The following is a 72,089-nucleotide window of genomic DNA, read 5'->3' as shown; positions in this document are numbered from 1 at the left end:
CTAATGAGCTTATGTCATGTACTCAGGCTAGACCATTCTTTCTAAGGTTTTGCCCTGCCCCCTTCCCTCCTATCTCACTGTTTAGTCATAAAACCGAGGTCCCATTTCTTTGCTGCTGATCAGTCAGGAACTGCTTGCTCTTAGCTCCCAGAGGCTGTCTGCGTCCTTTGTCACATGGCCCCTCTGTCTTCAAATGTTCCTAATACTTCTCATACTTCAGACCTCTCACTTCCTCTTTGGCCGCCAACCAGAGAAAACTCTCTAATTTGGAAGGACTTGTGATTAGGTCAAGCCCAACCCAGTCATGATGAAACTGCTGAATTGTTTCAAAAATGTCCATCCTTCTGTGGAAATAGAAAGTGGTTTTTTTTTAGAGAAAACTCTTTCAAAGATGACAAATATCTGGAAAGAACTGAGCTTACATCTACCTGCCTAAAGAGGAAAAGTATTTCCTCTTTCATTCTGTATGTGGCAAAATGTCCTTTCAAACATTTGCCCCCAGTTTAACTTTTAATTGGTTATTCAGGTCTTAAATCCGCCCCACAAGTATTTGTTAGTACCTGTGTGTCCTAATCAGTATTGGAAGTTGTAAATATGGACTCAGGAACTTCCATGATAAAACCTCAAACTGTGTATTCAGCTTTATTTTATTATATTTTTATTTTTTATCCATGCCATGCAGCTTGTGTGATCTTAGTTCCCTGACCAGGAATTGAACCTGGGCCACCGCAGTGAAAGCACCAAGTCCTAAAGACTGGACCGCAGGGGGATTCCCAGCTTTGTTTACAGCATTTCTCCAACTCAGTGCTATTGGCCTATTGGGCTGGATAATCCTTTATTGTGGAGGCTGTCCTGAGGGAGCCCTGTAAGACAGGAACAGCATCTCTAAGCTCTCCTCTACCTACTCCATTCCAGGAACATCCGCAGGTCATGACAATAAAAAATGTCACCAGACATTGCTACCCATCCCCTGGTTGAGAAGCAGTGTTCTAGAACCACTCAATTCTATGACAACTCAACTTTCCTTAAACAAGCCATGTCTTGAATCATTACTGCTTTCTCAGTCTCAAATGACAGCAGAAATTCTTTACATCTTTTAAGACCCATATTCTCTGTGAGGAATTCTCTGAGAATTCCTCAGGTGCAGAGAATCCAATGGGAAACCATATATACCCAGTCCCTCCTTGTTTTCTTAAGGCCTATGTGGTCTGTGGCGTTTGTAGGGGAGGGGTTAGTTTGCCTTATAAACTAAGTCAAGTGTGCCGAAGGAAGACAATACAGAAACTTTTGTATAAAAAAATGTATGCAGCGACTTCCCTGGGAGTCCAGTGGCTAACACTCTGCTCCCTGTGCGGGGTTCGACCCCTGGTCAGGGAACTACTAGACTCCTTATGCCGCAAGGAAGAGTTTGCATGCTCAGTTGTGGCATGGGATCCCACGTGCCGCAATGAAGATCTGGTGCAGCCAAATAAATAAATAAATGACAGCAAACATATATTTTTAAAAATATTGTGCAAAGGAAACTGTCCTAGATTTGGGGGATGATGAAACAATAGAATGTGTGGGAAAGGGGTCTGGGCAGGCTTCCCTGAGAATGTGACTGAGCTGAGCTCTTAACCAAGTCAGATTTCACCGGAAATGAGGGGTTCACCCAGGTCCTGGTGGGAGCTGGGAACATTTCCAGACACTGTTGCCGTGAAGGAATTTACAATCCAGGAGTAAGAGGGCCATGTTAAACGTGCTTTCAGTGTGGCAAATGATATGCAAAAACAGGGTGAGGCCCAGAGTGCGGCATTCAGTCCAGCGTGGGGATTCAGGAAGGACCTCAAGAGGCTTTGTCACTCCTCCTCACAGACTAGAAAACTGAAGCTTACACCCCTCACCCAAGATCACGGGGCTCAGGAGGAGAACAGACCTGATCAGCCTCAAACCTCTCCAGCCCAAGCCCTGCTCCTTCCACTCTCCAGTCTCCTCCTTGCAGCCCCAGCACTCAGCTCATTTCTCCTGTTCAGCACTGACTTCATCCCAACAGGCTTTATATGGCAGCACTTCCCCTAATTAGAGGACACTATATGTAATTTTGCTTAATGACAGTTCCATCAGTTTTATATGTGCCAAAAGCAATTTGGAAAATTAACGTCACTTTTAAAAAACAACATTATCTATGTGACTCTATAAAAGATTGTCAGTTCCTTCTCAAGGACCACTGAACAATAATGCTTAAAAAGTTTGCTTAGGGATGTCCCTTGGTGGTCCAGTGGTTAAGACTCCGCCTGCCAGTGCAGGGGATACAGTTTTAATCCCTGGTCCGGGAAGATCCCACATACCTCGGAGCGGCTAAGCTTGTGTATCACAGCTACTGAAGTCCGTGTGCCTAGAGCCCGTGCTCCACAACAGAGAAGCCACAACTATCAAGCTGCCCCAGCTCATTGTAACTAGAGAAAGGTCGTGTGCAGCAATGAAGACCCAGCACAGCCTAAAACAAAATAAATAAAATGAAAAATTTTTTAAAGCTTGCCTATTTGTAAACTGAGGATAGCAGTACCAACACTTAGAATAACAGTAAGGATTAAATTAGTTAATATCCACAAAACACTTAGAAGAGTTCCAGTATAGGTATGAGCTCAGTAAATGCTATAATGACTGAATGAGGGGAGGATTCATGGGTGGGTAGAAGAAACAGGTGCTTCCCTGGGAGCTCAGCTGGTAAAGAATCTGTCTGCAATGCAGGAGACCCCGGTTTGATCCCTGGATCAGGAAGATCCGCTGGAGGAGGAAATGGCTACCCACTCCAGTGTTCTTGCCTGGAGGATTCCATGGACAGAGAGGCTACAGTCTATGGAGTCACAAAGAATCGGATACGACCGCGCAAATAACACACACATTTGCTGCAAGCAGCAATGTCTAGGGTCTCCTCTGAGGGCCTAGGTGAACCCCTAACTCCTAAACAAACTCCTAGAAAAATCAAACAAGAAAACATAACTGAACTGAAACTGAAGTTGCTCAGTCCTGTCCGACTCTTTGTGATCTCATGGACTGTAGCCTACGAGGATCCTCCGTCCATGGAATTTTCCAGGCAAGAGTACTGGAGTGGGTTGCCATTTCCTTCTCCAGGGGATCTTCCCAACCCAGGGATCAAACCCGGGTCTCCTGCACTGCAGGCAGACGCTTTACCATCTGAGCCACCAGGGAAGCCCAAGAAAACATAGTACAAACTCAAAAAAGGAAAAGACCAGGGCTCGTTAGGAGGGCTGCTGGAAAACACATGAATTTTGGAATGATTTTTAATACCAAAAGAAGGTTTCTATGATTGATTCTCAAACTGAAGAGAGTGTACATGTGTCAGTGTGTGCGTGTGAAGTTGCTTCATCGTGTCCGACTCTGTGTTACCTATGGACTGCAGCCCACTTCTCCTCCTCTGTCCATGGGGATTCTAAGGGCAAGAATACTGGAGTGGGTTGCCGTGCCTCCTCCAGGGAATCTTCCTCACCCAGGGATGGAAACTGCATCTCTTACGTCCTCTGTATTGGCTGGTAGGTTCTTTACCACTAGTGCCACATGGGAACATGTGTCAGTGTAAGAAATTTATTGGAGGAAAAGCAGATTAAAGTCCTAGATTCCCTCTCTATTACATTAATTCGATCATTCATTCAACAAATGTTTATTGACCATCTACTATGTACTCCTGCAGATGGTGAAGGACAGGGAAGCCTGGCGTGCTGCAGTCCATGGGGACACAGAGTCTGACTCGACTGAGCAACTGAACAACAGCAGCTATGTGCCAGGCACCAGATACCCTGGTAAGAAAAAGTCAGACAAGGTCTCTGCTCTCGTGGATTATACATTCCAAGAGACAAGACAAAACTGAAATATCAATAGTAGCCAATGGATAAGGCAATTGCATGTTCTGATAAAGTGTCAAGAAGAAAAGAAAGAAGGAGCTACAATGGAAAAGCACAGTGATGGAGAGAGAGGATAGCTCTGAGAACAGAGCATCTGGAATGAGACTAGAGGGAGGAGCTGGACCAGCCATGTTTCAACCTGTGCTTGGCTCATGTTAGCAACTCCTGTGGCCACGGAAAGGTTCTGTGAGCAAAACGTTCCTGCACTAATGGTTTCATTTTATGACAGTTAATTAACATAGAATGCATTTTTTCCTCCTGCTTTCATAGAATCCTGTTTTCTAATTCCAACTGAGTGTTCTGAGAGTGAAGGGTCCCAGTTTCCATTCTATAGCGGTGATTTTTATCTTCTCCCACATTCCTGTCACATAATGGATGTGCCCACATCTGAAGAGGGTTTCTGTAGGCAACTTTTGCTTCAGGTTAGGAATCTAATAATAGGTTCCTTCTGCTGTCTGGCTCTCATCTACTTCCTTTATTGTTAAAGTTTAGTGTTGGAATAAATGTTTTTGAATTTAGGAAGACTTTACCAGAGACTAACTTAATTTTGTAAAAAATGCTATATATATATATATATTTATTTATTTATTTATTTATTTATTTTGCTTTGTTGTTCATTTAGAAATTTACTTAGGGGTATATATATAGTGAGGTATTTTTTGCTTCTTTTGGGTTATTACGGGTTTTTTTTTTCCCATTTAGTTCCTTAAAATACAATGATAATCACGAATTTGTTGTAAGTACCAACAGGAAAGTAAAACTTTAGAATGTCTCTTCTCATCAGTTAGTTGTAATGTTTTTAAGATTTATGAATTATGAATTAACTTTTGTCATCATTAATGATGATGACTACTGTCTATTGGACTTTCACTGTGTGCCAGATTGTGTGCTAAGCATTTCACGTTCATTATTTCATTTAATCTATTAAGTATTACATTCTGTTGCAAGTGAAGGAACAGAAGCTCAATAAAGCTCAGGAACTTGCCTAAGGATGCAGAGTAAATATTAGAGGCAAGAATAATTCAGGGGTTGTTGTTTTAGTCACTAATTTGTGTCCAGCTCTTTTGTGACCCCATGGACTGTAGCCCGTCAGGCTCCTCTGTTCATGAGATTTCCCAGGCAAGAATATAGGAGTGAGTTGCCATTTCCTTCTCCAGAGGATCTTCCCAACCCAAGGATCAAATCTATGCGTCCTGCATTGGCAGGCAGTTTCTTTACCACTGAGCCACTAGGGAAGCCTGACTGGTAAAATATGTCATTAAGTAAGGTAATATTATAAATGGAATAATGCTTATATTAAACATTAATGAGCCTGCTCAGAAAGAAACAATGAAATGACTAAAGTAGCATACATTAAGTAATTGTTATAAGGAAATGATAATTCCACCAAACAGTATTTGCCAAGTCCATTATAATCACTTAAAAGAATTTTCTTTCCTAAAACCACTCAGATTATGGGATCTTAGTTCCCTGACTGGGGATGGAACCCATGCTCCCTTGCACTGGGAGTATGGAGTCTTAACCAACAGACTGCCAGGGAAGTCCCATAAACTCTGCTTTTTATTAAAGTGCTTAGCCCATTAATTTTTTTTTTTTTTTTTTGCCATGCCATGCGGCATGCAGGATCTCAGTTTTCTGGCCAGGGATGGAACCTATGTCCCCTGCAATGGAAGTGCAGAGGCCTAATCACTGCACAGTCAGAGCATTCTCCCCATTAACATTTATTGTAATTATTGGGTTTAGGTCTACCATTTTACTATTTTCTTTATTCCTTTGGCTTTTTGTTCCTCTTCTTCTTTTGGATTGCTTGGACATTCTTTAGAATTCCATTTTATCTAATGGCTTTTTAGCTGTATCGTCTGGCATTTGTTTTTACTGTTTGCTCTAAGGTTTACAGTACACACCCTTAACTAGAAACCTTGCAACTGGATCGGCCCATTCACCTTCCATACCTGTCCTTTAAGCTATAATTGTTTTTTGGTTGTTGTTGGCTTGTTTTTTTTTCTGTCTGTGCTGGGTGTTGTTGCTGTGTGAGGGCTTTCTCTAGTCGTGATGAGCCGGGGCCACTCTCTAGTCGTGGGGAGCTGGGGCTACTCTCTAGCTGGGGTGCTCAGGCTTCTCATTGTGGCCGCTTCTCCTCTATGGCATATGGGCCCTAGAGCACTGGCTTCAGTACTTGTGGCCCAAGGGCTTAGTTCCTCTGCAGCTTGTGGGATCTTCCCCAACCAAGGATGGGACCTGTGTCCCCTGCATTGACAGGCAGATTCTTTGTTTTTAAATTTGTTTACCTTGTTTCATTATTTATTTTTGGCTGTGCTGGGTCTTTGTGGCTACTCTCAGGCTTCCTCTAGTTGGGGCCAGTGGGGGCTACTCCCCAGTTTCCGTGCTTGAGCTTCTCCTCGCGGTGGCTTCTCTTATTGCGGAGCTCGGGCTCTATGGCATGACTAGAGTACATGGTCGCAGTGCATGGACTCAGTAGTTGTGGCACATGGGCCTAGTTGCCCTGAGCCATGTAGAATCTTCCTGAACTTGCAAGCGAACCCTTGTCCCTTACATTGGCAGGTGAATTCCTAACCACTGGACCACCAGGGAAGTCTTCCCTAAGAAGGGTCTTATTGTCTTGCTTAAGTTTCACTGAATGAATTGACTTTCCTTCACCAGATTTGGGAAGTGTTCAGCCATTATTTTTCCATAACATACTGATTAATGTTGACCCTCTACCCCAAATTTTTAAGTAGTTCTACCAATAGCATATACACACTTCCTACAACTAAAATATATATATTTTTAAATTTTGAGTCAATTAGTTAACAATGGCACAGGAATGCAACTAATTCTTTATTCATTCATTCATTCATTTAATACACAATTACTGGGCAGGAACTGTTTTAGGTGCTGAGGATAGGCTAATAAACACACAAAATTATATAACACTTAGAAAATGTAACGAATATTAAAAATATACATTATACGGGAATTCCCTGGAGGTGCAGTGGTTAGAACTCTATGCTTTCACTGCCAAAGGTCTGAGTTCAACCCTTGGTTGATCCCACAAGTTGTGTAGTGAGGCAAACAAACAAAGTAAATTAACTTATTTAATTATCATAACAACTCAGTAACATGAGTATCCCTATTTTACAGATGAAGAAATAGAACTTAAAGAGATTAAGCAATGTCAAAGGTCACATATCAGAGCTGGACTTTGAACCTAACTAGTCTGGCCTGGAAAATCCCATGGATGGAGGAGCCCGGTAGGCTGCAGTCCATGGGGTCTCGCAGAGTCGGACAGGACTGAGCGACTTCATTTTCACTTTTCACCTTCATGCATTGGAGAAGGAAATGGCAACCCACTCCAGTATTCTTGCCTGGAGAATCCCAGGGACAGGGGAGCCTGGTGGGCTGCCGTCTATGGGGTTGAACAGAGTCGGACACGACTGAAGCGATTTAGCAGCAGCAGCAGCAGTCTGGCTGTAAGATGTGCACTTTAAAATCCTTGCTGACTGAAAAATAAATAAAATCCTTGCCACTTTACCACTGAAGGCAAAAGAATGGAGGCTATAAAGATGGGCAGCTGTTACTTTTAGCCTCATGAGCACAAGGTAAATCAAGACTAATCTCTTGGCAACTCCCTGGTGGCGCAGTGGTTAGGACTCTGAGATCTCACTGCAGGGGGGCCCAGGTTCAATCCCTGGTTAGGGAACTAAAGTCCCACAAGCCGTGTAGCATGGCCAAAAAAAAAAAAAAAAAAAAAGAGACTAAACTCTCTTTCAGCTTGGAGAGTTTATTATTATCGCAAAGGTTAGTACAGCTTAACTGGAATTAGTGGAATCAAATGGAATTAATGAAATCAAGTGAGGAAACAATACAGTACTATACAGAAAAGGAAATAGTCACCACGCTGCTGTGGATCCATAGGTGGCAGAAAGATAAATTCATGGAGATATTGTTAACAGCTTTTAAGCACATGAGCTAAAAGCCACCTGGGATGCCCAGGTGGGACTCAGTTCAGTTCAGTCACTCAGTCATGTTCAACTCTTTGCGACCCCATGGACTGCAGCACACACCCTGTCCATCACCAACTCCTGAAGCTTGCTCCCACTCATGTCCTTTGGGTCAGTGATGCCATCCAACCATCTCATCCTCTGTCATCCCCTTCTCCCCCTGCCTTCACTCTTTCTCAGCATCAGGGTCTTTTCCAGGAGTCAGTTCTTCACATCAGGTGGCTAAAGTACTGAAGCTTCAGCATCAGTCCTTCCAGTGAATATTCAGGACTGATTTCCTTTAGGGTGGACTGGTTGGATCTCCTTGCAGTCCAAGGGACTAGTGGTAAAGTCCAGGTGGTGCTGGTGGTAAAGAACCTGCCTGCCAAAGCAGGAGATGCAAGAGATGCTGGTTTGATCAGTGGCTCGGGAAGATCCCCTGGGAGTAGGAAATGGCAGACCACTCCAGTATTCTTGCCTGGAAAATTCCATGGACAGAGGAGCCTGGTGGGCTATAGTCCACGGAGTCACAAAGAGTCAGACATGACTGAGGGCACGCCCACATGTGCACACACACACACACACATTCACATGGTGGCTTTTAGATTCTGTTTTCATTTTGAGTGAGTGTTTTCTAAAAAAAAATAGATGATCTAAGAGCTTATCATAGTGGTTCCCCAGATACTGAGACTTGGTTTTCCCTTTTCATTAATGACTGTGTGTCATGCTGTTTCCCCAAGCAATCATTAAATGTAAGATGATTGAGTGTTTTTTAAAAATAAGTTTCTAAGGGCTTGCGGGATCTTAGTTCCCCAACCAGGGATCAAACCTCTCAACTAATGTTTGATGCCTGGATAAATAAACAGTGACCTCTGAAGTCCTATTCAATTACTATATCGTACTGAAGGCCACAAGTTGAAAGTCGCTGCCATTTATGGAACTCAGTTACACACACACACACACAGTCACACAGTCACACATATTGGTGAATTGACAGTTCTAATATTTACAAGGAATGGATTAAAGTACTCATTATTAGAATGAATAATGACAATTGGCAGAGTAAATTTCTCTGTGTTTCGAACAGATTTTTCTTTCTTGCTTTTTGAAAGTGCTAACAAATTCTTTTCTAATTATAAGAGCACTAATGTTTGTAAAAATGGTCTGCATCTTCAGTTACATTATCTCAGTTCTGTAAAATACATGTCATAAGATACTGTACAGTAGAATAATGAGTTAAAGGGTGACTTTTCACCCCAAGATCACACAGCTAATAAATAAAATTGCTTGGGGACTTCCCTGGTGGTCCAGTGGCTAAGACTGAGCTTCTAATGCAGGGTACCTGGGCTTAATCCCTGGTCAGGGAACTAGATCCCCCATGCTGCAACTGAAGATCCTGCATGGTGCAACTAAGATCCAGCATAGCCAAATATATAAATAATGTAAGAAATAAAAAGAAATAATTCTAAAAATAAATTGCTGGGAGCAGACTCCAGCTCTTCTTTTAATCCAGTGTTCGTTCTATGTTATCTATGTATGTTAAGTCGATATAGTCATGTTCAATTCTGGGCAACCCTATGGACTATAGCCCACCATGCTCTTCTGTCTACGGGATTCTCCAGGCAAGAGTACTGAAGTGCGTTGTCATACCCTCCTGCAGGGATCGAACCTGTGTCTCTTGTGTCTCCTGCATTGGCAGGCAGGTTCTTTACCACTAGCGCCATCTGGGAAGTCCAATGTTATCTATGAAGACATAGATATTGTGGATGACACAGATATTGTGGAGTCACAATAAGTAGTTGGGGAAGATTATTTATCCTTTCCTTTATACCAAATGAGAAAGCATATATCCTGGTAGGCACTGGATTTGAAATCATGAGAGCAATAGCAGAAATATTTTTAGTTTCCTTAATTTTCTTGGCATATCCTTTATACTTTCTCTAAACTACTAAAAAAAAATGAGTAACATTTCGCTGTATAACTTCTGTACAATTTTTTTACTATGTACCTATTTCAACATATTTACAAATAAAATGATAGCAAAGAGTTCATCTTCTCTACTGAATTAAATTAGCATCACAACGGCATACCAATTGAGGGCAGGTGTTCTCCAAAATACCTACAGAAACATGGTCTTTACTAGATAATTGAATGCCCTTGCTGGTATCTTTTCATGTCATTACATTACATTACATTACCTCACAATAGAATTGTGAGGTAGGTGCTCAGTAAGAGTAATGAGGAGACCCATGTAACACATGAACTGAGAAGCGAAGACTGCTGGGTATCACAGATCTGTAAGCAGCAGACAGAGGTCTCCTTGAACCAAAACCTCTGCAATTTTCATTAGATTGTACTGCCTAGCTGCTGCTGCTGCTGTAAGTCGCTTCAGTCGTGTCAGACTCTGTGCGACCCCATAGACGGCAGCCCACCAGGCTCCGCCTTCCCTGGGATTCTCCAGGCAAGAACACTGGAGTGGGTTGCCATTTCCTTCTCCATGTACTGCCTAGACCTGCTGGTAAAAGTCAGGACTAGCTCTCTGGTTATATTTTTCGGGTTTCAATGCTGCTCTGCTGGACACAATGTCCTCACAGAAAAGATCTTCTATATGTATTAAGTGTAAAAAGCAAGGCGATATATTTTTACTACTTTTACAGAAATAAAGCGAAACTTTAAAAAGAATTTATGTCTGCATTTGCCTATTACCCACATACTCTCTGTTGCCTACAGGCTCTCCATGTGTAAAGTATGGGTGCTGGGATTACATTAAATATTGCAAATATTACAACAGGGCCTGGCACTCTGAAGTATCATTTTACTTGGATTCTCAGTTCAAATTCCCTGGCATAATCATTTTCTAAACTACCCTTTTAAAAATCATTTTCAATTGCAGAGGCAAGATGAAAATGTGGCAAGCCACAGCAAAAATGTAATTACTTAAAGCTGCTCTAAATTTGGCCCGAAACAGAATGATTAGCCAATACCGAAAGACGCTTGGTGAATCACAATTACTGTACAGATATCCCAAAGAAATTGTTCCCTATTTTACTGAATACATTTATTTGGTTATTACCAAGATCTTCCCCCCACCACTCCCCAAAGGGGTCGCGAAGATGTTGACGACAATGTATTTTAACAGCTTGTTACTCTGAAGGGTATAAGCAACTTGAAGGAAAATCTAAAGCAAAATAACGACCTTAGATTGCGACCCCCAAAACACATTTACAAGTCTCAACAACGTTTTTGTTGTTGCTTGAGTTATTGTTACCGCTTGAGTATCTAAGTTAAAGGCACACTAACTGCTGTAACGTCGTGGGAAAAGATGTGCTAGGATTACGTGCAAAACAGAGGGTCCGGGGAAAAGGGCGGACGCGCGAAGCTAACGAAAACCATCCCCCGCCCCGGCCACGCTGGGTTTTCGGCCTCCTCCCGGGTGCTTCCTTCCGCCGTCCTGGTCCAGAGAGTGACCTCAAGCAGGGGGCGGGGCCGGGGCGGGGCCGCCTCGGCGCAGAGTGAGCTGATTCCGCGGCCGCCGCCCGCCTGGCGGGCCCACAGGTGTCGGAGCGCACGCGGGGCGCGGGCTCGCCCTCGCGTGCACGCCGGCGCGCCCTGAGCCGCGCGGCTCTGCCGTGCGACGCGCTTCCCACCGCGCTCCGCGTCCACCCGGAGCACGGACGTGGGCTCTGCTCAAAGCAGCGGCTTGTGGCCGCCGTCTAACCCTAACTCGCTCTGTGGCTCGAGATCCCTCCAGTTCTCTAAAGTCTCGGCCATTAGGGCAACAGGACTATAAGCACCCGGTCGGTCGGTGGTGCTCAGTAGGTGACTTGTGTGATCAATCAAGGACTGTTGTAGAATTTTGCAGTTCTTTAGGAACTATTTTGAAGAAGGATTCTCTGGAAGGTATTTATAAAGTGTATATACGGATCCGCAGGCTCAGGCCTTGGGGGCAACTTTCAATTAATTGTGCCTAGTTTACAGAGGTCACGTGTCTCACTTTTTTTTCTAAACTGAAATTATATTGGATGTTTTCCTCTTACCAATATCTGCTTTCATTTTGACTTTTCTTTCTTAGATTAGATGCTAACTGCAATTCTGGATTTCATGTAAAACTTTGAAATATTCAACTTTTGGTGTCTTTAGTCTTTGCTTCCTTCCCTCCTGTCACTAAATAACCGGTTCTTTAAGTTTCCAAAATGTTGTCAGTCCTGTTAGTATGACCTCCAATAATGTACACACCTAAACCATCTGAAGAGTATGGGAAGAAAGCATGGTAAAGAAGCATGTAAAATAATAAATCTAATGTGGCAACCTAATTTTAATATGAAATAACACTGTGCTGTTAATATCACTGTGATACACAGATATGACTGTGGGAATATAGTTCCAAGAGATTAGCCATTAATTAATATTTCCAAGTTAATAAGAGCAGAGGTATTTGCATTGTTCTATTGCTAGTGATTTATTTTCACTTGTATTTCTTACATCTTTATCTTATTGCAAACATGGACTAGCATATCAAGATAATTTCATTCCACATGCATATGACTGGGTAAGAACACTAGGAAAACGCACTGTGAAAAAATATTTTGTGGAAGATGAAAAGCTAGAAATATAGACATTATAGAAAAGGCTTTTGTTGCTAGAAACAGATGTTACACGTATTTCTAGAGAAACTTCATATGGCCTAGTTTCTTTCATGAAAACTATCTCAATGTTAAAACAAGCCTACAGACTCCTAATGAAGAAAGAAAAACTTGATTTTTAGAAATGTATGGCTACCAAGAATGGTAAAACAAGATGTAGGAAGGTTGTAACAAAAGACTTTCTTTTAAAAAGAAAAAAAAGGCATTTGGATTCTGAGAAGTGACTGAAAGCTAGGACTGGAAGAACTGTATTATAGAATGAAATTGAAAGTAAACACCATGGAAATTTGCCTATAACTGCTTCCCACTGTTCTATATATGTTTTCCTCTTCTAATTTGATTGTGGGTTCCTCTCCAAAAGGAGGTACTTCTTTTGCACTTGCCACTTTGCCCTGGACACATAGTAGGTTCTCAAATTGTGTTAACAGATTGGCTCAAAAAGTTGTCCTGATGTTATATATGTGGAAGAAGAGACAAAAATGTGTGTTACTCTGTCGTGTCCGACTCTTTGCGATCCCATGGACTGCCGCCCACCAGGCTCCTCTGTCCATGAAATTCTCCAGGCAAGAATACTGGAGTGGGTTGGCATTTTCTTCTCCAAGCAAATGATCTAGTAATTAAGCTCATTAAAGATAAAGCTTCTTCTGCAGGAGTGTTTCTGAGAGTTTGCCCTTATTGCTAAACTAAAAAGGCCTCATCCAGTCTCACCTTAGATTTATGCCTAAAATGTAGTTAAAATCAACAGGATGACGGAAAATGAGGCTATTTACTTAAACGGGATAGGCCATTTTTGGGAAGCAGTGATTTCACAGCAGTGTCGGAGACAGTAAACTGCGTGGATAAGCTTGCTGATGCTGAGATCTTAGTCTCTACATGAGATCATGTGGAAAGGCTGAATATGAGAAACTCTTTTTAGGTTTTCCATGCTTGCAATCAAACGAGTGTACACTGGAAAATGTACCAGGAGACCAGGCACAGACTCAGGATTTCGTTAACGTAATAATACTAGAGTTAGAAGTAAAGCAAACTGCAGGATTTAAGTCTGTTCTAAACTGAAAAACTGGACAGCTGGAGTACCACATGGCGTGACTGTGTGGTATGAACTTTGAATAAAAGCTCTGAATGGCGAAACCCAAGAGACTGCCCCTGGAGCATATTCGTCCGGCTGCTGGCCTCCGAATCGAACCACTCGTGGATTCTCCGGCCCTGTCGGCCTCCGCCCTCGCCCGCCGCCCGGGTCCCCGGGCCTTAGACTTCTCTCCAGTCGGAAGGGGCGCTGAGGGCAGGAGCCGGTGAGACACCAGCCCTGGTACAGCAGGCGGCTCGAGGAGTTGGTCCGGAACCCGCGAGACTGCAAGGCTGGGCACAGGAGATGGACTGCAGGATAAAGGGATACCCCAATATCGGTCTCTGCACTTAAACCGGGAATGGTATAGAGGGAAGCTTCTGGATGTCCCCACCCGGCCGCCTCCTCGCCGCCCCACCCCCCAGCTGTGCAGCGAGTAATTCATACAAAAGGCGGATTCGCCTCTGCCGGGGGAAGCCCAGGGACCGTCGATAAACTCCCACTACCCTGGAACCGAGGGAGTGCTCGTCCCCGCCCCCCACCCACCCGCTCTCGTCCTCCTCTGGGTCTAGAGGAGCATGCGCGGGGCGCCCAGCGCTCGTCAGTGGGCTGAGCGTACATCGCCCACGGTCCCCGAGACGTGGGGGGAGGGGACGGAGATTGAACCGGTGCCTGGTGGAGGCGGCGCGGGGTAAACTGGGAAAGTGGTGTCGTGTGCTGGCTCCGCCCTTTTCCCCGAGGGTGGGGGGAGAACCGTATATAAGTGCCGTAGTCTCCGTGAACGTTCTTTTTCGCAACGGGTTTGCCGCCAGGACACAGGTGAGTGCCGGGTGTGGCTTCGGTGGGCCCAGCCTCCGCCGACGGCCGCGGCCTTCGCGTGCGTGTATCTCCCGCCGCGCCCGTGGGCATTTTCACCATGTTCTTCACCGGAATTTCGGGGTGTGAGAGGGTGGGGGGGTGGGGAGAGTTCGAGGCCTTGCGCTTTTCTCACAGTCCCTTCGCCTCGTGCTTGGGTTGAGGCCTGGGCTGTGGCACCGTGGCCGCTGCGTGTGGATCCTGCCGCGCTTTGCCGCTCTGTTCCCCCCACCCCGCCGCCACACACACACTATTGAACAACTCCACACAGCCGCGGGTTTTTCGGCCGGGGCGGTTCATCCGGGGCCGGCCGGGGGCTGACAGGCTGGGCTTCTCGGCGCTCGTCGGGATTCGGGGTAGGGGGCGGCCGCGAGGCGCAGAGAGCGCGGGCCTGCTTCCCCGGCGCACATGCCGTAGCGGCCTCGCTGGGCCGAGGCGGGGCGGGAGAGCCGTGGCGGCCGGGCGAGCGGAGCGCCGCCCCGCCCGGCACCAGTTGCGTGCGCGGAAAGATGGCCGCTCCCCGGCCCCTCTGCACGGCTTCAAAATGGAGGACGCGGCGGCCCGGGAGGGGAGCGGCCGGTGAGTCACCCGCACAAAGGGCCCGGGCCCGTCCCTGCCTGGCGCCGCTTCCTTGGGACACCCCCGCCCCCCGCGGCGGACCGGGTGCCGTCCTGGCCCCTCGATGCCTCGTGGTTCCAGAGCGACACATGGGGTGGGGGAGGGGAATCTGGACGGTGGAGCTTATGGGTGGAGACTTGAGTTGGGCCAGCTTGGCGCTAGTTGTAATGCTCCTTGGAATTTGCCCTTGGAGTTTGGATCGTAGCTTTTTCTTCAGCTTCCGGACAGTGGTTTAAAGTTTCCCACACCTCCACCCCTTTCCAATTAGGTGTCGTGAAAACCACCGTTAAACCTAAGCCAAAATGGGAAAGGAGAAGACCCACATCAACATCGTTGTCATTGGGCACGTAGATTCAGGGAAGTCTACCACGACTGGCCATCTGATCTACAAATGTGGCGGGATCGACAAGAGAACAATTGAAAAGTTCGAGAAGGAGGCTGCCGAGGTAGGCAAACTAAGAATATTGGCTGAGCAAATGAATTGAGTGGTGATTTTCCGAGAACTAGCCACTAGTCTAGAGTTTTACTAGTTAAAAGATAAATTGCAAAGTTTGCTAAGTCAGTTAACTTTTGAAAATAAGGTAGATGAACTTAAGTGTAACAGTTGTAAGTGAAATCCAGCATTTTTTCCAAATTAGGGAAAAGAATTTCATGCTGGAGTTCATGGTTTAGTTACCAAGTAATCGTCCTTAATCTTTCTAGATGGGAAAGGGCTCCTTCAAATATGCCTGGGTCTTGGACAAACTTAAAGCTGAACGTGAGCGTGGTATCACCATTGATATCTCCCTGTGGAAATTTGAGACCAGCAAGTACTATGTTACCATCATTGATGCCCCAGGACACAGAGACTTCATCAAAAACATGATTACAGGCACATCCCAGGTTTGTGAGACTAAAAACTACTGAAAATAACTCTTTGGGTCTGTTTTTACACTGGCAAAGCCATGAATCCTTTTGAAGAACTTGGTTTAACAGGATGTGGACTTGTTTTCTTTCAAAGGCTGACTGTGCTGTCCTGATTGTTGCTGCTGGTGTTGGTGAATTTGAAGCCGGTATCTCCAAGAACGGGCAGACCCGTGAGCATGCCCTTTTGGCTTACACCCTGGGTGTGAAACAACTAATTGTTGGCGTTAACAAAATGGATTCCACTGAGCCACCCTATAGCCAGAAGAGATACGAAGAAATTGTTAAGGAAGTCAGCACCTATATTAAGAAAATTGGCTACAACCCCGACACAGTAGCATTTGTGCCAATTTCTGGCTGGAATGGTGACAACATGCTAGAACCAAGTGCTAATGTAAGTGATTTTCAAGTTTTTAAGACTTAAGTTCTGTAAGGGGGTTTAGTTTGATGGTAACACAGCCTTTCTTGTTTTAGATGCCATGGTTCAAGGGATGGAAAGTCACCCGTAAGGACGGCAATGCCAGTGGAACCACCCTGCTTGAAGCTCTGGATTGCATTCTGCCACCAACTCGCCCAACTGACAAACCCTTGCGTTTGCCTCTCCAGGATGTCTATAAAATTGGTGGTAAGTAGAATAAAACCATTAGAATTTGTCTGGGTTGGTACAATACCTTCTGCTTGCATTTAAGGCATTTATTAAGTGCTGTAAACGTTTATTTTAGGTATTGGTACTGTCCCTGTGGGTCGTGTGGAGACTGGTGTTCTCAAACCTGGCATGGTGGTCACCTTTGCTCCAGTCAATGTAACAACTGAAGTGAAGTCTGTAGAAATGCACCATGAAGCATTGAGTGAAGCCCTTCCTGGGGACAATGTGGGCTTTAATGTCAAGAACGTGTCTGTCAAAGATGTCCGTCGTGGCAATGTGGCTGGTGACAGCAAAAATGATCCACCCATGGAAGCTGCTGGCTTCACAGCTCAGGTAACACTTAGAGACAGGTTTTTATTTAATGCTATAATTTTAAGGGTCTTTGAGACACAACTAAATGCAAGTCGTCTTTCCAGGTGATTATTTTGAACCATCCAGGCCAAATCAGTGCTGGATATGCACCTGTGCTGGATTGTCACACAGCTCACATTGCTTGCAAGTTTGCTGAGCTGAAGGAGAAGATTGATCGTCGTTCTGGGAAAAAGCTGGAAGATGGCCCTAAATTCTTGAAATCTGGTGACGCTGCCATCGTTGATATGGTTCCTGGCAAGCCCATGTGTGTCGAGAGCTTCTCTGATTATCCTCCCCTGGGTAAGGATGTTTTTCTGCTGTAATTTAAAACTTAAGTTTTAGAAGTAAACTTAAAGGTTTGAAAAATGTCTCTAATGGTAATACAATGTTTGTTTTTCATAGGCCGTTTTGCTGTGCGTGACATGAGACAGACAGTCGCTGTGGGTGTCATCAAAGCAGTGGACAAGAAGGCAGCTGGAGCTGGCAAGGTCACCAAGTCTGCCCAGAAAGCTCAGAAGGCTAAATGAATATTATCCCCAATACCTGCCACCCCAGTCTTAATCAGTGGTGGAAGAACGGTCTCAGAACTGTTTGTCTCAATTGGCCATTTAAGTTTAATAGTAAAAGACTGGTTAATGATAACAATGCATCGTAAAACATTCAGAAGGAAAGGAGAATGTTTTTGTGGACCATATGTTTTGTGTGTGGCAGTTTAAGTTATTAGTTTTTAAAATCAGTACTTTTTAATGAAAACAACTTGACCAAAAATCTGTCACAGAATTTGAGACCCATTAAAAAAAGTTTAATGAGAAACCTGTGTCTTCCTTTTGGTCAACACTGTAACTCCCTACAGTACTACTTTGGTAAGAGTTGCTCATAAGCTATTTCTGGTAAAACAATTTTCAAATTATGGGTTTGTATTTCTAGGGTGGAGCTTCAGGTTTGTTAACCTTGTGTTGAGAACTCATCTGTTTTAATAACATCTTAAGCATTGGTGCAACACTTTTTTAGATTAGGACAGATGAACAAAGTAACTGTTTTATATGTAAGCTAGTTTGTAAGGTCAGATTCTATAGTATAGAAGCTCCTGTTGCATATAAAATTTTGTATGGTTACATAAATGAATAAATCTATGTCATTTAGTTTGCCAGGTATGAGGATGTGCATTCACATTTATAATAAGTAGTTAATCTAAAATGTGAGACTTAATAGTATTGAGTACTGCCTTGCTAGAGTTAATTGTATACAGGTTCTAGGAAAAATAAAAGATGCTGGAGGCTAATTGTGTTTCCTGTCACTTAAATAGAAATGAACTTTATAGGAATTCTCATCAAATGGGCAAGGTTGGGTGAATGAGAACATTGCTACATTGGTGAGGAGGTAAGGCCCATTTGGGTCTGAGTGTAGGTTCATCTAGTTAATGTTTTCAAAGTTAACTGCCATTTTAAAAACTAGAAAGGAAACTGGAACTTGTCATTTGCAGGTTGCTATAATTTGACAGTTGAATGAAAATAACCCTTAACTCTAGAGGAATTACTTTCATAACCTGTCAATTGTAGGGCTTGTTCACAAATGGGAAAAACTAGGTGGTCAGTTGATAATTGATCTCTGGTATAAGCAATGTAATTCTAAGTTAACCTTGGTTTTGATAGTAAGTCTTACGCATTTGCAGAAACTGAGTAATTCTGTATCTGATAACTAGGCTTTTATAATAGGAAAATTAATCCAGCTGAAACTGGTGAAATCACACCAGATACCATTCTAGAAGCCTTTTTTATGAATAGAAAGCATCCTGTGAGCTGTAGACAGGTGGATTGTTAATTGCAGTTTTTCCTGGATAAAAATAATTTATATGGCCATTGGTAGGGACTCTAAAATGACAAAGGATTTGGTCCCTAGCTTGTTCCTTAATGTTTTGACAGATATGGTGTTAACTGATTAAAGGAGATATGAATAAAGATTGCTAGCTAGTAAATAGCTGGTGAAGACTTGTCTTCACAAGGAAGGTTTCATTGCAGAAAATAGCTTTTAAGTGGAAGTTTAAGGAGAGCAGGACAGTTGGCATGCTTGGAGCCATAGATTTGTCTGTACAGAATTGCTGTGAGTGCCACCTACTGGTGGTCACTACAGACTAGTTTAAAACATGAATTTCTAGATTCAGGATGAATGTTTTGCTCAGTTTTATACAGTTGCTTTCTGAATATGAACTGACTGAAAAGATTTATAAAACAAACTGGTGCTTGACCTTAAACCCCATTTTTAAAATTGCCTAGCTGTTGAAATGGAATCTTGTTGAAACTTGGCCCCAGGAATTCTTGTGTGGTTTCAGAATATGAGAGGCAGTATGATTTCTGAAAAAAATGATTCTTAATCCTATTCCCAGAATAGGCAGTATAGTTGAGTTTTGGCCAGATTAACTATGCTTCAGGGGTTTTTTCAAGAGCATGAGCAATTCATGTGGTTGGGTTCTGGTCTGCCCAAAAGCAAATTGCATATACTAAAGAGCTTGATTATTAGTAATTTGCAGAATGGGGTATATAAATACCAGGACAGGACTATAGATATTTTTATTAAAATGTATTTACCTTGGTTACCTTTTGTTAGGTTGAGCACTGAGCTCATGCCAAAAACAGGCTGTTTCTGGCTCTATATACAATTCTTGAAATGCGCAGCTCTAGAAAAGGGATGAAAACTTGTGTGTCAAGATGTCCTTTTATGTTTTCTGTTGATAGGTGTTAGATGTCCTTGTGAAATGCTGCAAGATGATGTATAGTCACTTGGGAATTATTAAAGGTATATTAGTTATTCCCTTGTATCTTAAAAGGAATGAGCAGCATGAGTTCTCAATCTTGTGATGAGAAGAGCAAGCTCTTCCATATGAGAAAGAAGGTGGAATGAAATGCATCTTCCTTTATTTGCAACGTTCCTGAAACTTTTCCTGATCTGGTTTTGGTTTTCATGACTTCTGTCCTTTTTTATTCCAAACTTAGAGGGTCCCTCACCCAGGTGGCATCAGAGTCCTCTGTTTGCAGGCCTCCGGGAACTTCCTAGACTAGTTAAAATCACAATTGAAGTTGCATTGCTTGCTCAGGTGATAGTGATTTAGAAAAAACTTTGGAAACTGCCACATGGCTTCTGAGAGGTCATTGACCTCTGATCCAATGGAAAACTTGGAAAGGATCATATGGGTTTCTTTTCTAAACAGGTTATGCTACATAGTTCTGCTGTTAATAGAAATGAGTGAGATTAGTGAGTTTGTCATATACCTTGGACAACCTTCAGCAGGTCCATGGATCACCAAGCCTTGAGTGCTCAGTGACAACAAAGAGCATGTTAATATTTCAAGTAAGCAATAATAGAAAAGTTAGCAGAATATTTTAAAGTTCTTACAACTTTTTTCATTAAAATTTACCCTGTAAAAAGCATTTTGCAAGTTTTGATAAAGTTTACCAAAAACAGTTTATTTACCACAATCATGGTATAGAATATTTCCGTCACTTTTCCCCTTCCCAAATTTCCCACGTCCCTGTATGGTCAATCACTCTTCTCTACCTCTTATTCTTGGTAACTACTGACCTATATTCTTTCCCCGTTTCGATTTTTAGCAGTGTCACATAACCTGAATTGATACCATATATAGCCTTTGAATCTGGTTTCTTTACTTAGCATGATGCCTTTGAGATGATCTGTTTTGCATGTATCAGTAATCTGTTCCTTTTTAATAACTATAAGCTTGTTTACAGCTGAGGGACATTGGTTGTTTTGGATAATTACAAATAAACCACTAAACATTCACATATAGGTTTGTGTGTGATTATAGGCTTTCATTTTCCTTGTGTAAAAACCTAGGAGTGGGATTGCTTACTCTTGGCAAGTGTATGCTTTTTAAGAAACTGCTAAAAAATTTCAAAGTGAACCGTTAGTAATTTAAGGGAAGTTAAGTTTTATTTTGATATGAATTTTTTGAAAATAATTCATTTGGCTGTTATTGTTGTCAGGTCTCAGTTGTGGCACATGGGATCTTAGTTGCATCATTATCTCCCGTTGCAGCACAACTAGGGGCTCTAGTTGAGGAGTATAGGGTTAGTTGCCTGGGATCAAACCCACATCCTCTGCATTACAAAATGAATTCTTAATCATTGGACCACCAAGGAAGTTGCTGATGTGATTATTTTTTTAATGAAAAGTAATTTGAGTAAGGTTTCTCTTGTAGCTCAGTCAGTAAAGGTTCTACCTGCAGTGCAGGAGACCCGGGTTCGATCCCTGGGTTGGGAAGATCCCTTGGAGAAGGAAATGGCAAACTGCTCCAGTATCCTTGCCTGGAAAATGTCATGGACAGAGGAGCCTGGTGGGCTGCAATCTATAGGGTTGCAGAGTTGGGCTCAACTGAGTGACTAACACTTAATTTGACTAAGTGTTCCACTGAGATTCTAGGACAGGGGTGCCAGACACTATTCTATTCCACAAACTTGGGATAGGATTGTGAACAAAACATAGTCCATGCCCTTGGAGTTGATGGTCTACTGGGGGAACTAGATACTGAGTTAAGTAGGCAAAATCTGAGTTCTGGTGATGCTCTTAAGGGAAAGAAGGATGCTCTGAGCAGAAAGAGTGAAAGAGATGTAATTTAGATTGTCTAGAGAAGGTTATTTGTCAGAAATAGCTGAGATCTTAAAGGATAAGTAAAAATTATGAATTGAAAAATGTGAAAACGTTGCACTACTCTGTAACAATTACATAGAATCATAAGTCTTGTGGGTGTGAGTCACTCAGTTGTGTCTGACTCTTTGGGAGCTCATGGACTGTAGCCTGTCAGGCTCCTCTGTCCATGGAATTATCCAGACAAGAATACTGGAGTTGGTAGCCTATTCCTTCTCCAGGGAATCTTCCCAACCTAAGGATCGAACCTAGGTCTCCTGCATTGCAGGTAGATTCTTTACCAGCTGAGCTACCAAGAAAGCCCTAGAAAAGTCTTGAAAACCTAAGAACCTTTTAACTACTCAAATCGATATTGAATATGCTCATGGCAGTTTTTGGTTGATTACTTTGTCAGTGTGGGGTTGTCAGAAGCACAGTTGCTCAGTTGTGTCTGACACTTTCTGAGCTCATTGACTGTAGCCCACGACTCTTTTTGACCCCATGGGCAGTAGCCCACTAGGCTTTTCTGTTCATGGAATTTTCCAGGCAAGAATAGTAGAGTGGGTTGTCATTCCTATTCCAGGGGAGCTTCCTGACCTGGGGTGGGGATTGAACCCTCGTCTCCAGCATCCCTTTCCTTGGCAGGCAGGTTCTTTATCTCTGAGTCACCTGGGAAGCCCCATATCGCTGTCACTGCTATTACAAATGAGACTGAGGTATGGAGGCTACTAGATGATCCCCTTGCTGGATGAAATTTTTTATTTATTTAAATATTATTGTTGGTAACATAACTAGGGTATTCTCTTCGTCTAATTGATTACATTTTCTTTAAGAGTTACTAATTTACCTGAAGATGCTAGTCAGTACCTCTCAGTCACATCTAAACTAAACACTTCAGTTCCTACAGCTGTTTCTTAAATTGAAGTATAGTTGATTTAAAATGTTTTTTTCAGGTGTACAGCAAAGTGACTCAGTTATATGTGTATATATTCAGTTTCAGGGGCTTCCCAGGTGGCTCAGTGGTAAAGAATCTGGCTGCCAAGCAGGGGATACGGGTTCCATCCCTGGATTGGGAAATGGTATTACCCACTCCACTATTCTTGCCTGGGAAATCCCTATATTCCCACGAGGGCCATATTCCATGGGGTTGCAAAAGAGTTGGACATGACGTAGGGATTTTAACATTTTTTCCCAGACTCTTCCTATATAGGTTATTAAAAAATACTGAATACAGTTCCCTGTACTATACAGTAGATTTTGTTGGTTATATATTTCTGTTTTTGTTTTGTTGGGTTTTTTGGCCTCACTGCACGGCAACACTTTGGATCTTAATTCCACATTCGACAAGGGATTGAACCCACACACCCTGCAGTGGAAGTGCAGAGTCTTAACCACTAGACTGCCAGGGAAGTCCCTGGTTATCTTTTTCCTTTTGTATGATTCCATTTATATGAAATGTCCAGACTAGACAGAGCCAGAGAGAAAGCAATGATTAAAAATATTCTAAAATTTAGTGATGGTTACACAACAGTAGATACACTCCAAATCATTGACTTTTATACTTTAAAGAGGTGAATGTTGTATGTGAGTTACATCTCATAGCTTTTTAAAAAATGTCAGGTATCAGGACAGCCCAGAGGTCAGTTGTTTAAGGCCAAATGTCCATCATGGGTTGATTGTGCAGTCTGTCTTTGATCCACACACTACACAAGGCAGTTACTACACAGGTTACTAGTTCTTTGCCCTAGTAGAAATCAGCACAATTGAGAGATCTCAATTTCCCTAAATAGGTTGATATTAGGTGGGGTGTGTGAATGTGTGTATGGCTTGTCAATTAAAGTGACTTGAAGCAGAACCACCTGTGTAGCAGGCCCTGGTTGGCTTTTGGGTATGTGAGTGGGGAGAGGAAGGAATGTGTCCCAGTTTTCTGTTATTTAGTCACTAAGTCATGTCTGATTCTTTGCAACCCCATGGACCGTAGCATACCAGGTTTCCCTGTGCTTCTCTGTCTCCTGAAGTTTGTTCAAACTCGTCCATTGAATTGGCAATGCTATCCAACCATCTCATCCTGTTGCCCCCTTCTCCTCCTGCCCTCAATTTTTCCCAGCATCAGGTCTTTTCCAATGAGTTTGCTCTTCACATAAAATCACCTGTGACCATTTCATGTGTCCTGGGTTTCTTTGTGGCAGGCACTGGGTTCCATGAGTGAGAATTTTAAGGGAAACAGATGGAAGCCTTATCTTTAATAGGACTCAGCTTTGGAATTCATGTAATGTCATTTCTGTAGTCACTGGCTCACTCCACAGACCCCAACTCTAGGTGAGAGGAGTGTCACTGTCATGTGGTAGGAAGAGCATGTGAGATAGAAGTTGTGGTCATCTTTGGAAAATACCGTATTTTTATGATAGTGTGTATAGTTCAGTCTCTCAGTCCTGTCCAACTCTTTGGGACCCCATGGACTACAGCATGCCAGGCCTCCCTGTCCATCACCAACTCCTGGAGTTTACTGAAACTCATGTCCATTGAGTCGGTGATGCCATCCAACCATCTCATCCTCTGTCATCCCCTTCTGCCTTCAATCTTTCAGGGTCTTTTCAAATGAGTCAGTTTTTCACATCAGGTGGCCAAAGTATTGGAGCTTCAACATCATTGCTTCCAGTGAATATTCAAGACTGATTTCCTTTAGGATGGACTGGTTGGATCTCCTTGCAGTCCAAGGGACTCTCAAGAGTCTTCTCCAACACCGAGTCCAAAAGCATCAATTTTTCGGCGCTTACAGAGAAGGCAATGGTACCCGACTCCAGCACTCTTGCCTGGAAAATCCCATGGACGGAGGAGCCTGGTGGGCCGCAGTCCGTGGGGTCGCTAAGAGTCGGACATGACTGAGCGACTTCACTTTGACTTTTCACTTTCATGCATTGGAGAAGTAAATGGCAACCCACTCCAGTGTTCTTGCCTGGAGAATCCCAGGGACGGGAGCCTGGTGGGCTGCCGTCTATGGGGTCTCATAGAGTCAGACACGACTGAAGCGACTTAGCAGCAGCAGCAGCTTTCTTTATAGTCCAACTCAAATCCATACATGACCACTGGAAAAACCACAGCCTTGAATAGAGGGACCTTTGTTGGCAAAGTATTGTCTTTGCTTTTTAATATGCTGTCTAGGTTGGTCATAATCTTTTAATTTCATGACTGCAGTCACCATCTGCAATGATTTTGGAGCCCCCCAAAATAAAGTCTGTTTCAGTTTCCCCATCTGTTTGCCATGAAGTGATGGGACCAGATGCATGTTTTCTGAATGTTGACTTTTAAGCCAACTTTTTCACTCTCCTCTTTCACTTTCATCAAGAGGCTCTTTAGTTCCTCTTCACTTTCTGCCATAAGGGTGGTGGTATCTGTATATCTGAGGTTATTGATATTTCTCCCAGCGATCTTGATTCCAGCTTGTGCTTTATCCAGCCCAGCGTTTCTCATGATGTACTCTGCATGTAATTTAAATAAGCAGGGTGACAACATACAGCCTTGACGTACTTTCCCAATTTGGAACCAGTCTGTTGTTCCACGTCCAGTTCTAACTGTTGCTTCTTCACCTGCATGCAGATTTCTCAGGAGGCACGTCAGTTGGTCTGGTGTTCCCATCTCTTTAAGAATTTTCCACAGTTTGTTGTGATCCACACAGTCAAAGGCTTTGGCGTAGTCAATAAAGCAGAAGTAGATGTTTTTCTGGAACTCTCTTGCTTTTTTGATGGTCCAGCGGATGCTGGCAATTTGATCTCTGATTCCTCTGCCTTTTCTAAAACCAGCTTGAACATCTGGAAGTTCATGGTTCATGTACTGTTGAAGCCTGGCTTGGAGAATTTTGAGCATTACTGGTGTGTGAGATGAGTGCAATTGTGCGGTAGTTTGAGCATTCTTTGGCATTGCCTTTTCTTTGGGATTGGAGTAAAAACTGATCTTTTCCAGTCCTGTGGCCACTGCTGAGTTTTCCAAATTCAGTGTGTATATGTTACTCCCACAGAGAAGGCAATTGCACCCCACTCCAGTACTCTTGCCTGGAAAATTCCATGGATGGAGGAGCCTGGTGGGCTGCAGTCCATAGGGTCACTGGGAGTTGGACACAACTGAGCAACTTCACTTTAACTTTCATGCATTAGAGAAGGAAATGGCAACCCATTCCAGTGTTCTTGCCTGGATAATCCCAGGGACGGGGGAGCCTGGTGGGCTGCTGTCTATGGGGTCCCACAGAGTCGGACACGACTGAAGCGACTTAGCAGCAGCAGCATGTTACTCACAAATTCCTAATTTATCCTCCCCCAGCCCTTCCCATTTGGTAACCATAAGTTTGTTTTCTATCTATGGGCCTATTTCTGTTTTGTATGTAAATTCATTTGTATTACTTTTTAGATTCCACATACAAGCGATAATCATACTTGTCTTTGGCTTAGAATTATAATCTTTAGGTCCATCTATGTTGCTGCAAATGGCATCGTTCCTTTTGTATAACTAAGTAATACTCTGTTGTGTATATACACCACATCTTCATCCATTCATCTTTTGATAGTCCTTTACATTGCTTCAATTTCTTATCTATTGTAAATAGTGTTATGAAGATAGGGGTGCATGTATTTTTTCAAGATACAGTTTTCTCCAGATAAATACCCAGAAGTGGGATTGCTGGATCATATAGCAACTATAGTTTTTTTTTTTTTTTTTTTAAGGAGCTTCCATACTGTTCTACATAGTGGCTGCATCAATCTACATTCCTACCAGTAATGTAGGAGTATTCCCTTTTCTCCACACCCTCTGCAGCATTTATTATTATTTTAACACTTTTTGATGATGACCATTGACTATGCCAAAGCCTTTGACTGTGTGGATCACAATAAACTGTGGAAAATTCTGAAAGAGATGGGAATACCAGACCAGCTATCTGCCTCTTGAGAAATTTGCATGCAGGTCAGGAAGCAACAGTTAGAACTGGACATGGAACAACAGACTGGTTCCAAATAGGAAAAGGAGTTCGTCAAGGCTATATATTGTCACCCTGTTTATTTAACTTATATGCAGAATACATGATGAGAAACGCTGGACTGGAAGAAACACAAGCTGGAATCAAGATTGCTGGGAGAAATATCAATAACCTCAGATATGCAGATGACACCACCCTTATGGCAGAAAGTGAAGAGGAACTCAAAAGCCTCTTGATGAAAGTGAAAGAGGAGAGTGAAAAAGTTGGCTTAAAGCTCAACATTCAGAAAATGAAGATCATGGCATCTAGTCCCATCACTTCATGGGAAATAGATGGGGAAACAGTGTCAGACTTTCTTTTTCTGGGCTCCAAAATCACTGCAGATGGTGACTGCAGCCATGAAATTAAAAGACGCTTACTCCTTGGAAGGAAAGTTATGACCAACCTAGATAGCATATTCAAAAGCAGAGACATTACTTTGCCAACAAAGGTTCATCTAGTCAAGGTTATTGTTTTTCCTGTGGTCATGTATGGATGTGAGAGTTGGACTGTGAAGAAGGCTGAGCGCCGAAGAATTGATGCCTTTGAACTGTGGTGTTGGAGAAGACTCTTGAGAGTCCCTCGGACTGCCAGGAGATCCAACCAGTCCATTCTGAAGGAGATCAGCCCTGGGATTTCTTTGGAAGGAATGATGCTGAAGCTGAAACTCCAGTACTTTGGCCACCTCATGCGAAGAGTTGACTCACTGGAAAAGACTCTGATGCTGGGAGGGATTGGGGGCAGGAGGAGAAGGGGACGACAGAGGATGAGATGGCTGGATGGCATCACTGACTCGATGGACATGAGTCTGAGTGAACTCCAGGAGTTGGTGATGGACAGGGAGGCCTGGCATGCTGCGATTCATGGGATAGCAAAGAGTCGGACACGACTGAGCGACTGATCTGATCTGATTCTGACTGGTATGAAGTGATACTTTATGGTAGTTTTTATTTGCACTTCTCTAATAGTAATGTTGAGCATCTTTTCATGTGCTTATTGGCCATCTGTATGTGTTTGGAGAAATGTCTCTTTAGGTCTGTAGTTCATTTTTTGACTGGGTTGTTGGATTTCCTTTTTTTAACATTGAGCCCTACAGCTTTTCACTTAGATGCATTGCAGAAGGCAACCCACTCCAGTGTTCTTGCCTGGAGAATCCCAGAGACGGGGGAGCCTGGTGGGCTTCCGTCTATCGGGTCGCACAGAGTCTGACACGACTGAAGTGACTTAGCAGCAGCAGCAGCAGCAGCAGCAGTTTCTTAACCTAGATTCTTTCCATGCCATTCTCCCAGACAGTTTAGAGTGTTTTCACCAAAATTAAACATTATGACCACGGATGCATTAAAAGACTGATTTCTTAACCTAGAGTGTACTTTTATTAATGTGACCCAAGAGATAGTCACCCAAATTTCCTAGTTCCTAAACTGATATATTTGACTAGATCATCAGAGTGGTGTAAATGGATAAAAGCTGTCCTTTTCATCATCTAGCCAGTGGGTGCAATACTGTCTATCTCTTAAGACTGCTGTGAGGGTGAAAAACTGCCAATAAAAGGTAACTTTTATCATCATTAGTCATTTGGAAGATCACAGTTGCTTTGAGCAATACCACTCTACTTCTCTGGACTTCCCTGGTAGCTCAGCTGGTAAGAATCCAGAAGACACGGTTTTGATTCCTGGGTTGGGAATGGAGAATGGAGTGTGGCTACCCACTCCAGTATTCTTGGGCTCCTCTGGTGTCTCAGATGGTAAAATAAATCTGCCTGTATGCAGGAGACCTGGGTTTGATCCCTGGGTTGGGAAGATCCCTTGCCATCCCTTGGGCATGGCAACCAACTCCAGTGTCCTTGCCTGGATAATTCCCATGGACACAGAAGCCTGCTGGGATAAAGTCCATGGAGTCACAAAGAGTTGGACACAACTGAGTGACTAAGCGCAGCATACTGTACTTCTGGATTATTCTAAACATTACCTGATTTTTTAATATGATTCCATTTATATGGAATATCCAGAATAGGCAAATCCATAGAGACAAAATTGACTGATTTTTTAAAAATTACCTTTGGCTGTTCTGGGTCTTTGAGTTCCAGAAAAACATCTTCTGCGTTATTGACTATGCCAAAGCCTTTTACGTATGGATCACAACATACTGTGGAAAATTCTTAAAGAGATAGGAATACAAGACCACCTGGCCTGTCTCCTGAGAAATCTGTATGCAGGTCAGGAAGCAACAGTTAGAACCCAGCATGGAATAATGGACTGGTTCCAAATTGGGAAAGGAGTATGTCAGGGCTGTATATTGTCACCCTGCTTATTTAACTTTCACAGAATACATACGAAATGCCAGGCGGGATGAAGCACAAGCTGGAATCAAGACTGCTGGGAGAAATATCAATAACCTCAGATATGCAGATACCACCACCCTTATGGCAGAAAGCAAAGAGAAACTAAAGAGCCTCTTGATGAAAGAGGAGAGTGAAAAAGCTGGCTTAAAACTCAACATTCAGAAAATTAAGATCATGGCATCTGGTCCTATCACTTCATGGCAAATAGATGGGGAAACAATGGAAACAGTGACTATTTTTTTGGGCTCCAAAATCACTGCAGATGGTGACTGCAGTCATGAAATTAAAAGACGCTTGCTCCTTGGAAGAAAATCTATAGCCAACGTAGACAGCATATGAAGCAGAGACATTACTTGCTACCAAAGGTTCATTTAGTCAAAGTTATGGTTTTTCCAGTAGTCATGTATGGATGTGAGAGTTGGACTATAAAGAAAGCTGAGCGCCGAAGAATTGATGCTTTTGAACTGTGGTGTTGGAGAAGACTCTTGAGAGTCCCTTGGACTGCAAGGAGATCAAACCAGTCTATGGTTAAGGAAATCAGTCCTGAATATTCATTGGAAGGACTGATGTTGAAGCTGAAGCTCCAATACTTTGGCCATCTGATGCTGGGAAAGATTGAAGGCAGAAGGGGATGACAGAGGATGAGATGGTTGGATGGCATCACCGACTTGATGGATATGAGTTTGAGCAAGCTCTGGGAGTTGGTGATGGACAGGGAAGTCTGGTGTGCTGCAGTCCATGGGGTCGCAGAGTTGGACAAGACACTGAACTGAGTCTTCGTTGCTTTTTTGTTGTTTGAGTTTTCTCTGGTGTTGAGCAGGGGCTACTCTTAATTGAGGTGTGTGGACTTCTCAATGCAGTGGCTTCTCTTGTTGCAGAGCACAGGCTCTAGGCACGTGGACTTCAGTAGTTCCAGCTCACAGGCTCAGTAGTTGCAGCTCTTGGGCTCTAGAGCAAGGGCTCAGTGGTTGTGGTGCAAGGGCTTAGTTGCTGCATGACATATGGAAGCTTCTCAGATCAGGGACTGAACCCATGTCTCCTGCGTTGGTAGGTGGATTCTTACCACTGCACCACACGGGTAAGTCCGAAAGTTGACTGATGCTTGCCAGAGACTGGTGAAGGGGGACTAGGGAGTGATCTTTAATTCAGGTTTTCTTAGATGGGGTAATGAAAATGTTCTGGAAGCAGATAGTGAATGGTAGTTTTGTGACCTTGCAAATGAATATACTAGAAACCACTGAACTGTACATTTTAAAAGGGTAAACTATGTTGTAAAAAAAACCACAACAACATGTATATATATGTACATATATATATGTATATATAAAATGGCAGAAAACAAGAGTGACAGCCAAGGGTCAGAGTCCTGCTGTTACTATGCACCATTCCCAGCCTTACCTATGCTTGAGCACAGCCAAGGGATCCTTTGCCCTCACTCTCACTGACCTGCCATGAGAACTGATTTTTATTTTATTTTTAAACTTTACAATATTGTATTAGTTTTGCCAAATATCGAAATGAATCCGCCACAGGTATACCCGCGTTCCCCATCCTGAACCCTCCTCCCTCCCCTCCCCTCCCTCTGGGTCGTCCCAGTGCACCAGCCCCAAGCATCCAGTATCGTGCATCGAACCTGGACTGGCAACTCATTTCATACATGATATTATACATGTTTCAATGCTATTCTCCCAAATCTCCCCACCCTCTCCCTCTCCCACAGAGTCCATAAGACTGATCTATACATCGGTGTCTCTTTTCCTGTCTCGTACACAGGGTTATTGTTACCATCTTTCTAAATTCCATATATATGCGTTAGTATACTGTATTGGTATTTTTCTTTCTGGCTTACTTCACTCTGTATAATAGGTTCCAGTTTCATCCATCTCATTAGAACTGATTCAAATGTATTCTTTTTAATGGCTGAGTAATACTCCATTGTGTATATGTACCACAGCTTGCTTATCCATTCATCTGCTGATGGGCATCTAGGTTGCTTCCATGTCCTGGCTATTATAAACATTGCTGCGATGAACATATTGGAAATAAAAGCAAAAATAAACAAATGGGACCTAATTAAAAGAACTGATGTTTTTAAACATAAATTATATTTTAGGAAGATCTCTTTTAAGTTGTACTGCATTGTTTTTTTAACAGATAAACCTTTATTTTGGAATAAGTTTAGATTTATAGAAAAGTTGCAAAGATAAGTAAAAGCTCCCATATACCCCTTACCTATTTTGTTTCTCCTCATGTTATCATCCTGCATTACCATAAAACATTTATCAAAATTAAGAAGCCAACGTTAGTCTCTAGACTTTATTCAGACTTTGCCAGTTTTTTTTTCAAATGGCCTTTTTACCTGTCTCAGGACACAACCCAAGACATCACTGTGTGATTAACTTTAAAAACTCAAATGTTGGGAGTTTACATCTCTGCTATACTTTATCATTTTGTTGAGATAATTTTGCATTTGGAGCCATATTAAATAAAAATGTGGGCTTTGTCATTTATACATCTTGTATTTTGTGTTTCTGTAGTTTTACTTTAATTATTGTTAAGTACTAAGCAAACCAGGTCCAAAAACAGGGAACTTGGTATTACAGCAGAGAACTGTTGTTTGACTTTGGTCTCACCAATTGCAAATTCACCTAATAATACAATAACCTGTGCCATACTTTACCATTTTAATCACAGGGTTACCACAGTGAAAATTTTATCAAATGTTTGGTTAAAGAAAAGTGAAGTAGGTGAAAGCTTTAAACTGACTTGGCCTTTTTGGGCAGACCAAAAAAAAAAAAATCTGCAGAATTTACAGTTTCTATTTTAACCAGTCACACTTTCCCTAAAAGAGTTCAGGTAGTTTTGGGTTTTTGTCAAAGTTAACAACATATGCAGTCTGGATATTGCCTTTAACACTGTCTCTCTTGATACATTGTATAAAATGTAGGTTATTGCTTGTATAAAGCCAAATCAATTTTAAAACGGACAGAATCAAAAGTAGGTAGTTTATTTTAACTGGCAGCAAAAACCAAGCCAAGAGAGTGTGGTATGATCATGCACGTGTGGTTAAACAACGGATGGCTAATATAAAAAATAACAACTAAAAACCTGAAAATATTCCACTTGGTTGAGTTTTCAGTAAAATCATGTGGTTGAGAGAATACCCTAGTTGGTGTTGCACTAACTGTAGGGCTGCCACATAAGGAGTTTGAGTTCCAGTGCTGTCTGGAGGAAGCCAAGGTGGGGATGTGGTCTTCTCAGCCTGCTGGTGAAGCCATCTGCAAAATTTTCTGAGACTTGGGTTGTAACCTTTCAGATGTAAGGATTGCAGCTATGCCATTGCAACAAAGGAAGGACCTGATCTAGACTTGACCTGTAGCCCCTCTCTTTTAACTATTGTCATACCTTCCTGACTGACCCTTTGAACTTCTCTGTTTAGCCTCCTACAGGATTCTGTGTAGAAACTGGCAACTCAGTAAATGTCTGAGAATTGAGGTGGTTTTTATTCAGTCATTGCTATTGCTATTGCTAAGTCACTTCAGTCGTGTCCGACTCTGTGTGACCCCATAGACGGCAGCCCACCAGGCTTCCCCGTCCCTGGGATTCTCCAGGCAAGAACACTGGAGTGGGTTACCATTTCCTTCTCCAATGCATGAAAGTGAAAAGTGAAAGTGAAGTCGCTCAGTCCTGTCCGACCCTCAGCGACCCCATGGACTGCAGCCTACCAGGCTCCTCCATCCATGGGATTTTCCAGGCAAGAGTACTGGAGTGGGGTGCCATTGCCTTCTCCTATTCAGTCATGGTTGGGTATAAAAAACATTTTCCCAAACTAACTTTTTGAGTCTAGGGGATGCATCTCTTGGAACTCAATTTCTCATATTTTATGTAACTGCTTGTAAGTTTTTTTCTTCAAAGCTCTGATACCTGTCTCTGCAATTTGTTAAATTGCCCCCCTTGAGGTTTTTCTGTATAAAATTGGAAATAAGATCAGTCAAGTTTCATTGTTTGAAACACCACATGCTTGCACACACAAACATAGTCTGATCTTGTATTAAATACAGTAGAGTCTAGAAATGTTTCGTTTTAAATTTATGCAGTGTGTTTTTATGTATATTTATGCATTTAAAAATTTCAATTTCCCATGTATTCAAAGGGTATAGACTGGACTTCCCTGGTGATCAAGTGGTTAGTAATCTGCCGTGCAATGCAGGGGACACGGGTTCTATCCTTGGTCCAGGAAGATTACACGTGCTGCCTGCGAGCTACAACTACTGAAGGCCCTAGGGCCTGAGCTCTGCAGCAAGAGAAGCCACTGCAATGAGAGGCTTGCACACCCAAACTAGAAAAAGCCTGCATGCAGCAATGAAGACCCAGTGTAGCCAAAAATAAATTTTTGAAAATGTATAAAAGGGTACAGACTAACTGTAAAAGAGAATTAAAAGAAAAACCAACGTAAGACTAAAAATGAATTAATCAGGAGGCAGTGGATTTTAAAAAATAGTCTAGCAAACACTTAAAAAAAGCATAACTCCATAAATGCATAGTATGAAATGGTCTGTAAAGAGTGAGTGTGGGAACTAAAGGGTAAGCCAAAACAGACTTCTACCCTATATTGTTTAACAAGGAGGAAGAAACACTTTATCCAGTGGAGGACCTTTCCTGGGAGGAAAAAAACCTACTTGAAAGTGACAGGCATTGTGAAGTTAGAATATCTGAGATTCATGCTCAATAGCAACTTGGAATTACATTTAAATCACATCACTTAATCAGGTACAGCATAGGGAGAGACCAGTGTCTTGTTTTTAAAAGCTTTTTAGAAAAATTTGAGGAATGTATGTGTGTGTGTGCTCAGTCATGTCCAACTTTTGTGATCCCATGCACCATAGCCCACCATCCTCCTCTGTTCGTGGAACTTTCCAGGCAAGAATACTGGAGCAGGTTGCCATTTCCTACATGGAACAAATATGCCTCTTAAAATTTATGAAATACAATTTGTATATAAATTACTGAAACAAAAGTATTAGAACACTTGCTGCATATGACAAAAAACTAATTTCATGATCTGATAATGAATTGCAGACAGCAGTTATAAAAATGTCGATTTAGCTCAGTGACAGTCAAAAATGAGGTTTCTAGATTAAAATAGTTGCATTTATTTCTTTATGGCATAAAAACATAGGATCTCAGGGCTTCCCAGGTGGCTCAGTGGTAAAGAATCCGCCTGCCAATGCGGGACACAGGTTCGATCCCTGGTCTGGGAAGATTCCACATGCAGCGGAGCAAATAAGCCGATGCGCCACAACTAGCGAGCTTATGCTCTTGAGCCCAGGAACCACAACTACCGAGCCCACGCACCACACCTGCCGAAGCCTATGCACCTGGAGCCTGTGCTCCACGACAAGAGAAACCACCGCAGTAAGAAGCCCGAGCACCCGACTAGACAGTAGCTCTCACTCCCTGCAACCAGAGAAAAGCCAGCGTAGTAACGACCCAGCACAGCCAAAACATAAGTAGGTCAAGAGGCACAGGATCTCAACCTATATATATCTTTGTCCACAGGCATCAAGTATATCCAAAAAAGTGTACAATTTGAAAGAAAAAAAAAAAAATGTGGCCTTGCCCACAAATTACCATAGCCCACCTCTGACTGCAAGCTGGAACAGCTTTTAGACTTGAATTTCTCTAACAACGTGAGCTCACTTTTCTGCACAATTGAACTGCTCTAGTACTTTCTTCAACAGTACAAATTATTTGTCATCTAGGTTCCTGAGCCATCACACATTATAAAGTTATAGCTTTGTTTCTGCCACAAGCTACTGAGTGGATAGTTATTTATGAAGGAAAGTCAGTGATTCTCACAGTTGGCTGAGCATCAGAAACACAGATGTGTTAGGAAGGAAGTTAGACATGAGCCACAAGGGGAGGCTTGGCTGAAAGGGAGGCAGGCTGATCTCTAAGCTCCAGCCCAGATGCACCCAGGAGAGCTGACATACGCTATAAACCACAGAGACTTTTCAACTGGTGCACATGCGCCCTCGGCACACAGTGGATACAAAATAACCACAGGGGCTTTTCCAAGGAACTTTAGGCAGTTAGGAGCCCAGTAAGGATTTAGGAATATTCTACATCTAATTTTAACACACTAAATTATTGGAAGACATATGTGAAGACATAACACAGCCTGCTGTTATATAACTTAAAATTATCAACTGGCCTTAAGCATATGCTCATTTGCATTCCCTTTCATTGATTGGTGGTGGGTATAAGCCCTACTTTGCACACACCATAACCAAAAGGAGGAGACTGGAAGTACAAAAAGGGGAAGCCAAGTGGGATCACATTGAAGAATGAGGAAGACTCCTTTAGGATCAGCCTGCTCCCATGTCTTGGGAATGTCTGTTTAATAAAAGATCTGTCTGCTTGAGCTGAACTGAGCTATAACTTGTCTGTTGTTTTTTATACTCTTTAACGACAGCTCTAAATTTTTGTTTTAACAAGACAGGAACTCAGGAAGAGAGAGAAACTGACCTGCCAGATGCCAAGACATTTCCAGGGAAACTAAATTAGAATTGCGTGTGATAAAGTTGGCTGTCTACAAGCTAGTATTGAAAATTCCGATGTCTAACTAGATCAACTGTAAAGAACCTGAAGTGCAGGAGACCCTGGTTTGACTCCTGGGTCAGGAAGATCTGCAGGAGAAGGGATAGGCTACCCATTCTAGTATTCTTGGGCTTCCCTGCTGACTCAGCTGGTAAAGAATCTGCCTGCAGTGTGGCAAAGCTGGGTCCAATCCTTGGGTTGCGAAGATCCCCTGGAGAACAAAATGGCTACCCACTCCACTATTCTGGCCTGTACAATTCCATGAACTGTATAGTCCATGGGGTTGCAAAGAGTCGGATGTGACTTTCACATTTTTCAACTAGGTTTTGGGGCTTCCTAAGTGGCACTAGTAGTAAAGAAACTGCTTTCCAATGCAGAAGAAACGCAGGTTTGATCCTTGGGTCAGGAAGACCGCTGGAGTAGGGCATGGCAACCCATTCCAGTATTCTTGCCTGGAGAATCCCATGGATAGAGGAGCCTGGCAGGCTACAGTCCATAGGAGAGTCAGATACAACTGAAGCAACTTAGCACATATACACATCTGGGTCCAAGAATCACTGTTCAGTGACATCCCTCGTGGTCCAGTGTCTAAAACTCTATGCTCCCAATGCAGGGAGCCTAGGTTAGATACCTGGTAGGGGAACTAGATTCTGCATGCTACAATTAAAGCCTGGCACAGCCAAATGAAAAAATATATATATTTTTTTAAACATTTTTTTAAAAGATGAAAAAAAAAATCACTGCTCAAGGGCTTGCCAATCATACATACTTCCTTTATTTTTTTTAACAGCTTTATTGATATATGTCACATACTATAAAATTCACCCTTTTAAAGCATACAATCCAGTGGTCTTTAGTATGTTCACAAAACTGTACAACAATCTAATTTCAGAACATACCACCTTAAAAACAGGTGCCCTTTTAAAGAGCAAAAATGCTACCTAGAGGACTGCCTTTCCAACTCATTGGGTCAGTCTGCACACCAGCCTCAGGCCTAGACCAAATACTGGGGGGCTGCCATGACCAAGATTACTCTAAACTAATGAAGAGTTTAAGCTTCTGGGGCTGCAGAAGCAAAGAGTGAACGAAAGCATGGTTCTTTAGGCAACGAGGAGGGCAGTGCACAGACATGGCTGTCAGGAAGACAACCAGCAGTGTTTCTTAATGTTTCCAAGTGTTGTTTGTTTCTCTTGTCTGTAGAACAGGAAGATAACTGCTTTATCATGGGTTAAAGAGCAAGAATCCATGTAAAGCCCTTAACTTCGTATCTGACACACAGTAAACGTTATTAGGTAGTAGCTACTCTTTTAAAAGAAGGCTGAGCACCAAAGAATGCTTTCGAATTGTGGTGCTGCAGAAGACTCTTGAGAGTCCTTTGAACAGCAAGATGGAACCAGTCAATCCCAAAGGAAATCAACCCTGAATATTCACTGGAAGGACTGATGCTGAAGCTGAAGCTCCAATACTTTGACCACCTGATGCAAAGAGCCAACTCATTGGAGAAGACTCTGATCCTGGGAAAGACTGAAGACAGAGCAGAGGGGGAGGCAACAGAGGATGAGATGGTTGGATGGCATAAAGACTCAATGGACCTGAGTTTGAGCAAGCTCAGGGAGATGGTGAAGGACAGAGAGGCCTGGCATGCTGCAGCCTAAGGGGTTGTAGAGAGTTGGACATGACTTAACGACTGAACAACAATGAAAAGCATAATTCTCCCTATGGGGTTATGTGATTTCTCTTAATTTTAGCTAATAGGAAAAAGTTTTCTTCTGGTCCCCTTGATGGGGCAGAAAGAACTGGGGTTTAACATTTAAATGCAATGTGCCTTTTCCTCAGACCCTTCTATTTAAAATATCTCAATTTTTAGAAATAAGAAGGGGGTAAGTTATCAATCAGCAGGTTTTGGAGTCTAAGATACAAGTTAATTCATGGCTTTTAAAATTGTTATACAATATAAATTTTAACATCTTAATCAGTTTTTTTAAAATTTATTTGGCTGTGCCAGGTCTTAGTTGCAGCACAAGGAATAGTCAGTACGTGGGATTTTTTTTTTTTTTTTTCAGTTGTGGCTTGCAAACTCCTAGTTGTGGCATGTAGGATCTAGTTCCCTGACCAGCAGGGATCAAACCCAGGCCCCCAGCATTGGGAGCGTGGAGTCTTAGCCAGTGGATCACCAGATGAAGTCCCAACATCTTAAATTGTTTTTAATTGTAAGGTGGTGGTAAGTACCTTCACGTTGTTGTGCAACCATTAACACCATCCTCCTGCAGAACTCTTCATCTTGCAGAAGTGAAACTCTATCAAACAGTAAATTCCCATTCCTCTCTTGCCCCAACTCCTGGCAATCCCCATTCTGCTTTGTCTCTGTAAATGTAACTACTCTAAATACCCCATGTAAGTGGGATAATACAGAGTTTGTCCTTTTGTGACTGGCTTATTTCAGTTAGCATAATGTCCTCAAAGTCTGTCCAAGTTGTAGCTTGTGTCAGAATTTGCTTCCTTTCAAAAGGCTGAAAAATATCTCATTGCATGTATATACACTGTTTATCCATGTATGTTGATGTACTTAGGTTGCTTCCACCTTAGGCTATTGTGAATAACGCTATGAACATGACCCTTGAACAGATCTCAGACCCTGCTTTCAATACTGTTGAATATGTATGTGTGAGATTTCAGGGTCATACGGTAACTCTACTTTTGAGGGGAACTGTCACCCTGTTTTCCAAAGTGGCTACACCATTTTATACTTCCACCAGCAGTTCTAAGTGTTCCATTTTCTCCACAGTGTTCTCAACATTTGTTGTTCTTTGTAAAAAATACATTATGTATTTATTTTGCTGCACTGGGTCTTAGCTGTGGCATGCTGGATCTTGGATCTTTGTTGTGGCACCAGGGATCTTTAGTTGCAGCATGTGGGCTCCAGTTCCCCCACCAGGATTGAACCCATGCTCCCCTTACTGAGAGTGCAGTTTTAGCCACTGGACCACCATGGAAGTCCCAACATTTATTATTTCCTGATTGTTAACAGCCATCCTAACAGGCATGAAATGGTATCTCTTTTTTTTGGCCACACTGTGCAGCATTTAGAATCTTAGTTCCCTGACCAGGGAGAGAAACCATGCCCCTACAGTGTAAGCTTGAAGTCTGGACACTGGACAGTCTAGGGAGTCCCTCACTGTGGTTTTGATTTGCACTTTCCTAATGACTAGGGATGTTCAGCATCTTTTCACGGGGTCATTGGCCATTTGCATATCTTCTTTGGAGCTATGTCTATTCAAGCCTTTTGCCCATTTTAATTTTCTTTCAAATGCTTTTTACTTTTTTGCTGTACCATGTGGCTTATTGGATCTTAGTTCCCTGACTAGGGATCAAACATAGGCCCTGATAATGAAAGCACTGTGTCCTTACCACTGGACTGCCAGGGAATTTCCTCAATTGTGTCTTTAATCTGGCTTTTAAGTTAGGAAATATTTTCTGATTGAATAAAATGGCTTGAATATAAAATATAGGCTTTAGTATCATATCAGGAGCAATGATAAGCAGGGATAACAGTAAAGAAAGATAGAGGAAATGAAACTGAAGAGACTGTGAAGACAGAAGAGAGAGAGAGAGAAAGGCAAACGCTTAAGTATGCAGTTCTTAATATGTTATAAATCTTTTTATCCCATTTAATTATTCAGTTAAGTTTTAGTTTTGCCATCTCTTGCCTTTAGTACTATTTTTTCATTTATTCAAAAGACATGTTCTGACTGTCTACAACCATGCCACTGCCTGCTTGAAGAGGTTTACATGTTAATAAGAGTAAGTTAGAGTAAGACAGGTATTAAAAATTAAGATGGATGAGGTAAGTGCAACAAGAGAAGATTGTGAAGAGGGAGCCTGGGGAAAGTTTATCGATACTGTGTACCTTCTAGTGTAAGCAGCTTTGCCAACTCAGAGGGAACCCCTAGTCTGCTGGTGGCTTTCCTGGTACTTCTGACCACTTCTCCTGAGCAGGGCATTCTTCTAGGAGTTGAAATTTCTGAAGGGAAAAAGTCATGGCTATTCCAATGGAGGCTGAAACTCAAAAATGACAAACCAGTTTAAAACAATCAGTAATATAACTAAAACACTTGTCTATAAGGTAACTTCGTAATTCAAGGCTGTGATGGTTTCATTTAGCATAGGTCCTTATGTTCATATTCTCTCCCTCCTCAACCAATTTGACAAATGCTTAGTGTTTCTTAGTCATTTCCTTTTTTGGCTGCTCAGTGTGGCTCGTAACATCTTAGTTCCCTGACCAGGGATCAAACCATGCTCCCTACGTTGGAAGCGCAGATTCTTAACCACTGGACCACCAGGGAAATCCCTCATTTCCTCATTTTAAGTTTGGTGTTCCTGTTGAAAGGAACTTCAGTATGTGCCCAGCTTTTCAAACTCCCAGGCTATGTGGTCTGCGGTGGGTGGAGAAAATCATAAGGCCAACTTCTGTTGGATGCTGGCTGTTGTCATTGTTGGGGGGTTCCCATGGAGTAACTGGACTAAGGTTACATTTTTAGCTGGTTTGCTCTGAAATATTCTGTTAAGTGAGATAACTTTGTATAATATATGTAACAACATATTTTAAATTGTGGATTTAAAGAGGTTTCATATGCTAAACTAAATGCAGAACCTAAAACATGTTTTCTATCAAACATTTTTCAGTAAGATGGTTACTACTGTAATGGAATCACATTATAAAACCCAAGCTTCATTATATGTAGTATCACTAGGCCCAAATTACAGCTGTTGAGAACCTTTCAAAGCATTTAGGAATTTATTTCCTCAAAATCAATTTTTGCTATATTCCATTCAATAAGCACCCCACTCATTGCTTTTACTCCTGCAATTAGCCAGAAAAAGAAAAGTTTACAATCAATGGTTCCCCCCTAGTGATAAACACTAGTACAAAATACCCTCTTTTAATAAACACCATGCAGAAGTGTACTCAATATGCCTCTGTGGTAAGAATTCTGCCTAGGAATGGCCATAATAACTAAAAGTTACCACTTACTGAAATTACTACATCAAGTATCAAAAAGAACTCATCATTGCTAAAACATCCAGCATTACACATATTGGGTTGGCCAAAAAGTTCACTCGGGTGTTCTGTAACATCTTCCGAACAAACTTTTTGGCTAACCCAATGCTTTTTACTTGCTACTGATCTGGACTGTGTTATGGAAAGACAAAATTAGATGAAACCCATGGAAACCGAGCTACATCCAAGAGGCTATACATGATTATAGTAAGAAGATATTTGCCCCACACCCACTGAAATCACACCAGTGATTTCAGGGCGCTTAGAACTGTCTGAGATACCTGCTTTGGCTTGAGGCTGATATGGGAGCTTCTCCCTGGACTGACAGAAAAGGTCTGAGTTGGCATTTCCAAGGATAAGTAGGGTCCTCTTGTCTGCTTGGCTACGTTCATCCTCTAGTCAGTGAAGAAAGGTCAAGGTGTCTGAGGAGCTAGCCAAAGACCCGGCTGGTCACCCCCGCTAACCCCAGTAACCATGTATCACAAGTACTGGAGAGTCCCAGCGCCATTCAGATTTTTCTGTCAATTCTGACTTTCAATAGGGGAACTTTAGTCGCCATGCTGCAGCCAGCACTGGAAATTAGCTGAATGATTCTGGATGATTTTGTACAGTTTCAAATTTTTAGCCTTAAGAATTTGAGGGCTTTGAAATAACATAACTAAGCAGAAGCCTGCCAACTTTCAAAACTAGTTGAAAGATAAGACTTTTAATTTGGTACCTTTTATGGACAAAGTTCTTATTATTTATTTTTGGCCACGCCACGCAGATCTTAGTTCCCTGACCAGGGTTCCAACCTGGGTCTCCTACAGTAGAAGTGTGGAGTTCTAACCATTGGACCATCAGGGAATTCCCAGTAAATTTGTCCTTATGAGTAGGCAAATCCGCAAGCTGAGATTTTTTTTTTTCCAGATTCAGTTTTAGTTCCACTGTATGTCTCTTTGATGAACACTGCCCAAACTTATATTAGTAGGTATACTGTATTAGAACACCTGAAAGAAAGAGTATAAATGGACTTTATAACTATTTTTTCAGATATACAAAAAAGCAGAATTATAACCTATTTACAAATTAATGACAAAGCCACAAAACCTAATAAAGTTATTTTAACAGGTGCTAAATATAAATACTTCTCATCTCCTGTCTACACTCTTGTTCAGATTAACTCTTCTATGAATAGAAAGCTATAACTGACTCTCTTCAAGTCTGTCTGTATCATGTAACTGTTGATCAGTTTTGGGAACTCTATTCATAGCTGCCTGTCTTTGCTGAGTGGTCTTCACAAATCTGAGCAGGTTGACGATGGCAGCAGCTGTCACTCCAGGTATACGACTGGCAGCCCCAATCTAGGAATTAAATCCACGAGAAACATAAATGAGCTATGTTAGTTATAAGCAAATTTATTTTCCTCCTGATAACGATCTGTATGTTACAGTTTATAAAATATTTTCAAAACTTTATCTTAATGTATTGTCAAAATAACTTTAGAAAGTAGATAAAAGAAATGTGGTTATAATTAATATCTTCACTTTAAAAACAGGGGAAACTGAGACTAAGAGATATTAAAATGACTTGTCTAAGATCATGTAATTAACAGATGTTAGAGTATCTAACCTTTTCTTTTCGTTAAACTAAACTAACATCACTAGCAGTGTGTTGCTCAGCACCCTATGACTAATCTCAGTAATATTTCTATGGTATATTTTTGCAGTGAAATGTATGACTTATTCACTCCAAGTGGTATAGAGACCTCATATCAGTTCAGGTCTGTTTTGCCACCAAATGACTCTGTAGCAAACGTTTGTCAGAGCTTATGGTATTTCAGAATTTTGGTTAAGAGGTGAACTGTGATGACCAATACAATGCAACTGAACTTTTCTGTGATAATGGAAAATTTCTGTAACACTGGCAGTGTAAAAATATGATAACTGTCCAGTATGACAGCCAAGAGCCTTTTGTAGCTACTGAGCATCTGAAATGTGGCTATTATGACTGAGGAGTTGAATTTTTAACTTTATTTCATTTTAATTACTGTAAATGGTTGCACTTGGTTAACGGCTATCATATTGGGCAGTGTAGCCTATGACTATCCACAAAAACATAACCCAAAATGAGTAAGATACAGCTATAAAACTTAAGGCCTCTCTGCTGCCTTCCATGATGAATATGACTAAGAATACCATGTTAGTTGATGAAATCACTCCTCTTTAAAAAAGCAAGAATACTGGAGTGGGTTGCCATTTCCTTCTCCAATGCATGAAGGTGAAAAGTGAAAGTGAAGTAGCTCAGTTCTGTCCAACTCTGAGCGACTCCATGGACTGCAGCCTACTGGGCTCCTCCGTCCATGGGATTTTCCAGGCAAGAGTACTGGAGTGGGGTGCCATTGCCTTCTCCTGGTTAAGTACCCCTTTATTTTATGAACCACTGAAAAAAATAAAAAACCCAATGCAATGCCCATTAAACTATGATACACCATCAATTTTTAAGCTACAACTCAGAGATGTTAAAAATGTATCTCAGAATCAATAAATACAGCCTACAAGTCTTTAAATATTTGTTATTACAAATTCAATACTGTATGCTGAAGTTTTTAACAGATGTATACAGCATGGTGCCCATGTACTCATGCAAATACAAACCACACACAGACACACACAGGATCATCTCTGGCCCTCTACTTCCTCCTACTGGCTCCCAAGGCAACACTATGGAACGCCTTGGAGGGATCCAAGCAGTGATCTGAAAACCACTGACATGTATTCTATTTTAACCCAAAGTAGTTTAAGTCATGCATATAAACAAGCATGCACATGGTTGGCTAATTATAATCAACCCAATTCTTCACTTCCAGATACTTATTTAGACTAAGCTTTTTTTTATCTCTCATAAAAAATATAATGACACCTGTTATACAAAGAGAATATGAAAATAAGAGGTTAAGCTTTTTATGATGAAATAAAACATTAGTTATATGGCCACTACAAATCCAGCTTTTAAAAATTAAAGCATTGGCTCTCTATGATCTGTTCCTATCCACTGCCTGTTTTCTTACCGTCTGTGGGCGACTGAAATGGAGCTTCTCTCGAACTTCATAGGACAAAGATATATCCTTGAGAGTCAAATAATCTAGGTCCTTTGGCAGTTGGAGAGCTTCATCTCTCTGAACTTCCTTTATTTCTTGTTGCTGATGGAACAGTACTGATTCATAAGTAGCTGGTGAACAAAATTAATTATGTTGTGATACTCAGATAATATTAACAACCTACATGTTTCTAGCTTTTTACAATTTACAGAGAGCTTTTGCATGTATGATCTTAGTACCCCGATAGGTGGTAGGTATTCCCTTTCACAGAAGAGGAGACTGGGGTTAAAATAAAGAGAGGGAGTATCCTGTGTATTAACTACAATATTCTGTCTGGCAGTTTATTCCATGTCCTTCTCATTTAAAAAAACTAGAAAATTTTAAGTTAAAAAAAAAAAATTGCTTTCTTTCTCAATGCAAATTTTGGTGGAACACTTTCTTCAACAGGCTATAGGTTTGAAGTTCTAAAGATTAGGTGTTTCTCCAAGAAGATGGTTTTCAAATAAAGCTATAATTGTTAAAAGTATATATTCTTGGATGATAACATATAATTTAAATAAATTAACTGAAGTTTTATTCAGAGTGAACTTAGAAAGACAATTCAGCAATTATTTTGTAATTAAAGCATTCCATTCTTAGAAAAATAAATCCAAGACCTGTTTTAAAACCTATACTGAGGTGGTCATTCTGTCCTGTTTAAGAAAAGCAAGTCTTCCCTAGAGGTTCTGGCAGCTTCTGCTTCCATCACTTGACTGGTAGCCAGAAAATCTCAGCTCTGAGCCTGGCTCTACCAATAAATTACCCTCTGACAATGAACACATCATGATACTTCTGGGCCTCAGCCACATTATCTAGAAATGTTATGGGCTGACCCAGAAACTTATGATGGTCTTTTTGACAATAAAGGAGAGCTGTGAGGTGCACAGGCCTTGTAGACAGATATACTAGGTTCAAAGCCCAGTTCTGCCACTCCCCAACTGTGTGACCCTGGGCAAGTTATAACTATCTGTAAATTAAGACATAATGCTAGTAGCTATCCTTCACATGACACTTTTTAATTATCAAATGAAATAATTCATGTAAAGGGATTAATATAACATGTAACACATCAGCATGACAAATTGTAATGAAATTTTATGACTCAGGAATAGACTATAGGATCACAGAATATAAATAATGTATATGTTAAAGATACATTTACTTTTTCAAATATGTATAGCAAAACAATGAAAGATAGTACAAAGAAGAATCTGAAACTGATTTCTGCCTTCAAGAAACTTGTCTAAGGACTTCCCTGGCAGTCCAGTGGTTAAGACTTCACCTTCCAATTCAAGGGGTGCAGGTCTGATACCTGGTCAGGAAGCTAAGATCACACATGCCTCAGGGCCAAAAAAACCAAAACATAAAACAGAAGCAATATTGTAATAAATTCAACAGATTTTTAAAATGGTCCACATTAAAAAAAAAAGAAAAAACTTATCCAGTGGAGGATCTAGGTAGTGATTTGAAAACTACTGATATACACTATATTTTAACCTAGTGTGGTTTCTTTTAAGCCATGGGTATTAGTTAGAGTTTTTATATACGCCAGTCTTAAAGAACAAAGCAAAACAGTAACTACTCCATGGCTGAAGTCAGGGTTTCCTATAAACAAGTTGAAGATAATTATTTTGGACCATTTACTGGACACAGTAAAACTGCAAACCAAGTTTAAAATACAGAGTTTAATCACCTTTTCCCAGATGCTAATGGCCTAAATGTTCAATAAAGTAACTTTTACTCAATAGAAAGATCATGATGTTGAGATATAAGGTTAACAATACTTCTTACACATTAGCAAATGACCAGGGCATGTTCATTTGGAAGAATGATAGGCAGCACTTGGGTCATTCTATATAAGCAGTCAAAGCATAGCAAGGTAACAGACCTCTCTGGAACTGAAAGAAAACGTTACTGCTAGGACTGCAGCATTCTCACCACCTTCGCTGGTCCCCAAGGAGCCTGAAGGCCTTTCCTGTTTAAACAGTCCACCTTTTATCCTGCTTTTCCTACCCTTCTCTCCCATCTCATTCTGTTCCCTGACTTTTTCTGCACACAATTTTCCAGTGGAGGAAAAAAAAAATCTTCTATCACAATGCAGAAGCTAATGCTATTATCAGTATTTCTGTTTGAATTTTTTTTTTTTTTTGGCATGTGGGATCTTCCCTGACTGAGGATCAAATCTGTGCCCCCTGCATTTGGCGTATGGAGTCTTCAGGGAAGTCCTGAAATTTTTTTTATAAAGAAAAAATTATAAATTGCAGTACAACTCCAAAAGTCACATGTGACTTTGATGGTCAATATACTGACCAAGAATATGAGAGCACGTCAAATGTTATAACATACAGGGGCAGAATGTGAACTTCTTTGCCTGATACAAAATAAGTCTTTGTTAATAGAAAAGTATTATATCATCAAAGCCAAAAATAGCATTATTTTCCTCATTAGTAGAACATTTAAGTGGAGAAAACATTAAAAAAAAAAGTTCAAAAGGAAAAAAGATTTAAGTTTGTTTTTTTTTTTTTTAAAAGGAGAGCTCGACAGTGGCACTTCCCAACATGAAATATACACACAGATCTCCTAGGGATCTTGTTAAAATGCAAATGCTCACTCAGTGGGTCTGGGGTGGAGTCTTCCTAACACATTATGATGTGTTACAGTGCTACCTGGGAAACCTACTCTGAGTGGTCAGAGCCTAAGACGATGCTGGTCTTACGGTAATAATGGCTCCTCTTGACACAGAGCTCTCTGTGTATCTGCAATTCATTCATTATTTGCACAAATGAAGAAGGGAGCATACAGACATCCTAAGTAAAAAATTTTCTACCTTCTATTTTCAGTCTTTCGGCCAGCTCTCTACATTGGGTGTACTTCTTCAAGGGCTCTGGAACAGCCCTGGCCAACAACTCCATGTCAACTTCCTCATACTTCAGAACATCAAGAGCTCTACAAACACAGAAAAGTTTCATTAACACAAGGGTCCATATCATATCAGGCAGATTAAGAACAAAATTCCTTGAAAGTAATACCAAATCTCAGAATAAACAATATCAATATATTTCTAATTTTCCCCAAGTACACTGAGCAAACAGCAGCATCTGTGACATAGCGGGACCTCCATGAGATCAGCATGTGATTCTCAGGCTGAAATCTGTCGAAAGTGTTTCTGCATCTACTGAGATTATCATATGGTGTTTATCTTTCAATTTGTTGATATGATGTATCACATTGATTTGCGTATATTAAAGAATCTTTGCATCCCTGGGATAAACCTGACTTGATCATGGTGTATGATCTTTTTAATGTGTTGCTGAATTCTGTTAGAATTTTGTTGAGGATTTTTGCATCTATGTTTATCAGTAATAGTGGCCTGTAATTTTCTTTTTTTGTGATGTCTTTGTCTGCTTTTGTTATCTGGGTGATGGTGGCTTCATAGAATGAGTTTGGAAGTGTTCCTTCCTCTGCAATTTTTTGAAAGAGAGCATGTGATTCTCAACTCCTTTCCTTTATCAAGAGGGGTAAGTAGTTGGTAAAGTGGTACTGCAACAATCCATTTGTCCTCTGGAGCTTTCCTATTAGGACAGAATATCCTCTGAAAACAAGGGTGTGATTGAACTCCCTAAGAATTTACATCTAAGTCACATTAAGCCCATGTCCGTTGAATGCGCCATCCTTCTACACGCATGCTTAGAACCAACTAAAGGAGATCTGCTTGTTCCAAGACTGGAAAATACCCTGCAGTTTCCTTCTCATTTTGCTTGGTTCTCACAAGGTTTCACTGATCTGTACACTTTCCCTACAGTACACTTACTGCCTTAACTTTATTTTTATTTACTTTGCCCTTTCCCTCTTTCAATAGATTGCTTTTTTTATCAACTCTGTCCACCCAAAATCAATTAAACCAATTAATTTATTAAGTCAAAAGAAGGTCAAATCTGCCCATCCCAGGGTTCCAAGTCCCTTCAGGCCTCCCAGATGTGTTTGTTTGTTTGTTTGTTTTTTACAGCTCATTCTATCACCACAGTCATGTGTCACACTCTCTGCAGAGGCCTGTCTCATCTCAGACAGTCTAGGAAAGGCCAGACACCTCTTCCCACAAGGAGCTGTCAACTTTGTTGTGCTCCACAAGATGAATTATGTCAATTAATTTCAGAAGTCTCATCAGATAAGCTGTTGATACAATGAAACCAAATAACCCTAAACTCCACAAGAAAAGGGGTTGTTCTTTCAGAAATTATAAAACCAAGACTTCCCTGGTTGCTCAGTGGTTAGGAATCACCTGCTAATGCAGGGAACATGGGTTTAATCCCTGGTCTGGGGAGATCCCACATGCTATGGGGCAACTGAGCCTGTGTGCCAGAACTACAGAGCTTACTCGCCTTGGAACTAGTGCTCTGAGACATGAGAAGCCATCACAACGAGAAGCCCATGCTCTGCAACTTGAGAGCAGCCCGCACCAGTCACAACCAGAGAAAGCCTGCAAGTAGCAACGAAGACCCAGGGTGGCCAAAAATAAAATAAAAAAATTACAGAACATACAGGAACACATCTAATGACCAACCAAAAAGAGAGGAATCTTAGAGGATGGTGACCTCAAAGAAAAGCCTATGACCATTTAACTTTTAAGAAGGTTTTAGGGTTCCCTGGTGGTCCAGTGTTAAAGTTAAGAATCTGCCTGCTAATGCAGGGGACGTAGGTTTGATCCCTGGTCTGGGAAGATCCCGCAGGCCGTGGGGCAACTAAGCCCATGAGCCACAACTACTGACCCAGCACTCTGGAGCCTACCAGCTGTGACTATTGAAGCCTGTGCTCATAGACAGGAGAAGCTGTTGCAATGAGAAGCCCTGGTACCACAGTGAAAAGCAGCTTCCGCTTGCTGCAACTAGAGAAAGCCCACAGGCAGCAGTGAAGACCCAGAGCAGCCAAAAATAAATACATCTTTTAAAAGGCTTTTAAACAATTTGTTTAGAAGGCTTGGAGCTATTTGCAGGTCCAAACTTCAAGACCAGCTTTGAATGAAGCCTAAGCCTCAGAGTACAGAGGGCTGCCACTGAAGGACAAGTTAGCACGCTTCTGCAGAACACGAGAGACAGTTTCTGCACTACCTGACACATCAGTGCGTCTCCCTATGATCCTAACAGGAAATGTGTGCGCGCATGCTCTGTGGATCTGTTCTGTCAAAATGGTAGCTCAAAGTCCAGTCCTACCCCTCAGTGCCTGGCGCACAGCTTGCTATGTGTGCGGCAGACACAATACATGTCCTTGGACCAATTTTCTATCTTTCTAGCTTTATATATCTAGGAATTGATCAAGTGAGTTCTTTCAGGGAGGCTCAACACTACACTATAAATATTCTACCAAAATCAAACAGGAGGATGAGGTCCCTGTTTCCTTCTGAAAGGAAAGACACCTGAAATTAACAAGAAAAGCATTTGGTCAAATTACTGTTTTAAAAAAAGTTACCTTAACAAAATGGGTACTCTTAGGATTAGGTAAAAATATAAAGCCGACAGCCCCCTCCTTTTTCATATTTTTATTCATCAATTAGCATTCTAAACTGTGTTGAAAACAATCACTTCCCTTGCTCTCACTATGACCTCAATCCACATGAGTCACATTGAATGAAAATTCTTATTATATAAAATCTAACACAGTGCAATATTTGACCTAAATGAAGCATAATGCTATAAATTCTTCTGCAAAGCTTGAAATAATAATAAACCCTCTTAAATTTAAACAAATATCTGGAAAACAGAGTGAAATATAAAACTATGCTTATACTACTACCATCTCCCAGTACCACTTAACTGGTACACAAATAAATCTGCCACCCTTATCTGTGAACCAAGCTGTCTTTCCTGTAAATGAGACCCCCTGGTTTGGGTGACAACCATGCAGATTCTTTATTATTTATTGTTGCTAAGGCACTTCAGTCATGTCTGACTCTTTACTACCCTATGGACTGTAGCCTGCCAGGCTCCTGTGTCTGTGGGATTCTCCAGGCAAGAATACTGAAGTGGGTTGCCATGTCCTTTTCCAGGGGATCTTCCTGACCTAGGGATCGAACCCACATCTCTTAGGTCTCCTGCATTGGCAGGTGGGTTCTGTACCACTAGCGCCACCTGGGAAGCCGATTATTTACCGTTACTATAATTAAAAACCTGCTTATTCTCCTCTTCAGTGATGCCAGTGCTTTGGGAAATTCTCATGAAAATGAAAATTTGGGAACACAAGTTGTAAACAAAAAACACTGTGATGAGATGAAAGTCAAAGACATGTTATGCCTGGCTGTTAAAAAGAGAGAGAGCGCTTAGAGAGATTGTGGATGATAAAAAGTGGCATTAAAATGAATATACCATTAAATCTACAAATTTCCTCACAAGCAAAACAAGGACTGAGAAAAAGAAAACTATAAACAAAAAACATACTGGAGACACAGCAGCAAGATCAAGTCAGCATGTGTGCTTCTAAAATACAATGATTGTAGGTTTATACCTTCTAAACCCACCCTCCAACCCCCGCTCCCCACGTTAGCTTACATTTTTTAAATGGGAAAAATCAGTGGTGACTGATGTAAATTTTGAATTACATGAGGTTTTCAGAAATGTATCTCTGAATCAAGAAAGATCTCTATTAGTGTCCTTTAGAGTCCATACAACCAGAATGGTAAAAATAAGGACAAAAAAACTCCTAACATGTAGTAAGGGAGTCTTCAAGAATTGGTAACACTGCTTAATCAAAGTTTCCCTGCTATGGCTCATAGGCAAGATGAGACCATTCCAATTGTTCAATGCCTAAAAAAGAAAGCAGATGCTATTTCTTGGTTTATGCCCGCTAGATCTTAGGAAAGGCAGAACTCAATGGGAGCCACAGAGAAATAAAATAAAGAATAATTTAGAATCATATATATTGTCATTCGTGAGTAAGGAGATTATCTCTAAAGAATTTTGAAAAGAAGCAAACATAAGAGCTGCGTTCGTTTAAAATGTGTAGGTAGGGAATCTATGGTAGTATCTCTCTGAGATGACTCCATTTTTCTACAAAAAGAAAGTTTATACAAAAAATGCATACCTGAGAGGCAGACTTTTACCACTACTTATAGAAGACTCTGGAATTAAGTTTTTCCATTTAGTACTTAAAAACTCAATGGATTTTAGCATAGAAATGCCTTCTTCTAAAGAAGACTTCATCCAAGAAGCTCTTTCATATCGTTGTTGGGACACACAACCAGCTTCCTTGTACCCTAGAAGGGGGAGGGGGAGATTATAATGAAAGAGGTCTTAAAGGAGAGAAAGTCTGGTTGCAGGACTCAGTGTAAGAGTTACCTCGGAATGTGAGCCTGCTGTCGGCGTTATCAGGACGCAGTGACAAACGGAACTCGGCTCGGCTGGTAAACATGCGGTATGGTTCGTTGGTGCCCAGTGTGGTGAGGTCATCAATCAAGACTCCTATGTAACCTTCTGTTCGGCTAATGACAAAAGGAGGCTTGTGTCTGACCCGAAGACTTGCATTGATTCCAGCTATCACACCCTACAAGAGGACTGAAATGTTTAAAAGGCCATTATGAACTGAACAAAGAGCTATCCTATTCAGACACTACCTGGAAAAAATGGTTCAGGCAGTAAGGAAGCAGACCTGCCCAGAAGGGACAAAACAGAGACAGAAAATGTGGTTCATATTCACAAACAGAATATGGGTAATATACCACTTTAGAATGCTATAATTCATTGTTTTCAAAAATATCTAATATTCTTGATAAACCAGGTGGCTAATCTTTAAAAAAAAAAAATCCACTTGTAAGACTTTTTTAGCCTTTGCCCATTTACAAGTAAAAATAACATAACTTTCTGTTTAAAAAGGAGTAATAACAGGGTAATTTTCAATAAAGTTAGGTTAGGTTAAAAGAACTAAATTTTCTTTTTTTAAATTTCAGAAGCAATACAAAAATCTAATCAAAATATGCAACTGGATCTAGGAGCTCAGAAGAGAGTAACAAAGACACAGTGTTTAAAAAATCTTGTTGTATACAGAAGCCACTCCCATAGTTCCTGAAATAGAAGTCAGTTTGCTATTACAGTTATGAGTTGTATCTAAGCTCTATATAGCAATCATGACAGATGTCAAGAGGAGGAACACCAGTTAAATAGTCCTTTTCTGTTTATAGTAACATTTGAACCACTTCTTACTTGAGCTGCAGCTTCCTCGTAACCAGTAGTGCCATTTATCTGTCCAGCAAAGAAGAGCCGCTGCACCAAATGAGTCTCGAGAGAAGGAGAGATCTGCCGGGGGTCCATGTAATCATACTGAACACCGTAGCCTGGCCAAAGAACAGATGGTACAAAATAAGCAAAAACAGCGCTGGGTTTGCCTCAAGCAGAGATGCAAAGATTATCATTAAATGCTCTTGAAATGTGAAGACTATTTTATAAATAAACGTGCAGATGCTGGGTTTTGTCTTCTGGGGCTCTAAGCACCATGACTGTAGCTTCAATTTTCCGCTGTCTGCTAAGCAACACTGAGCTCAGACCAAAGGGCAGCTGGCAGTCTCTTTACCTGGCTGAATCATTTTAGCGTTCTCCAAGCCTCTGATGCATGTGATCATCTTCTCCTGTAATTCAGCTGGCAGTGTCACAGATAACCCTTGGGGGTAGATGAGGTCAGAATCCATTCCTTCAGGTTCCAACCAAACTTGATGTACACGGTTTGGAAAACGCAAGACCTTTGATTCAATGGAGGGACAGTATCTAGAATAAGACATTGGAATTTAAAAATGCAATTAAACAAAAGAGGTTTGACAATCCTTACTGTAATTAAGCACTGGTATTTTGTCCTTACCGGGGTCCTCTTGTAGTTTCCTTAACGTGACAGTTAAGGTGAAGGTTCTCAAGGACAATCTCATCCACTCGAGGGTTAGTGTGAGTCAAGTAACATGGCAGCTGATCTTCTGGCTAAAACATGGGAACTCGTCAAAATACTGTTTTGCTTCTCTATTAGTTTGCCTCTAATTCAAATAAATTCCACACATGATATAAACTTACTTGTAAAGACATCAAATCTATGCACAAAGCCAAATACTAATGGTGAAGTATGTTTGTGAAAAACAACCCCAAAGATGAACGTAAATTGACACAAGCCTCCAGATCAACAGTTCATAGGAAATACTGATGATGCAGGAACATGTTTAAGGCACCAGAGCAGTGAAATCAGACAAATCTACAAATCTAGAATGTAGGAAATTCCAGAAGAGAAATGTCTCAGTTTCTTCCCCATGTAGATGTAAAAGAGGCTCCCCTGGTAGCTCAACTAGTAAAGAATCCACCTGCAGTGCAGGAGACCCTGGTTCGATTCCTGGGTCAGGAAAATCTCCTGGAGGAGGGCATGGCAAACCCACTCCAGTATTCTTGCCAGGAGAAGCCCCATGGACACAGGAGCCTGGCATGCTACAGTCCACGGGGTTGCAAAGAGTTAGACACAACTGAGCGACTAAGCACAGCACAGCACACAGATGTAAAAAAGAGAGGAACTATTATAAGATATGTAATGTATGAACCTCATTTGGTTCTTGGTTCAAATAAAACAACTATAAAATACTTGGAATGCACTTGGAACATTGTAGTTCAACTATACTTCAATAATATATCTATATTTAATACTAAGGAAAATTGAGCACTGAGTATCAGATGATATTAATAAATTATGTTTTGCTATATGTGTTAACAGTATTATGGTTGAGTTTTACAAAATCCTTATTTGTTAAAGACATGTACCAAGGTATTTCTGGATGAAATGATGTCTGAGACTTATTTTAAAACTAAGTAAGACAAAGTGTTGAGGAAAGATAAGAATGTCAAAAGAGGGAATTCCCTGATGGTTTAGTGGTTAGGATTCCACACTTTCACTGTAGGAGGCATGGATTCAATCCCTGGTCGGGGAACTAAGTTCCCACAAGCTGTGCAGCATGGCCAAATAAATAAATTAATAGCCACTCATCAGGGTAACACTCACCAGAAATTAGGAGCGTCAACTACTAGCCCTTGATTCTAAACACACAATATATAGCTTGTTTTTTTTTAAATTACAAGGATAGGTAAAAGTAGCCTATATCTTCAAAAGTATCAGTATTATTAAGACTGAGGAATTATTCCAGATTAAGAAGAAATGACAATTAAATGCAATATATGATCCTAGGTTGGAAAAAGAACGTTGGGACAAAAAAATGTATTGGGGTGGTCAGAAAACTCTATGAATTTTATTTTCGATAACAGCACTGTGTCAATGTTAAAGTCCCCAAATTTCATCACTGCATTGAGGTTATATGAGGATGTCTTTGGGCTTAGCTGAGATGCAGACTGAGGTATTTAGAGGTAAAGGGTCATGATCTCTGCAACTTTTAAATGTTTTGGGAAAAGAAAAAAGAATAAAAATAAATGTGTATGTTACTGTTCTATATGTTAAATATATGTATCTATGTCTATATATATGGAGAGGGCAAGTAACAGTCCTACAACTTTTCTGAAATTATTACAAAAAGTTTAAATAGGTAAAGTTATCAAATCAATGAAATTTAAGAATTTATGGGATTTTGGGAGGGAGGTGGAGGGAGGGTCGGGATGGGGAATACATGTACACCCATGGCTGATTCACGTGAATGTATGGCAAAAACCACCACCACTTAAAAGAATTTGTGAGGAAATACCCAAGTAGCCAAATCAGCTACTCCTTTTAAAGAACACATTTTTGTGCCCTAATTAATAGTGATGAAAAATGAATACCAAAAAAGTCTATATTCCCTATTTAAGGCCAGATTTTCATAAATTATCTCACCTTAATCCACACTGTCTGATTGATAAAGCTGAAAGGTATGGATGGATTATCTGGTGTCTGCTTGTTTAGAATGCTGAAATTAACGGATTCTTTGGCGATTCGGGGCGGAGTCCCAGTCTTCAATCTTCCCACCACAAACCCCAACTTCTCCAGGGTCTGAGCCAACCCTATGGCAGGCTGATCCCCTAAACGTCCTGCTGGATGCATTTCCAATCCGATTACAATCATGCCTCTCAGGAATGTCCCAGTAGTCAGAACCACACTCTCTGCATACACTTTACTTCCATCGGCTAAAGGACAAGAAAGAGAACAAAACTCATGTCCTAATTGTCACCATGGGTCAAATTAGAATGTTACGCTTTTGTAGGAGAACTACAGAAAAATTTGTCTTTAGAAACCTGAAAAAGATTTTAAATCAGTAAGAAGGCTACATGTCATCAATCTGAAGAATGCAGGAAAGCTGAGACGGAGAGCATAATGTATTATCACAGATACACATGTTCCTAAAGTCTTGTCAGCACTGAATAGCTGGTCTCAGTTAATTTTTAAAATTAATTAAATTTAGACTTCTAGTTAAATTTAACAGATCCCACCTCACATGATTTCTTCTCCTTCTTAAAATTCCAAAAGAAAATAAAGGAGCAAAAAAGATATGAAACCATGAGAACCACAAGAATGGAAAAGAATTTGTCAAAAGATGAAAAATTTCAAATATTTTTGAAAGAAAGTGGTTGGGGGGGATGGATAAATCAGGAATTTGGGATTAATTTATACACACCACAATAAATAAAATAGTCAACAAGGACCTACTATATAACACAAGGAACTCTACTCAATATTCTATAATAACCTACAGTAGAAAAGAACCTGAGAAAAGAATGGATATATACATTATATACGTTTAACTGAATTGCTTTGCTGTACACCTGAAACTAACACAATATTGTAAATCAACTATACTCTACATAAAATAAAAAATTTTTTTGAAGTGGTTGGAAGAGTGATAACTGATTGAGCAGAGGGGAGAATGCTATAACTCAAGAACCTGAAGAGAACATACAGATGACAGTGAAGTACTCTGCCCTGCAGCGACACAGAAACGGGAGGACTGAGTGTGAAAAATGTGGGAATGCAGCTGGGGGCTGAAGAGGAGAAAGAGCTGAAAACCACATATAAAGGCTTGTCTACAGATGGATCTACCATACAAGAAAATGTGGGTTAATTCTTTGGGTAATAGAGAGTTACTGTTAATGGGTACAGTATTTCAACTAAATTTCCAAAGTTCTAGAAATGGAGAGTGGTGACAGCTGCACATCACTGTGGGGGTACTTGAGGGCGTGGAACTGTATACTTAGAAATGGCTACAGTGGCAAACTTTATGCTATATACATTTTACTACAATAAAAACCCGATTATTAATAAGCTATAATGGAGAAGACTGAAAAAGAATATATCACTTCACTGTAAATCAACTACACTTCAGTAAAAAAAAGTTAATTAAAAATTGTATTGTTGGGCCCATAAAATATAGACAGGGTCCAAGAAATAGCGTTTGAAGATACTAATTTAAGTAACAAGTAAAAATAATTAAAAAGCATAAAGGGCTACCTTAATAAAAACAATATAATCATCAAGTCTGGCGAGGAAAGGAGGCAGAGAGAAAAGGAAATGAAAATAAAAGTAGTAACTGTTCAACATAGGGAAGTCAGGAAACACTGACAGAAGAAAGGGAAGATGGGGTGTATTATACAAAATCATAGTTACTAAGGTAATCACAGAACAAAAGCCATGAACTTATAAGAAAGAAACATAGCTCCTAAAAGGCAAAGCAAACACAGATTAAGTGGTTAAAAAAAAAGTATAGCAGACTGTGTACAATATGTTACTACTGTGTGTGGGGGTGGAATATATATACCTCTGCATGAAGTCAAGGATAAAATCACAGACAGAAAGACCACGCCAGTGCCTAGGAATGCTCCTGAAGAAGGAAACCGGCTGCCTGGAGCACAAGATGAGAGAGAGACCACCTTTTCACTCTGCCTTCTTTCATCCCCTTTAAACTGTTGATGATGCAAAAGGAACATTTAAGTTTTTAAATACCTGGATTGAGTTCTTGACTGTGATATTTTCTAGCTGTGGGACTTGGGGAAACTACTTGAACTTTAGGAAAGTTGGCATTCTAATCTATAAAAAAGATATGCCTACATCATAAATATACTTATATGGAATTTTAAAAATTCAGGTGGAATATAGAGCAAATTGAAAATTTTTTCAGATCCCTGGCTTTAATTGTCTGTGGTAAATGGCAATTTATTTTTTCTTAAAAAAATTTTTTTAGGCATTAGCTGGCTGCAGCTACCATGTTTTTTTACTATTAATGTTGCAGTTATTTATTAAGTAATTAAGTATAATTATTTATTAAATATTTTATTGTAATCTGTTAAATCCTTACTATATGCCAGCCTCAACATTAAGTCACATTTTTCACATTTCGTGAAATATACATTACTCTCCCAATTTTGTAGATGAAGAAACTGAAACCCAAAGCTAAGTCTGAACACTAGTCTAATTCCAAAGCACCTTCTCCAGTCAATGTATTTTCTTTTCACTCTTTGAGTCCACCAAATTCCTCACAGTAAAGTTTGAGCAGTATCTTTCTGCTTTTCTTCATTTTGTCTTTCCTTTTCCTTTTAATCAGAGGATAACTGCTTTACAAAGTTGTGTTGGTTTCTGCCGTAGAACAACTATATGAATCAGCCAGACGTACACGTCCCCTCCCTCTTGAACCTTCCCTCCTACTCCCCACCGATTCCACCCCTCTAGGTTGTCAGAGCCCTGGATTGAGCTCCCTGTATTTTACAGCAACTTCCCACTTGCTATCTATTCTACACCTGGTTTTGTATACATTTTAATGCTCCTCTCTCAGTTCGTCCCACCCTCTTCTTCCCCCACTGGGTCCACAAGTCTGTTCTCTATGTCTGTGTCTCTACTGCTGTGCTGCAAATAGGTCCATCAGTATCATTTTTCTATATTCCATATTGTGCGTTAATATACAATATTTGTTTTTCTCTTTCTGACTTATTTCACTCGTTTAACAGGCTCTAGGTTCATCCACCTCATTAGAACTGACTCAAATTCATTCCTTTTATGGCTGAGTAATATTCCATTGTGTATATGTACCACACTCTTTTTTTCCATTCATCTGTCGGTGGACATCTAGGATGCTTCTGTGTCCTGGCTATTGTAAATAGTGCTGCAATGAACATTGGGGTACATGTGTCTTTTTGAATCATGAAGTTTTCTCAGGGTATATGCCCAGTAGTGGGACTGCTGCATCGTATGGCTACCACAGTATTTGATTATTGTTTTTACTTGTAACACCGGATATGTTCAATGCCTATGTGGGATGTAAGTTATAGGTAATATATTTGTTATGATAGCACTCTCAATGTAAGTAATTCCTTATCCAACTGACACACTTTCTTGACTAATAACTCTAATTTTCCTTGGGTGAAATATACCAATTAAAAATATTTATCTTCTCACACCAATTTGAGGCCATAGAAGGCCATTAGGATGAAGTTTTGGTCAATGGACTTCAAGAAGATGCTGGGCTAGACGTCTATTAATAGGAAAGTGGAAATCCTGTTTAAAAGGAAATGCACCTTGTTTGCTCTGTCTTTATTTGGTCTTTACCCTTTCCCTCTTTTTCCTTTTCTTTCTGATAATGGATGCCTGGATATGTGACTTTGGTCTTGTGAACACTGGGATGAAAGCTACAGCCAAAGGTGACAGAGCAGGACAATGGAAGGGCATGGGTGTCTGGTGACATGGCTAGGACTTCCAGGTGCATTGTCTACCCATGTCCTTCTTATCGTGTAAGACAAATACACTCAATTATTTCTAAGCAAGAAAATTAATATGTATATCCCATTCTAAAAAATGTCTATAATAAAATTTAAACAGGGAAAATAAGTTAATAAGTATTTTAAATGATGAATTTTTTATGGCTGATTTGAGATGTTGTATGGCAGAAACCAATAAAACATTGTAAAGCAATTATCCTCCAATTAAAAAAAAAAAGGATAAATTTCTCCAGTGCAGCCCCTCCTACCACTTTGTTCCTAGAAAGCTAACAGTCCAGTCCTCTGGCAGAAGACTGATTCTTCTCTTTAGGACTAACAGACATAGATGTTTGGGAATTCCCCAACAAAAAGGCCAGTTCAATCCCTAATCATCAGACTGTACAGAGTCAGTCAAGCCATAAAATAACTATGCACACACAAATCTTCCAATTAGTGTTTGCAGTGAAGGCTAAAAGAGCTAAAGTGGTTAAGTCTTTAAAGGGAGAAAACAGAGATAAATTGCTTTTCCATTCTTCTGTAAAAAATATGTGCATGTGCAATTTTATTTAAAAAATTAATATGTAACTCAAATAAAAACATACATAATAATCTTGTAAAATATAAATTTAAAATGTTTAAAGTCAGAACTAAGAAAAATAAAAATTACCACAGAAATACCAAGAGAAAAATACATAATTTTGCAGGCTATAGAGTCCCAAAATAAGATGGTACAGAAGGTGAGCTTCATGGTAAAAATAAAATGAGGAATAGGATTTTTTCTATACAGTTTCCCTCATACTTGAGCAGAAAACACAACAATTTCCTAGAATAAGCAAAACATCTCCATACACTACTCAGGATAAAATTTTCACATGGAGTTTGATACTGTTACTATTATCTGTAAGCAGTACATACCCAAAACAACACCACTGACACGGTATTTCCCAGTGTGCTCAGGCTCTGGTTCTGTAAGAATGAGATCTTCTACAGCTCCCTCCTGAACAGTAAGCAGCGGTGTATTTAGGATTTCTTTCTAGCAAAAGAGAATGCAAGTTGAAAATAACTTGTTAAAAATAACTTGCATGTTAAATAATCACCACAATCCTTCCTGTTTTCATGCCCTGTTCTTACCTGCATATTCTGCTTATAAAGCTTCCTATCAATTTGAGCTCTCAGACCCCAAACAGCTGGTCCCTTGCGCCGGTTTAATACTTTGTAATGTATACCAGACTGGTCACAGATTCGAGAACACAGGCCATCCAAGGCATCGACTTCCCTCATTAAATGCCCCTTTCCAATGCCACCAAAGGAAGGATTACAGGACATCTGACCTAAAGAGAACAGACATAAACAAAATAAATATACGAGCATCTTGCACACAGTGCGTGCTTGATAGGAAAATGTCTGTACAAGCGACTAGAATCATGTGATTAAAAATAAAAAATGATGCAAACACTAAAACTGCTGAAGTCCCAATGGGATACAAGAGTTATTCAGGGCATCGTGGAAGACAAACAACTGCTGGACGTTTCTTTTGAATCTTTCTCTTATACATATTTTTAGCACTTCATTATGCTGCCTCTTCCTTTACAATGTGATTTTGAAAACCTTACCTCATGAAACCTTCCTAAATCAAGCATAATTTAAGAAATTTCTTTGTACTGGTTCACAGTTATAATTAATTATGTCTTCCATAAAGGCCATCTGCTGATCCTGTGACCAGCATTAAGGCCTCCAAAAGTTTTCACGGTCTCCAGAGGGAGGCTGAATAGTGCTGTCCTTATGAGCATGGGTTAGGAGCAAGGCAGAGTTCTGGTTCAGCTCCTATATTCACCACTTAGAAGCTCTAGGTGATCTTGGTAAGTTGTCTAATATTCTGTATCTCAGTGTCCCTACTGTAAAAACAGGGATGACAACTTCGTAGATTATCTTCCTCCTTCCTTTGATATAGAACCACAGTTTATTTAGGTAAACACTCTTCCTGATGAGGCTTTGTGCTTGGGGAGTGTGACCTACACTATTTTAGGGATAAATCTTTATTGATCTAAAGTAATCCTGTTCCTACTTGCCAGTGAGTGGTTTAGTGTTAAAAGACTTTTCTCTTTCGTCATGAATGGCAAACAAGAGTTTGTCAAAAAGCACTATTTCTCAGGTTATTAATAAAATAAAAAATTTTCTATCTCTGACTTTATTATGGCAGATGATACGACGGAATTGATACAGGACAATTCCTGCATTCTGTATTCCTATGGAAGTTTAACCTTCTAAGTCAAAGCTATCTTTCTGAGAACAAGCAGAAATACTTCATACTCCATGACATCAAAGTACCTTAAAAAAAATGAGACTTTGATTTTAAGATACAACTGTCATTCATTAAGCTCATTTATAAGAGTTATTACATATCACTGAAATTCATTTATTTAAAAAGATAACATAGGTCACATTGTATTGGTATAAAAATATAAATACATGTTTTGATGGGAATTCCTTTATCCTTGACAAAGCTACACCACTTATAGTATTATCTTATCATCTTAGTTCAATAATACTTTTTTGTTCATTCAACTTTTAAAATTATTATTATTGAAATGCAGTACCTGGTTTTTACTTGGTAATCACATAGCCTCTATCCAAAAGAATCGCTGTTAACAAAAGTATATATTTCTCCACAGTTATAAACTGAATGGTTATTTCTAAACAGTATTTCAGTACAGAAAGCATAGTTAACATTTCAATTACAGTTCCCTCGTAAGCAAAATGCACAAGGAAAGACACAGGCATGCATAATTTACAAGATAGTGTCCTAGCTGGCATCTATGATGATGCCACAGAGGGGTCTTGCTTTAAATTATGGCCGTCCAACCACTGCTTGTGAAGTGCCAAAAAGCACAGTCGGGTCCTGACCATAAAATTGGGGAATAAACATTCAGTATGAATATAAAATACAATTTAAAAAGTAGCCTCGTTCTTCAAAAGGGTTCCACAAAATCTCGAGAAAAACACAATGGGTATTTAATAAACGAGCACTAATAACGCTGATTCACTCTAACCGAAGCAACAAGCTAGTAAAGGGCAAAAGGCAAAATTGAAATAAAGTATCACCAGTATTCTTAAGAGTTTGCTCTTTTCTCAAGGCACCTCTCCCTCAACCCTCCTCCAACTAATTATTTCTGTCAATAGCAGCACAATTCGTGGTCCACAGAATAGCCGAAACCAGAGTTCTGGCCCGGTCCCGCTTGATCTGCGAAACACACATCAGGCTAAAACGACATTCGGTAGGATTCTCACCAGAGTAACTGGAGGAAAAGGCACTGGGAAGGGGAGAAGGAGGACCCTGGCAGCGTGCGTCTCTCTGCAAGCCTCACACCGCGCCACTCACCGATGGTGTCCACTCGGTGCGTGAGCAGCAGAGTCCGGGAGCCGCATCGAGCTGCGGCGGCAGCGGCTTCGGTCCCTGCGTGTCCTCCGCCGATGACCACTACGTCGAAGTGCGGAGTCCAGGGCGCCGCGCTGTCACCGCCGAACCGGACCGACGCAAGGTGCTGTTTGGTGAGGGAAGCCGCGACCCGGCGGCCACAGCCTCGGATACAGAACATTGCTGGAGAAAGGCAGTCTGTTAACTCGGATCCTGACACTAGCGAGGGGAAAACACTTAGGAGAGAAAGCCTTCAGGAAGCAGCCATCTTGCTATGATGTCACAGCGTCACGTCTACGTCCAGCGTCGCCGCTGATTGGCAGTTTGGCGCGACTTTCCTGGCGAAGCGCGTTGGAGTGTGTGCACGTGGATTGGTGCGTGTGTACCTCGTTTCTTGCCTGGCGGAGGCTGTTGGATTACCTATGGTTGGAGAAGGGGACGACGAAGGATGAGATGGTTGGATGGCAATACCAACTCAACGGACATGGGTTTGGGTGGACTCAGGGAGTTGGTGATGGACAGGGAGGCCTGGCGTGCTGCGGTTCATGGGGTCGCAGAGTCGGACACGACTGAGCGACTGAACTGAACCCCGTTTCTTCCTGGCGGAGGCTGTTGGATTACCTATGGTTCTGGATTTGGGGGCGGGGGGGGGGGGCGGCACTTCTACTCAGTCATCTTTTGTCCTTTTAAGCGAATTGCTGCCCTAATCACTAGGTGACTGCCTACAAACAATAATTTAGGTCCCTTTGCTTTACATGAGTCTTTGAAATTTGTGGTGCAGCCATCACCTTGCCTCTGTTTATGAAGATTGGGATAGATTCCAGAGATATTCAAATGTATTTGTGGATGAAAGGTTCATGAAGCCTAGTTAGAAGAACTGAAGGGTTGAAGGTTAAATGTCCAGCCTTAGGGAACTGATAGTTTTAAAACCTCTATGTGGTCAGGTACATCCCCTGCTCTGTGTGCATGCCCTAGTTAGCCAGTGTCTACCTCACCTACACCCTACTCACATGACTGACCTTCCTACATACTCTTGCCCCAGGCCTTAGCTAGTGACCGCTAAGCAAAGGGCTAATGAGAGGGTCATGTCCCAGTTACTTCACCATGTAACTGCTAACCTCTCCCTTCCACTGGGAGCGAATTCTGCTGCTGTGGTCCGTCCCCCCTCCAAGGTACGCAGTGGGGTGTCTCTTGAGGACCTTGCTGCAGACAAGCAAGCACTCCTGTCCCTTAAACCATTGACGTCTCTGTGCTGACTCCAAGATGTTTCTTCAGTTTTGAAGCTGTGCAAACACACCCTGGTTAGGGGGAGGAGGGTAGTGTGCAACCCAACACCTTCCTTAGAGAGGAAACTTATCACTGGTTGGATTGTGAAACGATCCATGTGGCTGTTTTATTATTCTGATTATTAATATCTATCGAATACATAATTTTTGTCATTACATTATTAGTAAGTATTTTTTTATACACAGTTTAAAGCTTAAACAGAAATACAAAACTTTGAGTTAAGGAACTTGTAATTTCCATCGGGCCTTCGGACTTTCGTCTCTGTAATAATTGTCAGTATTTTGTTGCTCAGATCAGATCAGATCAGTCGCTCAGTCGTGTCTGACTCTTTGCAACCCCATGAATCGCAGCACGCCAGGCCTCCCTGTCCATCACCAACTCCCGGAATTCACTCAGACTCACGTCCATTGAGTCAGTGATGCCATCCAGCCATCTCATCCTCTGTCGTCCCCTTCTCCTCTTGCCCCCAATCCCTCCCAGCATCAGAATCTTTTCCAATGAGTCAACTCTTCTCATGAAGTGGCCAAAGTACTGGAGTTTCAGCTTTAGCATCATTCCTTCCAAAGAAATCCCAGGGCTGATCTCCTTCAGAATGGACTGGTTGGATCTCCTTGCAGTCCAAGGGACTCTCAAGAGTATTCTCCAACACCACAGTTCAAAAGCATCAATTCTTCGGCGCTCAGCCTTCTTCACAGTCCAACTCTCACATCCATACATGACCACAGGAAAAACCATAGCCTTGACTAGACAGAGCTTTGTTGGCAAAGTAATGTCTCTGCTTTTGAATATGCTATCTAGGTTGGTCATAACTTTCTTTCCAAGGAGTAAGCGTCTTTTAATTTCATGGCTGCAGTCACCATCTGCAGTGATTTTGGAGCCCAGAAAAATTAAGTCTGACACTGTTTCCACTGTTTCCCCATCTATTTGCCATGAAGTGATGGGACCGGATGCCATGATCTTTGTTTTCTGAATGTTCAGCTTTAAGCCAACTTTTTCACTCTCCACTTTCACTTTCATCAAGAGGCTTTTGAGTTCCTCTTCTCTTTCTGCTATAAGAGTGGTGTCATCTGCATATCTGAGGTTATTGATATTTCTCCTAGCAATCTTGATTCCAGCTTGTGTTTCTTCCAGTCCAGCGTTTCTCATGATGTACTCTGCATATAAGTTAAATAAACAGGGTGACAATATACAGCCTTGACATACTCCTTTTCCTATTTGGAACCAGTCTGTTGTTCCATGTCCAGTTCTAACTGTTGCTTCCTGACCTGCATACAGATTTCTCAAGAGGCAGATCAGGTGGTCTGGTATTCCCATCTCTTTCAGAATTTTCCACGGTTTATTGTGATCCACACAGTCAAGGCTTTGGCATAGTCAATAAAGCAGAAAGAGATGTTTTTCTGGAACTCTCTTGCTTTTTCCATGATCCAGCGGATGTTGGCAATTTGATCTCTGGTTCCTCTGTCTTTTCTAAAACCAGCTTGAACATCAGGAAGTTCATGGTTCACATATTGCTGAAGCCTGGCTTGGAGAATTTTAAGCATTACTTTACTAGCGTGTGAGATGAGTGCAATTGTGCGGTAGTTTGAGCATTCTTTGGCATTGCCTTTCTTTGGGATTGGAATGAAAACTGACCTTTTCCAGTCCTGTGGCCACTGCTGAGTTTTCCACATTTGCTGGCATATTGAGTGCAGCACTTTCACAGCATCATCTTTCAGGATTTGGAATAGCTCAACTGGAATTCTATCACCTCCACTAGCTTTGTTTGTAGTGATGCTTCCTAAGGCCCACTTGACTTCACATTCCAGGATGTCTGGCTCTAGGTCAGTGATCACACCATCGTAATTATCCGGGTCATGAAGATCTTTATTGTACAGTTCTTCTGTGTATTCTTGCCATCTCTTCTTAATATCTTCTGCTTCTTTCTGTCGTATATCAAGCCCATCTTTGCATGAAATGTTCCTTTGGTATCTCTGATTTTCTTGAAGAGATCTCTAGTCTTTCCCATTCTGTTGTTCTCCTCTATTTCTTTGCATTGATCGCTGAAGAAGGCTTTCTTATCTCTTCTTGCTAATGCCTCCTAATTTTTATTTATTAATTTGACTGCACCAGGTCTTATTTGTGGCATGTAAACATAGTTGGAGCATGTGGAATCTAGTTCCTCTGACAGGGATCGAACCCAGGCCCCCTGCGTTGGGAGTGTGGAGTTTTAGCCACTGGACCACCAGCAAAGTCCCAGTGCCTCATTTTTTATAGTTATACTAATGCTACTATTATTTTGCACATGTAATATATTACATGTGACTATATTGTTTTTTAGTTTGCTACTTTTTTAAACAATTTTTTTTTAACTATCTCTATGCCAATATGTATGAATCTATCTCACTTTTTAGTGATATAGTCAGTTGTTTATATGAACCATAGTTTATTTTTGAGCGGATGGCTATAGCAGTTGATTGCTAGATGGTGGGCATTCCCGGTTTCCATCCTGCGTTCCCTCAGGGCTCACCATCCAGACGTGTGGTGGCTTGATGGCTCCAACATCCTTTGTTTACTGATACGGCAAGCAGCACTCTTAGTTCGCATTTCTAATTTTTTGATATTATGGTCATCTTCGTACATGTATCTTTTAAAAGTTATGGGACTCTTGGGCTTCCTTGGTGGCTCAGTGGTACAGAACCCACCTACCAATGCAGGGGGCACGAGTTTGATCCCTGCCTGATCCAGGAGGATCCCACCTGCTCAGAGCGACTAAGCCCACGTGCCACAACTTCTGGAAGCCCGTGCACTGCCACTGGAGAGTAGTCCCCGCTTGCCGCAACTAGAGAAAAAGCCTTCACAGCAATGAAAACAGCAGAGCCAAAAATAACTACATAAAAACTATTTTTTAAAAAAGTTATGGGACTCATTATAAATGAAAATTCTGGGTAAAAGGACTCCTCAATGTTTAAATTTTTCATAACTACTAAATTAACTTTCTAAAATCTTTGTGTCAGGTTGCATGGACAGTGTAAGATTATTTCATCTCATCGTAGCCAGCACTGGATTTTAATTAAGTTTTAATTATAAATGTATTTTCATTATCTTTTAATGAAAATATGGTCATACTGTGATCTATATACACTGTTTTGTAACTTTTTTCACATAATAGTTTATCATGGACATTTTTCTATGCCAAGGAATACAGGTTTATGTCATTTTCAAGGCTACACAATGTACTGTTTTATTAATAAGTATTTTAAAATTAGTAGCTTGAGCCTTTGATTAGAGTATCACAGGCCTACATCTTCAATTTGACTCTTCCCTTTACATGGTGCATATTTATTTATTTGTTTTTAACTATGTATGTATGTATCGGCTGTGCTGGGCTGTGCTGCTGCGTGGGCCTTCCTCTATTTGTGGCCAGTAGGGGCTGCTCTCTAGTTGCGGTGCACAGGCTTCTCACTGTGGTGACTTCTCTTGTAGAGGACAGGCTTTAGGCGTCAGTATTTGCAGCTCCTGGGCTCTGGAATAAAGCCAAAGTGAGCTGCAATACAGAGGGCATGATCCTGCCCACGACAGATGATAGGAAATGCTTGCTTCTTAAAAGAACTGATTTATGAAATGGACTTGAAGTCAGTCATCCTAAAAGGAAAGCACAGTGGTTGGATTGCTTATTATCTGGCCTCCAAATACCTTCTTAGTCTTTTTTCTTTTGCATTTGCTGTTCCTTCAGCCTGTAATACATTTTTCCTTTAACTCTTGCCCTGCATCCACATCTCCCCACAAACTTTATGGTATTTCATACTTAAAAAAAGAATAGCATTCAGCACAAAAGGAAGTTAATTGTAGGCAAGAAGGTGGATATTTGTATGTTAATACTTTCCCCTTCACAGCTGTTTCTTTTTTGTAATACTGGATCATAACATTATGTGTTTCACCTGTACCATATTATGGGCTTCCCAGGTGGCACTAGTGATAGAGAATCCACCTACCAATGCAGGAGACACAAGAGACACAGGTTCAATCCGTGGGTTGGACCCCTGGAAGAGGAAACGGCAACTCACTCCAATATTCTTGCCTGGAGAATTCCGTGGACAGAGAAACGGGCTACGATCCATGGGGCTGCAGAGAGTCAGACACAGCTGTGGACCTGAGCACATGTACCACACTGTGTCTTCTCTGTATACACCACAGAAGGGTATTCACCAGCAAAAGTTTAGTTTCCATCAGTCACCATAGAGTTGACCCCCTTTACCCATCCACTTTCCCTTCACTCCCTTTCCCCTCTGGTAACCAATACTCTGCTCTGGATATCTGTGTGTTTTTGTGGTTTGCTTAGTTCACTTATTTTGGTTTTTTTAAATCCCACCTATGAGTAAAATCATATGCTGTTTGTCTTTCTCCATCTGACTTATCTCACTTTGCATAATATCCTCAATATTGTTGCAAATGGAAAGATTTCATCTTTTAATGGCTGAGTAGTATTCCATTGTACATATAGACCCATCTTCTTTATTCATTCATCTGTCAATGGGCACTTAGGTTGTTTCCATATTTTGCCTATTGTTAATTTTAATAATACTGTGGTGAACATAGGGGTACATATCTTTTCAAATTAGTGTTTTTTTCCTTGGGCTTCCCTGGTGGCTCAGATGGTAAAGAATGCCTGCAATGCAGGAGACCTGGGTGTCAGGTTGAACCTTGATACCTTCATTCTGTCAATCCCCTGCCACTCCCTCTATTATGTGGAAACTGCGGGAAACATCTTCCTGCAATGTTCCTCCAGCAATTTCTGCTGAGAAAAGTTACCATAGTGGGCACTTTCAAAGAGAAATGCTTGGGCTTCCCTGGTGGCTCAGCTGTAAAGAATCTACCAGCCAATGCAGGAGACACTGGTTTGACCTCTGGTCCAGGAGTGTCCATATGCCGTGGAGCAACTGGGCCCATGAGCCACTACTAGTGAGCCCAGGCTCTAGAGCTGGGCTACTACTCCAGGATGTCTGGCTCTAGGTGAGTGATCACACCATTGTGGTTATCTGGGTCATTAAGATCTTTTTTGTATAGTTCTTCCGTGTATTCTTGTCACCTTTTCTTAATATCTTCTGCTTCCATTCGGCCCATACCATTTCTGTCCTTTATTGTGCCCATCTTTGCATGAAATGTTCCCTTGGTATCTCTAATTTTCTTGAGATCTCTGGTCCTTCCCATTCTATTGTAGAGTTGGGAGTGTTGTAGAGTAGTAGAGTTGGGAGCTGTACTACTGAGCCCACATGCCACAACTACTGAAGCCCGCACATCTAGAGCCCATGCTCTGCAACAAGAGAAGCCACAACAATTATAAGCTTGAGCATTGCAACCAGAGGGTAGACCCAGCAAAGGCAAAAATTTTTCTTAAATATATAATTAATTTAAAATAAATAAAAGAGGAATGCTTAGAGGAATTCTGTTTATCAGTAAGCTTTTATTGAAGGGCGTGTTTGAAGCTGAGAGGCATTAAGGGGATAACTCACCCTCTTCCCCTGGGTATCCCCTCCTTTAACTTTTGCTCAAGTGTCATTCTCTCACTATTTTACTGAGAGTGAAAGTTGCTTAGTCTTGTCTGATTCATTGTGACCCCATGGACTATACAGTCCGTGGAATTCTCTAGGCCAGAATACTGGAGTGGGTATCCCTTTCCCTCTCCAGCCCAGGGATCAAACCCAGGTCTCCCACATTGCAGGTGTATTCTTTACCAGCTGAGCCACAAGGAAAGCCGAAGAATATTGGAGTGGGTAGCCTATCACTTCTCCAGCGGATCATCCTCACCCAGGAATAGAACCAGGGGTTCTCCTACATTGCAGGCGGATTCTTTACCGATTGAGCTATCAGGAAAACAATAGAATGGGAAGGACCAGACATCTTAAGAAAATTAGAGATACCAAGGGAACATTTCATGCAGATGGGCACAATAAAGGACAGAAATGGTATGGGCCGAATGGAAGCAGAAGATATTAAGAAGTGGTGACAAGAATACACGGAAGAACTATACCACCAGATAACCACAATGGTGTGATCACTCACCTAGAGCCAGACATCCTGGAATTCGAAGTCAGGTGGGCCTTAGGAAGCATCAAACATAGCTAGTGGAGGTGATGGAAGTCCAGTTGAGCTATTTCAAGTCCTGAAAGATGATGCTGTGAAAGTGCTGCACTCAATATGCCAGCAAATTTGGAAAACTCAGCAGTGGCCACAGGACTGGAAAAGGTCAGTTTTCATTCCAATCCCAAAGAAAGGCAATGCCAAAGAATGTTCAAACTACCGCACAACTGCACTCACCTCACACGCTAGCAAAGTAATGCTCAAAATTCTCCAAGCCAGGCTTCAACAGTACGTGAAGCGAGAACTTCCAGATGTTCAAGCTGGATTCAGAAAAGGCAGAGGAACCAGAAATCAAATTGCCAACATCCGTTGGATCATCAAAAAAGCAAGAGAATTCCAGAAAAACACCTATGTCTGCTTTATTGACTACTCCAAAGCCTTTGACTGTGTGGTTCACAACAAACGGACTGGTTCCAAATTGAGAAAGGGAAAGGAGTACATCAAGGCTGTATATTGTCACCCTGCTTCTTTAACTTATATGCAGAGTACATCATGCGAAATGCCAGGCTGGGTGAAGCACAAGCTGGAATGAAGATTGCCAGGAGAAATATCAATAACCTCAGATATGCAGATGACACCACCTTTATGGCAGAAAGCAAAGAGGAACTGAAGAGTCTTTTGATGAAAATGAAAGAGGAGAGTGAAAAAGCTGGTTTAAAACTCAACATTCAGAAAACTAACATCATGGCATCTGGTCCCATCACTTCATGGCAAATAGATGGGGAAACAATGGAAACAGTGACAGACTTTATTTTCTTGGGCTGCAAAATCACTACATATGGTGACTGCAGCCATGAAATCAAAGGATGCTTGCTCCTTGGAAGAAAATCTATGACCAACCTAGACAGCATATTAAAAAGCAGAGACATTGCTTTGCTGACCAAGGTCAAAGCTTGGTCAAAGCTTCTTTCATAGCTTCTAGTCAAAGCTATGGTTTTTCCAGCAGTCATGTATGGATGTGAGAGTTAGACCATAAAGGAAGCTGAGCGCCGAAGAATTGATGCTTTTAAACTGTGGTTTGGAGAAGACTCTTGAGAGTCCCTGGGATTGCAAGGAGATCCAACCAGTCAATCCTAAAGGAAATTAGTCCTGAATATTCATTGGAAGGACTGATGCTGAAGCTTAAGCTCCAATACTTTGGCCACCTAATGGGAAGAGCTGACTCATTGAAAAAGACCCTGATGCTGGGAAAGACTGAAGGCAGGAGAAGGTGATGACAGAGGATAAGATGGTTGGACATGAGTTTGAGCAAGCTCCAGGAGTTGGTAATAGATGGGGAGGCCTGGCATGCTACAGTCCATGGGGTTGCAAAGAGATACGACTGAGCAACTGAACTGAACTGAACACTATTTTAGAATTGTATGATTCCTCATTCTTGATTTTTCTTGCACTATTTTTTCCCCCTGTTATTTCTTGCACTGTTTTCCTCTGGTAGCTCAGACAGTAAAGAAGCTGCCTGCAAGACGGGATCCCTTGAGCCCCACCTTGGGGATCTCCAAGAGCTCCTGGAGAAGGGAATGGCTACCCACTCCAGTATCCTTGGACAGAGGAAACTTGCAGACTATAGTCCATGGGGTCGCAAAGAGTCGGACATGACCGAGCAACTAACATTTCACTTCAACCCTAAATGGTCCCATGTTCCATAAGTTATTTGGGATTCCTTGGTGCCTCAGGTGGTAAAGAATATGCCTGCAATGCAAGAGACTGTGTTTGATCCCTCAGTCGGAAAGATCCCCTGCAGAAGGGAATGGCAACCCACTCTAGTATTCTTGCCTAGAGAATTCCACGGACAGAGGAGCCTGGTGGGCTACAGTCCATGGGATCCCAGAGTTGGACATGACTGAGTGACTTCCACCTTTTTTTAATACAGCTCATCATTTTCTGTGATATGGAGTAATTTATGTATGTATTATTTTATTGTGTGTTTTTCCCTGCCAGAGTGTAAGCTCTAGGAGGGCAAGATCTTTGTTTGTCAGTATATCCTGAGCGCCTAGGGTTGAGCTTGGCACATAGTATTTGTGCCAAATATTTGTTGAATAAGTGAATTACTGAGATAAACATGGGACATAAAAGAAAAGATATAAAATCATCTAGGTAAAATATATACCCACAAGCAAATCTCTTGTTTTTTCCTACCTGATAAAGTCCAAACTCCATATAGTCATTCCTTCTGTGATTTGGACACTGATTGCTGCTACAAGATTGAGCAAGGAATAAGTTTTCCTCTTTTGACAGGTCAGCAGAAGAGGTACTTGACTGTGGTCTGGTGGCCTGTTGCTTGCATGCTTTTGGTTAAGCTAACACTGCTATTGCTAAGTCACTTCAGTCGTGTTCAACTCTGTGGGACCCCATAGATGGCAGCCCACCAGGCTCCCCCGTCCCTGGGATTCTCCAGGCAAGAACACTGGAGTGTGTTGCCCTTTCCTTCTCCAATGCATGAAAGTGAAAAGTGAAAGTGAAGTCGCTCAGTCGTGTCCGACTCTTAGCGACCCCATGGACTGCAGCCTACCAGGCTCCTCCATCCATGGGATTTTCCAGGCAAGAATACTGGAGTGGGGTGCCATTGCCTTCTCCGAAGCTAACACTAGTGCACTTTGAAAACAGCTAGAAGACAGCATTCTCTAGTACTCTTGCCTGGAAAATCCCATGGATGGAGGAGCCTAGTGGGCTGCAGTCCATGGGGTCTGGAAGAGTTGGACACGACTGAGCGACTTCACTTTCACTTTTCACTATCATGCATTGAAGAAGGAAATGACAACCCACTCCAGTGTTCTTGCCTGGAGAATCCCAGGGACGGGGGAGCCTGGTGGGCTGCCGTCTATGGGGTCGCACAGAGTCGGACACGACTGAAGCGACTTAGCAGCAGCAGCAGAAAA

General features: G+C 41.3%; 2 protein-coding genes and 1 non-coding gene across 3 annotated transcripts; 1 reads left to right on the top strand and 2 right to left on the bottom strand.

Annotated features, from left to right (window-relative positions):
* The first annotated feature begins 14,261 nt into the window (after window positions 1-14,261).
* Window positions 14,262-20,761, top strand: EEF1A1 (eukaryotic translation elongation factor 1 alpha 1). The gene is made up of 8 exons (XM_005902348.3): window positions 14,262-14,410; window positions 15,333-15,510; window positions 15,767-15,946; window positions 16,065-16,361; window positions 16,442-16,592; window positions 16,690-16,946; window positions 17,030-17,264; window positions 17,367-20,761. The coding sequence occupies exons 2-8, from the start codon at window positions 15,367-15,369 to the stop codon at window positions 17,489-17,491; spliced, it is 1,389 nt and encodes a 462-aa protein (XP_005902410.1). The 5' UTR covers window positions 14,262-14,410; window positions 15,333-15,366; the 3' UTR covers window positions 17,492-20,761.
* A 10,326-nt stretch (window positions 20,762-31,087) lies between these two features.
* On the bottom strand, window positions 31,088-62,087 carry MTO1 (mitochondrial tRNA translation optimization 1). Its single transcript, XM_005902347.2, has 12 exons — window positions 61,774-62,087; window positions 59,526-59,725; window positions 59,310-59,427; window positions 54,550-54,839; window positions 52,561-52,673; window positions 52,279-52,469; window positions 51,912-52,042; window positions 51,051-51,255; window positions 50,797-50,968; window positions 46,553-46,671; window positions 43,657-43,817; window positions 31,088-41,950 (listed from the first exon to the last, which is right to left on the bottom strand). Exons 1-12 carry the CDS (start codon window positions 61,988-61,990, stop codon window positions 41,789-41,791), a joined length of 2,079 nt encoding a protein of 692 aa, XP_005902409.1. The 5' UTR covers window positions 61,991-62,087; the 3' UTR covers window positions 31,088-41,788.
* TRNAR-UCU (transfer RNA arginine (anticodon UCU)) lies at window positions 41,381-41,453 on the bottom strand. Its single transcript has one exon. It is a non-coding gene; the product is annotated as a tRNA-Arg (tRNA).
* Window positions 62,088-72,089: the final 10,002 nt, after the last annotated feature.

Source organism: Bos mutus, chromosome 9 (genome assembly GCF_027580195.1).
Source record: "Bos mutus isolate GX-2022 chromosome 9, NWIPB_WYAK_1.1, whole genome shotgun sequence".
Taxonomy (NCBI): Eukaryota; Metazoa; Chordata; class Mammalia; order Artiodactyla; family Bovidae; genus Bos; species Bos mutus.
This window is presented reverse-complemented; position numbering and strand designations above follow the sequence as displayed.

Coding starts and splice junctions, on each gene's coding strand:
- EEF1A1 (XM_005902348.3), top strand. CDS start 15,367: ATGGGAAAGGAGAAGACCCACATCAACATCGTTGTCATTGGGCACGTA. Junction 15,511..15,766: donor TCGAGAAGGAGGCTGCCGAG/GTAGGCAAACTA, acceptor TAATCTTTCTAG/ATGGGAAAGGGCTCCTTCAA. Junction 17,265..17,366: donor CTCTGATTATCCTCCCCTGG/GTAAGGATGTTT, acceptor TGTTTTTCATAG/GCCGTTTTGCTGTGCGTGAC.
- MTO1 (XM_005902347.2), bottom strand. CDS start 61,990: ATGTTCTGTATCCGAGGCTGTGGCCGCCGGGTCGCGGCTTCCCTCACC. Junction 52,470..52,560: donor GAAACTACAAGAGGACCCCG/GTAAGGACAAAA, acceptor GTCTTATTCTAG/ATACTGTCCCTCCATTGAAT. Junction 52,043..52,278: donor CGCTAAAATGATTCAGCCAG/GTAAAGAGACTG, acceptor TTCTTTGGCCAG/GCTACGGTGTTCAGTATGAT.